Raw genomic sequence first — 72,089 nt, forward strand, 5'->3', positions numbered from 1 at the left:
AATTTGCATAGACTTGCATATGCTATACATCAGAAAAGCATACGCTGCTTAGATTTAATGAAATAATTTTCCCTCTCTAAAGACTGTTACAGTTTCTGTCCTTCCCTATCTGTCTTTTTCTTTTCCCATCTGTCTCTTTTTTAATGTTAAAATTATTTCATGGGGAGGGTACAGAGCTATGCACAAATCACATGAAATATGCTAATAATCTTCCTGCTGGCAGGGCTGGGAGGTCTTGAAACTGCATGGCCAAACTTCCCACGTGCCCTCCCCCATGTCTCCCTCACATAATTAAAGGCTCCCTTTACAGCCCTTAAAAGGTCCAACTTGATTCATTTTGGGGCTCCCCATTGATGGGGGGGTTGGTTAAAACCAATCTTTTGGCCCTACTTTCCCAGTGATGTTTTCCTAACCCTAAGGAACAGCATCTAAATCAAAATGAAAATGAAAGGAAAAATCCCCATCAAGATCATGTCATCCATATCTGTTGAGTCTATGATGCTGCCATTGTGGTTGCACGTGTACAATAATCATCCTTGAAAGATTTTTGTGCCTGCTCTGCTTCTCAGGGTTCAAAACCCTTGACAAATGTTGGCTGCTGTTAAAGCGTCACCCCTATTTTTATCAATGGAGACAAGGAAGCCCAGATAGATGAACGTGATGCAGGGGGGTGCGATGGGGGATGAAATCTATCTATTCTTGTATTCTCTATGGATATTCACTAGTTTTTGGTAATATTTTAGCAGATCTCATGTTCAGTTGTAACGTAGCCAACAGAGGAATTCTAGTGAATTCCCCAACAAAATTACATTAGGATCAAATGTGATCGTTATAAACACTATCCAGATGTTGGGGATGGACTGGATATAACTCTTTAAGCCCCAAATTACAGTATAATAAATGCAAGCATGGGGATCTGCCAATACATCTGAACTTCGTGTCGGAAACCAGGTCTGACCTTAATTTAACTCTATAAGGAACTAAGAGTTTCCCCACTTGTATAGTTAGGATGCATCCAAAGATCTCCAAGTGCTATATTGTCACGAGTTTTACCACTTACTTGAAGAATGACCATATCAAATTCTGGAGTCAAGCCAATCTTAATGCAAGCATTTTATTAGCACATTTAGAAAGGAAACAGAATTGCAAATAGAAATAACTACTGAGGTTATGAAACAAACCTGTGAAATGAAATACAATATAATACTAAGATCACATTTGTCCTTGGTAAATCTCAGGGAGTTAAGATACTATAATAAGCACTAAAATATTTTACTACATAAACCAGGGATGCTAACTAACACAGGCCCACAGAGAAAGATAAAATTTAGCAAGGAAAAACTTCATCCTTTGCCCCTAAAAATTTTTTTTTCTATTGGTAGGGCTGATATAAACCGATAACTTTGTATTACAGCTCAAGATCAGTACGGAATGTATCCTAATAAGAATGTCAGTGCTTATAAGGGAAAATGGATATTTCAAATATTCTAGTGTCAAATTAAAAAAAACAAAAAACAAAAAACAGGTACTCTGAAAAGCTGGAAACAATAGACTAACCAATTTGCTAAATAGTATACCATAGCATGCCTACTAAATGCATACTATTGTTTTGGATGTTTCTGGAAGAAACAGAAAGTAAAAGGAAACGTTTTAAGGAGAGCCAAATATGCATCAAGTCGTTTAAGAGATGTATGTTCTTTATCTGGATATACCAAATTACAGAATGGTCTCCTCCCTGGAGAAACTTGAAACATAGTGCCAAAGACATGAGGTATCCAACCTCCCAAATTCAGAAGTTAAATCACCAAACAAAATAATAAATGTCACAAGTTAGCGTAAGTATAACATTGAGAGGTTCTGTGTATCTCCCACCACCGACTTTCCCAACAAGAAAAAAAAAGCTATTCATAGCAGTCAAAAAGTATTGGGGAAAAAAACACATCAAATCATCTACCAAAAATATGAAACCTACAACATGATTGTGAGTGTTAACCTCAGTAGTTTTTAAAATTACACCCTTTTTGAAAAAATAAAAATCTATCACTATCACATTGATATAGTGTGGGGCACCTGCGTGGTTCAGTCAGTTAAGTGTCCGACTCTTGATTTCGGCTCAGGGCATGATTTCACGGTTGGGCTCCACACTGACAGCTCAGAACCTGCCTGGGATTCTTTCTCTACCTGTGACCCTCCCCTGCTCAGCTCACTCGCTCACTCTCTCTCTCTCTCTCTCTCTCAAAATAAATAAATAAACATTAAAAAAATACATTTAGATAGTCTTTGAACTCTCCCTCTGTTCCCTCCTGATCTCCTTCCCCAATATTTTCATCATTCAGTATATGACTATGAGGCATACAAAGGGTTCAGACAAAGGAGTGTCAAGGAGGGGAGGTTGTTTGAGAATGGAGAACTTGGATGAGCTGGCACCATATTAAGCCTCGAGATACTCTCAGTAGAATAACTCAAGTGTCCACTGACGTTTTAATGGAAAAACAACATGTGGTATATCCATACAAGAGAATATTATTCAGCCATTAAAATGGATGCAATTCTGACACACGTCACAATACGTATGAACCTTGAAAACATTACGCTAAGTGAAAGAATCCAGACACAGAAAGGGAAATATGGTATAATTCCACTTGTATGAGGTATACTTAGAATAGGCAAATTCATGGAGCCAAAATAGAACAATGGTTACCAGACACTAAAGGAAGGATGGAATGGGAAGTTATAGTTATAGGGACAAAATTTCTGTTTGAGATGGTGAAAAAGTTCTGGAAACCGACAGTGGTGATGGTTGCACATTATTGTGAATGTACTTAATGCCTCTGAATTCTATACTTAACACTGGTTAAAATGGTAAATTTTATATTATGTATATTTCCCATAATGAAAAATATTTTTTAAATACATAGTCATGAGAGAAGACAGTGGAAACCAACGTGCCCTGGCAGTGATAGGCCTGGAATATGCGAAGATGAGTGAGTGTTGGCAAAGCAGGTTTGCTGAAGGCAAATTTCCTCCCAGGGTCAGTCAATTAACTGTGTATAAAACAGTATGGAGTAAGGATTACTATAAGAACCTAGAAGTGCCCGACCCGCCTAAAGGCAATAATTCAACTAAAAAACAAAGCAAACGCAATGCAAATATCTTTAGGGGAAGGGTACCAATTTTTCACTCTGGATATTGGACATTAATGTGATATTGGACCTACAACAAATACTTGCTATAGGGTTTATACTTCTAAGCACGTCTTACCAGAAACTGGAGGCAGAACTTGAGGAGTGGAGGGAGGTAAGATCTATAACAACAAAACAACCACCAGCATGTATAAAAAGCTTCCTGTGTACTAGGTAAGCACTGGAAGTGTTTTATATGTATTTTATTTAATCCACAAAATTACCTATGAGGTAGGAACTACAATTATTCCCATGTGATAGATGCAGAAACAGAGGCACAGAGGGATTAAGTCTTTCACAGGTAGATAAGTAGAAGAGCCAGCTGGCCATCTGGTTCCAGTCTAGGATCCCAGCCCTCAAGGCATAAACAAACAAACCAAAAAAAGAGTAGAGCCAGTGATTCTCAAACTGGAAAACTTTTTCAAGCATACAGGGTTAAAAGACACATATACTGAAACTGTAAGCAAAACAAAGTTGGCAGGGGAAGCAGGTACCGAAAGGAGATGATGAGGTCGGAAGTTCATTTAACATCCATATTTAAGTGGAAAATGAAGAAACAGAACACATTGGAGACTGAGGATAATGTTAGAGATGGGGGAAAACACCAGGAGTGTTAATGGCACCAAGGTAAAACAAAAGAGGGCTTCAAGAACTTCAACAATAGCAAATGCTACAGCGGAAGAAGGAACAAGAGTGGGCTCATACTAGTAGATCAGAGCGCAATAGCAAACAACCCCCAATGCCAGGCTTTAGATAAAGCCAAGTCTAACTCTTGCTCAAGATACAGGTCCATCACTGGTTGGCCGGGGATTCCTCTCCACGCTGACGTTCTCTGTCGAGGACCCAGGCTCATGGAGCAACCACCTCCAGAATTGCCCTTTGTCATGGGAGAGAGAACAGGAGAGTGACTGGCTAAGGGCCACTAAGATTTTGAGTGTAAGTGCATATATCACTTCCACTCATATTGCATTGGCAAAAGTCAGTCATGTGGCCACATCCAAATTAAGGAGGGCAGGGAAGTGAAATTCTACCATAAGCCTACATGAAATCAGAAATATTTGGTGAACGGCACTAATAACTACCACATTATCCCCAAGAGTAGTTTCAATAACAATATACCCCCTAACATTTACAGATTAAAAACATTTCTTGCCTATATTATCTCACAGGAGCCCCACAAATCAAGGTCTGTTTTATTATTTCCATTTTAAAGCCGAGGACGTGGGCTCAAAGAAATTAAGTTACTTGCCCAAGGTCACATCCTACGAAGTGGCAGCACTGGGATTTGAACCCTAATTTCCTGACGCTTTGTCCAGTCCAGGGCTGTTTCTTTGATGTCTCCAGGCAGACAGCGGGGGGCAGATGCCAGATTGCAGTGGTTGAAATCAGTTGCAAGTGAAGAAATGGAAGAGTGTTCACCAAGAAGTTTAGATCTGATCTTGTAGCCATGGGAAGTTTCCTAACTGGGGAGTGACATATTTAAAGGAATGTTTTAAAAGGCTTAATTAGAGCTCGTCAAGTGTGCCTCAGACAGGCAGCCAGACGCACTACTTCTGGAAAAATTTTTAATTGTTTCAGCCTTTTGGGAAAGCGGTTTGGTGATATGGATTGGGAGCCTTATTAAGAAAAATTCATCCTCAAAAAAAAAAAAAAAGGAAAGAAAAAGTTTCATTCTCTTCTAGAACTCTTCTACAAGAATATAATCAGCTAAGGATTAGTGAGACCATTAATATTACTGGGAGATATTTTGGGTGCAAAAGAAATTTTCTGAAAAAATGTAAGTGTCTAAACATAGGCAAACAAGAAAACGTACAGTTTACCCACAAGATAGAATATGAGGGAACTTTTCAAACAACACTTCAAGAATTTTTGCTGGCATGGGAAAAATCCTCATGATATGAAGTTAAGAAAGTAGAATATAAAGTTATGTAGGGTTAAGACAATTATGAAAATATACACACCGACATATTCTCTGTGTGCTTGGACTGTGAATGATTGTATTTCACTGAGCCTTTCCTGGGTTTTCTAATTTTCTACAACATATACATGTTACTTTCAGGTAGATGAAAAAACAATAAAAATTGTAATAGACAATAGAAGTTATGAAAATAATAAAAGTTACAAAAAGAAAATAAAATTGAGAGCCACACAAGTTGAATTACAAGAGTAGAGACAAAAAAAAAAAAAAAAAAATACAGGCTTTCAGGGGAGGCACAGGGGAAGAGGATGGTTTATTATTTTGTTCTGTTTCATCTAAAAGATGTTGCACCAACTGTGAGGCAAAGAGGCCCAGCCACCAATGGAAAAGGTTTGATTACCAACCATTGCAGAAGTGGACCTGCAGAAAAGACTGCCAGTCACACACCATAGCTTCATGTAGCGGCCCCCCTCTCTTTAGAGAAAGAAAAGGAATAGAATGAATCTTGACATTAGTCAGGTTACACTTGAGCAGCTAGTTGTCACTGTGTTATGGTTTAGAAAAAGCCTGGTCTGAGAATAAAGACACTTAGACTCTGTCATGAACTCCTACTATCTTGGGAAAATCAGGAGCTCAGTTTCCTCATCTGTTGAAAAGCACAGGGCGGAAAACAGGTGATCTCTAAAATGTTTTCCAACCTTAAACCTTATGGCTATTTTATTCCATATTAATTGCATGTTAATGAAATCAACCTGTAAGTGTATTTGTGTTAAAAATGCTCAACTAGGGGCGCCTGGGTGGCGCAGTCGGTTAAGCGTCCGACTTCAGCCAGGTCACGATCTCGCGGTCCGTGAGTTCGAGCCCCGCGTCGGGCTCTGGGCTGATGGCTCAGAGCCTGGAGCCTGTTTCCGATTCTGTGTCTCCCTCTCTCTCTGCCCCTCCCCCGTTCATGCTCTGTCTCTCTCTGTCCCAAAAATAAATAAATGTTGAAAAAAAAAATTAAAAAAAAAAAAATGCTCAACTAGACCACCTACCACAGCAAACTAAATTGGAGTGCTTTTCTTTGTGTCAGTATTCGAGGTGTTTTGTTAAATTAAAAGTCTTTTCGCTAGCATCTAACATTTCCAAAAACGGTTCATAGAGTTAAAAGAAAACTTAGCTATTTGAGGAGCCTGAGAGGCTCAGTAGGTTAAGGCTCCAACTTCGGTCAGGTCATAATCTCGCGGTTCGTGGGTTTGAGCCCCATGTCCGGCTCTGTGCTGACAGCTCGGAGCCTGGAGCCTGCTTCAGATTCTGTGTCTCCCTCTCTCTCTGCTCCTCCCCTGCTTATGCTCTCTCTCTCAAAAATGAATAAACATTTTTTAAAATTTTTTACTTAAAAAAATAAAAGAAAACTTTGTTGTCAAATTTCTCAAATATTTTCAATGGAATCTTTATTTATTTATTTTTTGGTCCAATCAGAGGTGGAAGGCGGGAAACACATCTCAACACAAACACACTACAAACAACAACCCTTTGGTGTGACCCACCTTGCTTCATAGTCAGGATGAGCTTCTCCTTTTTCTTTTGGATACAGTTGCCTTCAAGTAAGAAATTTACAGGAACATGTAAATATAAAAGGTGACTTAAATTCATTAAGTAGAGATGGGAGACCTAAAACTGATCCAAATCACCTGAATTTCTAAATAAAGAATAAATTAAGCCTTCACTTAATACAGAAATATTTTAAAGCAAAATTCAGCAAACTTCTTGAAAGGCCAGATAGTATTTTAGGCTTTGCAGGCCAGAAGATTGGGTCTCATTCATAACTCTTAAACTCTGCCTTCGTAGTACAACACAATCCCAGGCAATCATGAAGGTGTGTGTGTAGTTATGTTCCAATAAAACTTTATTTATAAAAAATGGCCAGCCTGTTTGTCCCCGTTGTAGAGCCTATTTTCTATTCATGCATCCAGTTAAGGTTAAGAGATGTGGGTGAAAAGGAAGGGGAGGAAAAACATAACGGGCAGGAAGATTGAGATAAAGGGGAAGAATCAAGTGTGGAGGGAGAAAGAGGATGCAAGAAGGGGGTGATTTAATGAACAAATCAGGAGACTATAGATGCTGGAGAGGATGTGGAGAAATGGGAACCCTCTTGCACTGTTGGTGGGAATGCAAATTGGTGCAGCCGCTCTGGAAAGCAGTGTGGAGGTTCCTCAGAAAATTAAAAATAGACCTACCCTATGACCCAGCAATAGCACTGCTAGGAATTTATCCAAGGGATACAGGAGTACTGATGCATAGGGCCACTTGTACCCCAATGTTCATAGCAGCACTCTCAACAATAGCCAAATTATGGAAAGAGCCTAAATGTCCATCAACTGATGAATGGATAAAGAAATTGTGGTTTATATACACAATGGAATATTACGTGGCAATGAGAAAAAATGAAATATGGCCTTTTGTAGCAACGTGGATGGAACTGGAGAGTGTGATGCTAAGTGAAATAAGCCATACAGAGAAAGACAGATACCATATGGTTTCACTCTTGTGTGGATCCTGAGAAACTTAACAGGAACCCATGGGGGAGGGGAAGGAAAAAAAAAAAAAAAAACAGGTTAGAGTGGGAGAGAGCCAAAACATAAGAGACTGTTAAAAACTGAGAACAAACTGAGGGTTGATGGGGGGTGGGAGGGAGGAGAGGGTGGGTGATGGGTATTGAGGAGGGCACCTTTTGGGATGAGCACTGGGTGTTGTATGGAAACCAATTTGTCAATAAATTTCATATAAAAAAAAAAGAAAACAAAAACAAAAAAAAAAAAAAAAAAAGAAGGGGGTGATTTGAGCCTGAAGAGGAAATTAAAATAATATCCACACAGAAGAAGAGGGCAGAATAGAAATAGGGAAAAAAATGTGGGGGGGGGGGGGGCATACAGAGGGAGAGAGAAAGACAAAGCGATGGAAAGAAACAGCACAGAAATAGGAAAATTTCTACTATCGTTACAGGGCCACAGAGAAAAACACCAGGGGTCATTTATAAACAAAGAGCACTTATAACTAAGCTTAGTAGCATTTTTTCCCCTAAAAGTTAAATAAAAACTGTTTGACTCACAGCTTTAAGCTTTTATTTAATAAAACAATTAAAGAAAAAAAAGTAACACGCAAGAAAAACAGACTGAAGGAGAAAGACTAAAAGCAAAGGTATGTAAAGAAAAGGGAGGTGCAAAAGGGAACACCAAGTGGGGACACGGGTAGGGTGGTGACAGCCAGCAGGTAAGAAAAAAAAGGTCCATTTTCCCTGACCTTCATCTCTTCTCTCTGGAATTCTAAGTGCCAAGTTAGATCTGAAACCCTCTGGTCTTGCTGGAGCCTTCCCGGTAAAAGCATCCACCTGGCATATGCCCTGCCGTGACGTGGTAGCCGTACCCACTCCCCAGCCCTCCAACCCATCCCAAGGCCAGTGGTCTCAGCCTATCATGCACTTGTCTTTCCGGAAATCGCTCAGTGTCAAATTCCTCCCCGGCACACCGTGAACTCAGTGTGTACACCAGTCTTTAATGACAAGGGTGGAAAATCAGCCATGGGTCACCTTCCTCATCCACTGGCCACACCTTAGCGTTTCTTTCCAATCAAGAATTGTACCAAAAGGACCTCCAGACCTAGGAATCCTCTGGCATTTTAGTTCTAATGACTAACGTCTACCTTTCAGGTCTAACTTCAAACCTCATAACCTGAGATGTGAGTGTGAGAAGAGAATAAAGCCTTCGTACCTACTGGGCAGAATTACATTTAAACCATCTCGATTAAGTGGGGATCTCCCACTCTCGGCCCCCTTCCATTTCTTTCTCTAGCATGCTCTCTCCTCCAGAGACAATTCAACAGCCTGTTTTCAAGCCATACTTGGCTTTAAATAACACTCACATTCAGGAAGTTCTTCTTTACATTTAACCCAAATCCCTTCTGCTACAGTTAAAACCCGTTTCGTCAGTGGAGATTTGGAACAGCTGGTTCCCATTCTCTTTATGGCAACTCTTCTTAAAGATTCATAGGCTTACACAGGACGTCCCTACCAACTTCACCTACGGCATACAGCTTCCTTTTCTCTAGCATTTTCCTAGAATATTTTCCTAAGCAGTTACTAATAATCGCCTAGTCTGTGGAGAGCTGACTCATTGAGCAAATTTCTACAAAGAAAGACAATAGCGCCTATCTGATTACTCAAGGGATTACCTGAATTATTAAATACCTCTGCTTTTGTGAAGACACTGTTAGGTTGAAGTTTGGGACAGAACAAAGACTAAAAAGTAGGGCAGAATGCTTACGTCTGAGTAGGGAAGCATGTGGAACGACCAATCTTTGGCCAACTGCCTACCGCTCTGCTCAAGAGTATCACTGCTTCAAGGCACTTCAGAATTTTGACAAATAGCACCCAACGTTGGTCTCTCACTTAAATTTGTAACTCTGCCCCCACCCCTGCCATCACATATCTCAAACTGTTTCTTCTCTAAAGCATTAAAAAAAAAAAAAAGAAAAAAGAAAAAAGAAAAGAAAACCTGGAGCAATACAAAAGATCTTCAGCTGACTCTTAGGAGCAAACAACATATGTTCTTGAACATCTGTGCTTTTCCCAAGCTATTTTTTTCCATTATTGTCAAGAGAAAATAAGTTTAGTGGAATGTTTCTCCACAGAGGCACAAGTCTATAATACTCCCTGTTGATTACATATAAAAGACACAAAATATTAGTTTATTAAAAGCAGCTTCGACCATTGCTGTACAAAGCAGTTCTCCGATGGAACAGATTTATGAAGTAACAGCTGAAAGGTATGCAGATCACAGATACATGACAAATGTACTTTATTACACGGATCAGAAATACCATATGTACTAGCAGTTACTGTACAATGATACACAACACCCAAGTTAGACTATGTAAAGGTTTTGCTGATATTGAAAACTATAAAGACACAATGTGAGAGTGAGAGAGTGTTTCATAAGATAGCATAATGCCAAGACAAGTCATTGCTTTAGGAAATTAAATCCACTCTGCATATTATAAACTTAATGTATTAGAAAACTGTGCCATTCTTTAAATTAAAATGCGAAGAACTGTACCCCATTCATTGTTTAAAGCAGATGTTTGTAACCTTCTTCCATACTTTAAAGTGGAACTTACTGGAATAAATACCAGACTTAACGTACATTAACAAATTTAAGATTTTGGATTTTGTTAGTTCCACCAAAAAGGATACTTAAGTCTGTAATTGTGCAGCACCAAAAGACTATCGAGGGTGAGATAAGCAGACCACATTTCAGACGGGGCAACTTCCCACAAGGCATTTCTTAGCTAAAATGATGATAGCAGCTTTCAACCCAATTTCTAAGTACAGTGTTTGAATCCATTCTGCTGTGTTCCAACCAAGTGCCTGTCTACCCCTAGCGTGTCAGAATAGTACTCCCAAGGCTGCCTGTTCCAACTTCCAACACTTTGGTCAGAAGGTTCTTCCTTGGATTGACTCAAAGTCCGTCTCTCTGAAGCGTCCCATCAGAGGCATTCATTCTACAGCCTGGGGCAGCCTTGCTCGCAACTGATCAGGTGCCTAACTGTGAGCAAATACACTGGCCTCTTCCAAGCTGTTCCCTCATCTGAAAACTGGGGTAAGAGTAGTGATCCCACAGCATCGTTTTAAGGATTAAATAATATAGGTAAAGCACTTAACTCGGCATTCCCTAAACGTGGGTTGTTATCATGACTATTATTCTGCCAAAAGAGTCGTATGTGGTATCACATTTTTCTCCTGCTCTAAAAATAGGTGAAGACCTCTGGCATTCAACGCTATCAAATTTAAGGTTTTGGGTAGGTAGGCACAAATCTCGCCCTGGCTCCCCTACTGCCTGAGGGCCCTGGGAGCAGCAGAGGGGCCTTTGACCTGGCATGAGTGCTTAACAGGTCTCCATCCACCTCCCTCCACACCCAACATTTCCTTGTAATATTCGTACATGTCTGCTACCATGGCATTTGCGGGGAAAAGAATTCCATCTTGTGGCTAGCATGAATTTCAACTGCTCTGCCAGGTGGCATCAGAAGTTAGTCACTTAGCTAGTAAGCTTAGTCAACAGCCCAACATCTGCTTCTCAATTGCAGTATTTATAAATTTGGGAATTCCTTAATGTCTTTGGATTCCTCCCATTTACTTTGTGGCTAGCGTTCACTGATCTAAACTACACACCCCTAACCCTCAAGGTCACAAATAATCCACTTCAGATATTTAAACCAAGGCACTTATAGCCAGTTATTTTTCATTCTCCACCTCTCAAAACTCATACCCCAGATACGTAAATCTAAATTTTGAAAACACCCAAATTTCCTCATAAGCAAATATATTCTGCTGCGTATTTAGTAGTACGCAGCAGCATGTGGACTAGTGGAGGAAAAAACTGTACCTACAATGAATGTGACACTAGAAAAAACAAAAACAAAAAAAAAGATGTGCTGAAAACCACTACTTGAGCCTGCCTTTGAGCTTCAGCTACAGTTCACTTGACTGCCCTGAGAGCCTTGGTGCCACAGACTGTGGGCCACACCTTTAGAACTGGGTCAGCCCATTCCACAGAAGCACTACCTAGAGAATTCCAGTCTGGGTTAGGCTGAAATTTGAGAAGGGGTCTATAAACCCTGAGCCTGCAAAATGGACTGAACCCAACATAGCTATTGCTAGGAGGATTAACTGAGTTAATACTTTGACTGGAGAGTTTAGGATTAAATCATTTCGCCCAAGGTCTATTTGACAAATAACAAATAGATGAAAACAACTTTGATTCTCCTTATTTTAATTTCTTAGAAAACAAAAATAAAAGAGGCACCTGGGTGGCTCAGTTGGTTGGGCGTCTGACTTCAGCTCAGGTCATGATCTCATGGTTCGTGAGTTCGAGCCCCACGTCGGGCTGTGCCGACAGCTCGGAGCCAGGAGCCTGCTTCGGATTCTGTGCCTCCCTCTTGCTCTGCCTCTTCGCTGCTTGCACTCTGTCTCTCTGTCTTTCTGTCTCTGTCTCTCTCAAAAATAATTAAAACATTTTTAAACATTTAAAAAAACCAACAAAAATAAAATGTTACATTCAGTTCCTACTGTGACTTAGCCCACGCTAATTCCAAAACTGACTTGATGTTTACCTTGAGCTCCATCTGGTGGTTTTACAGCAATTCTCTGGAAAACACGAGTTAAATAAATGACAGATTCTAAAAAAGATTAGCTAATCATCTAAAAGATTAAGGGACTGTGCTATACTTAGTTGATGCCCTTTATGAATAAAACAAGAAGTGACTGTACTCCTGAACTCTTTTTGGAACCTCGGTCTAAATTTCCCGCCACACTTTAGAGGTGGGAACAATCTTGCTGGAGGTGCACCTCAGGATGCCTTAGAAGCCCCAGTCACACCTGCGTGCCAAACCCTTTCTAACAGCCACCTTTCACCGGTGGTGTTTTGGTTTCTTATCGTTAACTTTTAAGCTAAATTCTGAAGAGACAAATTTCATTGACCGGACAAACAAGTGAACATCCTGACATCGAGAGGCCCTGGATGAGAGCTCTAAGCTCCTACCACTGGAGTCAAATTAGAAGTCATCAGCCGCAGAAAACATGAACATATCCCTGACATTGGCCTCTGACCTCAACTTAAAGAAAATCCAGCTCTAAAATACTTGACCATGGTGTTAAATTTTATATAAGCACTAAGTGTGCAACACCAGTGATGCAGTCAATTGCTATGATGGAATGAAAGGTAAACAACTTGGGGCACCTGGCTGGCTCAGTCGCTGGAGTACACGACTCTTGATCTTGGTGCTGTAAACTCAAGCCCCAAGTTGGGGGTAGAGATTACTTACAAAAAAAAAAAAAAAAAAAAAGGTAAATAGCTAGAGTATCTAGGCTGATATTGTCAGCGGCTTAATTGGAAGACATTAGTAACTTTTTATTTCAAGGATAAACATTTACGTATTTACTTTTTCCTCGTAAACTATTTGCTGTTCCTAACTATACCAAAAGGCAAAGAGGAGGAGGAGATTTGAATCTTTAAAATTTAATGACAGGAAAATCTTAAGGTGGTTTTATATACTAGACTTTTCTCAATTTACTCAGTGATTAGTTAATGGATAATTAACTGAAAGGTTAATGGATAATATTTAAATACGTAAAATACATTTTCTCAAAAGAAGCTAATAGAAAATAGTTGGAAAATAGAGTGTGCTCTTGGTTTTGGGGGTAGATTCCCACAGTTCATTGCTTACTTGCAACACCCAATGCTCATCCCAACATAATAGATTTCACTTTTAACTTGGTGTTCCTCGGAAGCTAACAGCCTCTTTGGAGTAGAGGCTCATAAGGTCAAAACTTCCTAAGTCTCCCTCCCCGTGTCTCCAGCACCTGGAAAAGTTCCCAGCACATAGCAGGCACTCAATAAATATTTGTTGTTCCAGTGAACATGTAAGGATGGTCAAGAGGACTACTGTTAAATTCCAGAGGGAATACAAAGTTTAAATTGCTTAACTAGGGGCACCTGGGTGGCTCAGTCAGTTAAGCATCTGACTTCGGCTCAGGTCGTATCTCACGGTTCATGGGTTTGAGCCCCGCATTGAGCTCTGTGGTGACAGCTCAGAGCCTACAGCCTGCTTTGGATTCTGTTGTCTCCCTCTCCCTCTGCCCCTCCCCTGCTTGCACTCTGTCTCTCTCTCAAAAAATATATATAAACATTAAAAACAGTAAACAATATATATAAACATTAAAAACAGTAATTAAAAAATGGCATCAATTGTCAGAGCAACCATCAATATAATGCAGTTTTTTTTTTTTAACTCAATATAGGGGCACCTGGGTGGCTCAGCCGCTGAGTGTCCAACTTCGGCTCAAGTCACGATCTCACAGTTCCGTGGGTTCAAGCCTTCCATTGGGCTCTGTGCTGACAGCTCGGAGCCTGGAGCCTGCTTCGGATTCTGTCTTCCTCTCCCTCTGCCCCTCCCCTGCTTGTATTCGGTCTCTCTCAAAAATAAACATTAAAAAAAAAAAACTCCTTAACTAAAAGTAAACTTAAAAGAAGAGTGAAATTAGTAAACTGTAGCAAAACAGACTTCACAAAAATGATTTCATTTACCAGGATTTCCAACAGTAGAGCCTTCAGAACAATAGTTTGAAAGAGTCAAAGTTAAATAGGTTTCTTTGTTAGATCTCTGCAAGACCATACTAAGCTAAACACTGTTTGTGAATGTCCAGGTATGTGGTAGTTCCCAAACTGATGTGACTATGAAATATATTTTTCACCACGCATGTAGAAACACTGATTTTTAAAAAAAAATTTTTTAATGTTTATTTATTTTTGAGAGGGAGAAATGGAGTATGAGTGGGGGAGGGGCAGAGAGAGAGGGAGACACAGCCTCTGAAACAGGCTCCAGGCTCTGAGCTGTCAGCACAGAGTCCAACGCGGGCCTCGAACTCACAAACCGTGAGATCATGATCTGAGCCGAAGTCAGACACTTAACCGGCTGAGCCACCCAGGCACCCCCAGAAAAACTGATTCTAAGAAACATAGTGTGAGGAATGTTGTGTTATATTAGGCTAAATAATACAAAAACTGACATTAACTAGTTCCCAGGTTGTTCTATCTCCTAAAAAGATGGAGGCTATTAATTTGTAGATATTAATATTCTACCTACAAACTTAAGATTTTTTAACAATTTAATTGCAGATGGTCTTCTCTCCTACTAGAAAACCTTAAGGACACATGAAAGAAAAGCACTTCAAGATCTAGACAAAATATCTTTTATTCTGAATTAAACAAAATCAAAACTCTAAACAAGTAGTGCTTATAAGATCCACTGACATATTTTGAGTTGTGTAAGTTTTCTTTAAACCTGAATTAGCTGAAATGTGTCAGTATAATATCTTCTTTTATCTTTATGGAGACCAAACAATTACAACCACAGTAACACTTAATAGAATTTTGAAGTCTGAGAACCCCTGCACATTGGACAGCATCCAATTAAAATACCAGTGTCGCTTTCATTTATCAAAGAAAATATTTTATCAAGCTCCCAAAACAAATTTGAGGAGTTAAGTTCGGTTTGAAGAGAAAGGCCAAGTTAAATCTGGAAACACAGTTTTCATTTGGTGAAAGCTGAAATCCACGTATACATTCTAATCGAAGACCTGTCCCATGCAGGATTTTTCAAATTTTTAAAGAGTCTACCAGGCCAAACCCTTTGCTGCCTTTACTGCTTTTGCTTTGCTTTTCCCCTTCCCTTTTTCTCGCTTTGCCTTCAGCCTTTTCCTTTGTCTCTGGTTCATCCATATGGGGTATTGTCCATGCTGGTCTAGAAGACTCTTTTTGTTTCTCTTAATATCAGTCTCCATCTTCATGTCATCTGAATAAAAAACGAAATTAACGCTCATGAATAAAGAAACAATCTTGTGAAAAAGCATGTTAATGCAATGAGAACATCAGAACTGAAAGTGGTCTGAGACTACAAAAGAAAAAAAAAAATCCCTTTTTCTATGGAATGCTCTTTGACTAACACTGAAAACTCCACAAAGTGCATTCAATGGACTCAGACATGCTCTCATGGGTTCCTACAACCCATGAGACATAAAAAGTATTTGTGAGGAACTAGACAGGTCTTCTATTTAGTCACTAAGAGACTTTCTGAAGAATGTTGTCATGACTGTCCTTTGCATTAATAAAAGTTAAACAGCAGTCATTTAGGATGTATGGGTTTGAGTTACTGCAGGAAGGGTTAGTATATGGCTGGGAGAAGTGGGTTACAAGAACATTTCTCAGATTAAGTGCTTTCTTGAGCTAACTAGGACAGTTGAGCCTATTAAGTGTACCCACACTTTTAATGGACAGGCCTTAGAATTAGAAGTAAATGAACTATGAAGAATGGCTGGCCATTTCTAATGAAGTGTACTCAGAAGAGTCGGAGTAGTAAGCAACAAGCTTGTGACGGGCAGATGACAAAGGAAAATCAGGATGGGGGCACCTGCCTGGCTCAGTCAGTAGAGCATGCAACTCTCAATCTCAGGCTCGTGTGAGTTCAAGCCCCACGTTGGGTGTAGAGGTTACTTAAAGAAAGAAAGGAAAAAAAAAGAAAAAAAGAAAAGAAAAACTTGGATATAAGGTTGCCTGGCTGGCTCAGTTGGTAATGCACACAATTCTTGACCTTGGGGTCCTGAGTTTGAGCCCCATGTTGGGGGTAGAGTTAACTTAAGAAAAAAAAAAGTGTATTAAAAGAAAAAAAAAAAAGAAAAATGAAAGAAAGAAAAGCCTGGATGTACACTGGGGCTAACACTCTTATCCAGATAACACCCAGAGACCAGCAATCTCCCTGACACGAAGCTCAGTGCAACCATGGTATGGTACATCTATCACCAACCTTATCTATTGTGAAGGACAGGCCTAGAATGTCCTCCCATGGGAACTTACCAGGGTATACAAGGTCTTGCATGATCACCACCACCTGACACTGTATTAATTCATTTATCTGGTTTACTTTCAGTCTCCTCCAATACAATGTAAATCCCATCCAGATGGAAGCAATTTCTGATATTCATCATTATTTCCTCAGTACCTAGAATAGTGCCTTCTGTATACTAGCCATTCAATAACTAGTTTTTGAATGATTGTTTTAGGTGCCCTTCTAGGTTCTGGGGATATGGTGGTCCAAATACACTCCTTGCTGTCATGGAGTTTACAATATTCTGTTGAAGGGAGAATAACAAAGCAAACCGCAGCCTGTGTTAAGTGGCTTTTTTAAGAGAAGCACCAGAACCGCACTAAGTAAGACCCAGTAGGCTCTGATGAGCACACGGAAAGACAATGAGATGTTTTAACGATGTGAATGACAATAATTTGCCTTATTTATTCTAAAAAGATCATACTGGGGTGCCTGAGTGGCTCAGTCAGTTGAGCATCTGACTTTGGCTCAGGTCATGATCTCGCGGTTTGTGAGTTCAAGCCCCATGTCGGGCTCCGTGCTGACGGCTCAGAGCCTGGAGCCTGCTTCAGATTCTGTGTCTCCCTCTCTCTCCGGCCTTCCCCCACTTGCACTCTGTGTGTGTGTCTCTCTCTCCATCTCAAAAAAAATAAACATTTAATAAATCAATCAATCATACTGTTTGATATGTCAAAAATGAATCAAAAGGGAGTGTCTGGGTGGCTCAGTCAGTTGAGCATCTGGCTCTTGATTTTGGCTCAGATCCTGATCCCAGGGTCCTGGGATCCAGTGCCACATCGGTATCCACAATGAACGTGGATCCTCCTTAAGATTCTCTCTCTCCCTCTGCCTGTCCTCCCTTGCATGTGCTCTCCTCTCTCAAATTGGAAAGAAAAAAAAAAAATCAAAAGGGAGCAAATGCTGAAGAGAGAAGTAAAACAGGCTACCATCTTGGTTCAGGCAAGAAACAATAGTCATTTTAAAGTGATAACATGAAAGGAGGAGGAAAATGGATAGATTCCTGCTGTATTTTGGAGATATTCAAGATGCGCTAATGTTTTAGAGGTGAGAAATAAAGGAAAAAGGGATCAAGGTGATTCCTAGGTTTGTGGCTTAAGTTGAAGGAAACAAAGTAAGGGGAAACACAAACCTGAGGGCAGAGATGAGCAACCACACTGAAACCAGGCAGATTACTAAATGGAAAGACTCCCCCACTCTCAGTTCTATCCCCATTTAGTTCCTGAAGTATTCCAAGGAGGGTAGCTGGACACTGCTGCAGGCAGATGAGAGGATCCCTCTCTAAGAATGATGCGAGAAAAGACCTAGGTTCTGACATACATCCTCCACGACAGAACCTTCTAGGTTCAACCCAATCATACTCCAAGTCTAACAGTTGATAAGTCCTCCCCCACACTTTGTCCCCACCTCCCCTGCCAGCGTCCATTCATCATTTTAGTGCTTTACTTTTAAATATAAACAACCATTCATTACTAGGCTTTGGAGAAAGCCTTCATTGTGAAAGAGAAAGACGAAAAATAAAGGAATGCAGGGGGTGGAGGGAAAAAAGAATTCAAGAAAATAGACAATGCAGAGTAGATCAAAAATTTTCAAACTATAATGAAAATCCTCAATGAGATTAGAGAATATATATCCATTAAGAACCTCAGGCTGTAACAAAGAGTAAAAGAGAAAAAAGAACTCAGAAATTAAAAATATAATAGCAAAACTAAACAACTCAAATAAGAAATAAACAATAAAGTTATGAAAGTATAAGAGAAAAATAGAAAACAGGAGAGAAAACTACAGAATACATTAAACAGACTCAAAAGCAAACACTCAAAAGCAAATAGGCATCTACCATCCAAAACATATAAGGAACACTTACAATTCAACAAAAGGACAATCCAATTTGAAAGCGTTCTGACTCTTGATTTCAGCTCAGGTCATGATCTCAGGGTCATGAGACATCAGCCCCAGCATGAAGCCTGCTTAAGATTCTCCTCCCTCTCCCTCTGTCCCTTACCGGCTTGCCGGTGTGAACATAAAAATGAGCAAAGGACTTGAAAAGACCCTTCTGCAAAGATGATATGCAAATGGCCAACAAGCATATGAAAACATGTTCAACAGCGTTAAATGACTGAAAAAATGCAAATCGAAACCACAATGCGACACCACTTCACACCCAGTAGGATGAGGCAATTCTAAAAAGAGAAGGAAAAAGGGGAAAATGGCTGCCTGATACAGAAAACAGTAAACAGAATTATCAACCGACCCAGCCAATTCCATCCATAAGTACAAATCCAAAAGAAATGAAAACATGTAGGGGCACCTGGGTGGCGCAGTCGGTTAAGCGTCCGACTTCAGCCAGGTCACGATCTCGCGGTCCGTGAGTTCGAGCCCCGCGTCAGGCTCTGGGCTGATGGCTCGGAGCCTGGAGCCTGTTTCTGATTCTGTGTCTCCCTCTCTCTCTGCCCCTCCCCCGTTCATGCTCTGTCTCTCTCTGTCTCAAAAATAAATAAACATTAAAAAAAATTAAAAAAAAAAAAAAAAGAAAGAAATGAAAACGTATTCAAACAAAAATGTGTACACGAACGTTCACAGCAGCACTATTCACAACGACCAGAAGGTGAAAGAAAGCAACCCAAAATGCCCACCAACCAACGAATGGATAAACAATGTGTGGTATGTACATAAAACGGTGTATTCTTCAGCCTTGAAAAGGAAGTCCTGATACATGCTACAACATGGATGGACCTCAAAAACATTAAGCTCAGTGAAAGAAGTCAGACACAAAAGGTCATACGTTACAGGATTTCAATTATATGAAATATCCAGAAGAGGTAATCCATAGATACAGAAAACACATCAGTGGTTGCCAGAGACTCAGTGAAGGAAGAGGGAGACTGTTTTATGCGTATAAAGTTTCCTTTTACGGTGATGAAAATGTTTTGGAAAAAGAGGTGATGTTGGACAACATCACCAACGTACTAAATGATACTAAATTCCATACTTTAAGGTAGTTAATTTTATGTTATGTGAATTGTACCTTAAAGACAAAAAAAGAGCAAATGGGCAGAGGCAGTACATACGAGGAAAAAGAGACAGCAAGTGTTAAGAAGTTTCAAGGAGAGCTGAAGTAAAACAGCAGATTGAGAGAAACGGGACATCGAGGGAAGGATTTTTCTTTGTTTCCTAGAACATATTTATGCTGTTGGAATGACCCGGTGAAGAAGACAGACTGATAAGCAGGATGCAGGTGTACAGCCCTTGAGAATGCAGAGGATTCAGAACACAAGCGGAGATACGGGCCTTTGAGAGAGTAATATTAGCAAGAGGGAAAACTTCTAGGACTGGAAGGCTGAGGATCACTGCTCTCTTCCTTGACCACTGGACACCACATAAATACACTTCTATTTTAAGAGCCTGAGTATTATGAGTGCTTATTTCAGTTTGCTGCCAAACTGTTATATGAGGATGTGAAAACCAAGGAGTCCTTTCTTGTGCTGAAGCTGGTAATATACACAGCCTCTAACTTTAGACTGTGATTAAGACAGGTACCTAGAATCTGTCAAAATCAAATACAGGAAACTTTGATTTGTTTTAGGAAAATAATAAAACGGCATATAACGATTCTTTGAATGGGAACTAGATCTTACAAAGGATTAAATGGAAAACGATCTGCTATCTTGCCTAGTCTCTGACTGAATGATACACTCTTCCAACAAGGATGGGTCTACGTTGTTCGTCAACTCCTGTTACGCTGTATTTCTGACACACTTAGGCTATTGTATAAGCCTAAATACCCTGAATAATCCAAAACATGCCTATTCACATGAAGTGCCTTTAAAATAGTTTAGCATAGAATCTCTAGCAGCACTATAAGCCTTCAAAGAATCAAATGGGCATGGCAGGAGGTTTGTAGGGAAGCATGTGCAGGAAAGAGTGGAGGACAGTCAAAAAGGGAAAAAGAGTCACAAGAGGAAACTGATAGAATTATTATTAATTTTTTTGTTTATTTATTTTGAGAGAGAGAGAGAGAGTGGAGGAGGGGCAGAGAGAGAGAAACAGAGAGACACAGAGAGACAGAGAGAGAGACAATCCCAAGCAGGCTCTGCCATGTCAGTGCACAGCCCGATGCAGGGCTCGAACTCACAAACCGTAAGATCATGACCTGAGCCGAAGTCAGACGCTTAACCTAGTGAGCCACCCATGCGTCCCTATTATTATTTTTTAAACAAAGCACTTAAACTCACCTTTTTCATCTTGTACCACACATTCAGTTTTCTCTGGACAATGTTTAGGTACCACCACAGTTGCTATCTCTTGAACATCTTTCATTAAAACATCACTATCTATTTTAAGAATACTTTTAAGTCTGCTGAGTTCCTTTGGGGCATTCTTTTTTCTCTTTTCGGCACGCATCTTCCTTTTCCACTTACTCCGTAAGCTTTTAGCCATATTTTACCTGGAAAGCTGACAGAAATACATACACAAAAGCAAAAATTTATACTTTTAAAAAAAGAAGGGCAAATCCTTGGAAAACCAGGTCAAAAGGTATCTCTACAAAACATGAACAAGCGAAAGGTAACACACTTCACTCTGTCCATGATTTATGATGGCATAATGCACAAATTATGGGAGGATCAACATTGCATATACAGCCATTAAATAACAAGAGCACCAAATCAAACTCCCTGTGGTCACTGGCAAACTGTAAGTCAAGCCAATTCTGAAAGCTCCTGGAGTTTCCATACAAGATGCAGAAACTGAATTTCCCCCAAAATGCAAAGAGCATCATCACCTTATATTTATGCAACAACTTACAAATTACAAAATGTTTTTATAGGTAGCTTTTAACTTGACTGCCTCTGAGCTTATAGGACACCTTACCCCAGTCTTCCTCATTATGCTCCCCTCAATTCAATCTACCTAATTTTTTTTTTAACTGTTTATTTATTTTTGAGAGAGAGTAAGCATGTGCATGGGAGGGGCAGAGAGAGGGAGACAGAGGATCCCTAATAGGCTCTGTGCTGACAGCAGAGAGCCTGATGCGGGGCTCAAACCCACAAACCGTGACATCGTGACAGGAGCCAAAGGTGGATGCTTAACCAACCGACTGAGCCACCCAAGTGCCCTTCAATTTAGCTATTTTAAACTTGTCCGTATCCACTCTTGCTGTTCATCTGTTAGCCCCAGACCTAAATCCTCCAAAAGGCAGTTAGTGTGAGCTTTTAAAAACTTAGAGCTTTCCATAGTCTTTCATGGAATTCTTTAATGATATCCCACCTCATATTCAAGATCTACAAGACTATTTGTGACCTTCAAATCTATTTCATCTCAGGCTCCAAGCTCCACCCCATCCCCAAGTACCAATTACATCGGAGAAAAAGCTCAATCAGTGACAACCCAGGCACAGTATGGGGAGGTGAGAGGGAATGGGAAGGAAGGAATTCTAGGTATTATAAAGGGTTTGGAGGAAGGCTTTTGAGAGTGATTTATAACACAATCTTGATTGCACTGATGGATGTTTGTATACATATATCAAAACTTACACTGGGATGCCTGGGTGGCTCAGTCAGTTGAGCACTGACTCTTGATTTTGGCTCAGGTAATGACCTCATGGTTGGTGAGTTCCAGTCCCCCTCAACCTCCATGGGCTCTGGGCTAACAGCGACATCTTGCTTGGGATTCTGTCTCCCTCTCTCTCTGTCTTCCCCCTGCTCTCTCTTTCCCTCTCTCAAATAAACAGCCATTAAAAAAAAAAAAAAACTTATATTACACACTATAAACATGTGCAATTTAACAGATTATACATCAATCAAGCAGTTAAATAAAACGTTAAGACATGATTTTGAAAAAAAAAGAAAGAAAAAAAAATTTCAAAGTCCAAACTATCTCCACTTTAGCACCTTTACAATTTGCTGCTTCCATGCCTGGGAATGACCTTCCCAAAGCTTGCTCCTTCACTTAAGTACCACAGAAAGGGTTTCTCTGACGACCTCCCCCCCCCCCTCCCCGCCTCGTAAGCTTCCCTTCTACTCTCCACCGCACCATCCTTTTGTTTCCTTTTAAATACGTATTACATTCTGAAATTTAGTTTATTTTCTGTCATCCCGGGGGACTTCGGGGACCCCGAAGGCAGGCGCTAACTAAATGGGTCTCGTTCACCGGTGGATCCCCCAACGCACGGCGCATTTGTTGAATGGATAACTAACAGTTAACAGTTTGGGGACCACAACCAGCAACCACAAACTCACGGTCCCCCTACCTACAACAATCCAAGCCTGCGAGGGGCAAGAACAGAGGAGTTGCGGTAAACAACTTTGAGGGCCCAGGTTAACCCGAGCGAGACTACCGACAAAGGAGGGCTCCACCTCGCACAGAGCACGGGGAAGCCCGAGGGCCACCACCAACGTCACAGGAGACTCTCGTTCCTGACGGAGGCTGCGTCTCGGGCCGGGCTCAACCTTGCCCAGAGAGGGACCGGGCTTGAGATGAGATTCTCTACGGGCGGCAGGTTAGATTCCCAAGTCCCAGGCCCCACTGGACCCGGAAAGCAGAGAACTCACCAGCAAAGTCAGAAACTCGCAGATGGCACGCAGACCACGCTGACCGGAAGCCTCCACACTTCCGCCTTCCTGCCGGTGCCCTCCACGCACTCCCAGGAGCCCCGGACGGGCGCGCTGCATGCCGGGAGCCAAGATGCCCCGGAAGGCCTCGAGGGGCGGGGCCTTCTGGAGTCTGGCGCTGACGTACTTCCTCCCTCTGATGGGAGTGCGGTTTTAGGAGCTTGGCTCCTCCCCTGTGGGTTCCCAAGAGGGATTTGGACATTGCGGAAAATCCGGACGGCTGTTGGGGCGCCAGCTAGACCAGTTTCCCGATCGTGACCGGGGTATCTCCGACACGCTGACACAAACAGTGATCCTGGCCAGGTGACCCTGCCTGCGCAGTAGTGAGCCCAGAGTCTCCCTTTACATCTCAGGTCCCACATCACCATTCACACGATACTCTTGGATTTCCTTAGACTGAATCGTTCCAGACACGTGTTCTTCTAGAAGGGAAACTGAAATCTTTATTTGCAGCCCTTACGTTTTCCCATCACGGGTGATGATCTCACGTATGTACACATTTGTCAAAACTTACCTATTGTACACGTTAAATGCGCGATTTATTGTATGTCCATTATACCTCAATTTTTTTTAACCAAAAACCCTCTCCCATCCCAAAGACAAATTCAAAAGGTAAAATGATCATACTGATTCAGTTCAACCAATTTTTACCTGGCTAACAATAATTTAATGTAAACCAGCCATAAGTCTTAGGTGATGGTCACAAACACCAGTTTATTATTATTATTATTATTATCATTATTATTTTACATATGCTACTAATAGCATAGGCTTTGGAACCAGACATGTCTTGTGTTGCATTTTTGATTCCAACACTTCCTTGTGAGTAATAAAAGTAAGTATCTCAGAGCCTGGAATGCCTTATCCATAGACTCCAGCTAATACATACAACCCAGTTGATCCTAGGTAGGTGATACAGAGCTCAACAAATGGTAGCTTTTATAATTTTTTTACATAATCTCAAACATGCACAGTACCGTTTCTTTTTTCTTTATTTATTCTGAGAGCGAGTGAGTGAGAGGGGCAGAGAGGGAGGAGAATCCCAAGCAGGGTCCGGGCTTTCAGCACAGAGCCAAAAGCAGGGCTCAATCTCACAAACTGAAATCATGACCTGAGCCGAAATCAAGAATTGGTTGCTCAACCAACCGAGCCACCCAGGGGTCCCACAGTACTGTTTCTAAACTGTTATTTCCCAGAGATTTATAACATATGCTAAAAAAAAAAAAAAAAACAAAAAACCAGGAAATTGTCTTTAATGATGTCTAGTAAATTCATATCTGGTTGCTAGAAAAGGAAAGTTCTAAGAAAATTTGTGTGTACCTTCTTTCTTTAAATTTGTGTCCCCGAAGAAACCCTGCAACATATGGAAAGTAGTACACTCAGAATACAGCAGGCTTTTTTAAGTGGCTGACAAACTCTTAACATGTGATATATAAAAAAGCAGCACACATTAGAAACCTGCTTTCTGGGGCGCCTGGGTGACTCAGTCGCTTCTGATTCTGTGTCTCCCTCTCTCTTTCTGCCGTTCCCCCACTCACACTCTGTCTCTCTCTCTCATTTAAACATTTAAAAAGTTAAAAAAAAAAAAAAACCAACCTGCTTTCTTTAAATAAGAGTAAGCCTTTACAAAGCAAGTGAATTTCTATCTTACAAGTTAACCATAGATCTTAGCTGCCTCTCCCAAAAATACACGTTCACATTGCATTTTAGAGAAAGCTCATGGGCAGTCCTAATTAACTGCATCTCTCTTAATAAACCAGGCCAAGGAGTGCCTGTGTGGCTCAGTAGGTTAAGCGTCTCCAACTTCAGCTCAGGTCATGATCTCGCAGTTTGTGAGTTTGAGCCCCTGGAGCCTGCATCAGATTCAGTGTCCCCCTCGCTCTGCGCCCCTCCCCCACTCATGCTGTGTCTCTTTAAAAAATGTGTAAATATACCAAAAAAAAAAGTTTTTAAATAACAAACCAGGCCAAGACTTGAAGACGCCTGGCACCAGAAGAGAGAAAAATTTACCTATTGTGAAAATGTCATGGTGTTAAGTATATTCTGTAGTACTAATACTTTAAAAAGCTGAATGGTGAGCTGTGTTACTGGAAAAAAAAAAAAAAACAAAACAATTTGTAAATTTATGTTCCTCACCGGTTTGTATAAAAGCAGTTCTAACAATAAATAAGTGGCCTTAGTATATTTAAAAATCTATAATTAATTCCCTCATTCATACATTTGAGTATGCACTCTGTGACAGGCTCTATGTTGGGTATATGAAGATGACTGAAACTAAACTACCAGCTTCAGGAAACTTTAGGCCCCTGATGGAGGGACAAGGCTTACAGGTCGAACTGAACATTGCTTCAGCTCCCCCCCCCCCCCCCCCCCCAGAGCCGGAAGGAGCCCCCTGGAATGGAGGTACGTGTGTAGCACTGAATACAGGCTAGGAAGTGGATCAGTTCTCCTTCTTAAAGGCATGCCAAACAAGCACCAGCCAGTAGGCCCTCTGCAGCCAGGCCTCTCCCATGGAACTCCCAGTCTGACCAATCACTCGGTGAGGACTGCAAAGCCTTCTGGGATTCAGACAGTGACGCCATGTTGCCCAGACCCCAGGTGATAGGGACTTCAAGGCAAAGCTCGACAAAGATGAACAGGCAAAAAGAGCCCGAGTTCCCAGCTGTTCCAAAAAGGCTCACAGCTGGCTGCTGATACCACTAGTCCCCAGAAGTGCATCAAGTGGATCAAAGCCTGGGGTGAGACCTGCAGAAAAAAAAAAAAACGTACGCAGGCAGACAGGGCCCACCGCACCTTTCCCAAGAATACATTCAATAGAAACAGCTCTCAGATACTGCTCTCTCCCCATTTTCCTCCTGCCTCTGGCTGTACTTTGTACCTTGCGTGTGGAGTTGCTGGTCACTCTGTCCAAGTCCTGCTAATTCCATTTTTTAAAGTATTTCTGGAGTCTGCATATTTTCACCTTTGTTATGAAAAATTAGAAGTTGCATGCACCCTTTTATCCAGCAATTCCGCTTCTAAGTATATTTCCCTATCTTGGCAAACTCCTATCTATGCACCCTGGGAGATATACAGGGACACATGTAGCAGCACTGATTGTGCCAGTAAAAAAGAAGGAACCATATAAAAATGTTTGACAGAAGAATGTATGAATAACTATAGTTCATTTATGAAATATAGCCTACATCAGTGTTTTTCAAACTTCTTGGTCTTGTGATCTCTTCACACTCTTAGAAATCCAACATTTGTCGTATCAGAAATTAAAACAATTTCTTACACTTATTTGTCATTTAAAAAAGATGTATGAATTACATGTCTACATTATGTTTATTTAAAATAAACTACTGAAAAGAACAGCATTGTTTTCCATTTTTTTAAATGTCAAATCTGTTTTTGCTTATTTAGTATCTTTAGTTACAATTCAGTACATTCTGCCTTTGGATGGCCAATAATAATTAACAATAGTAGCTGACATTAACTAACACTTATATGATATATCCATCTCATTTAAACCTTGTAACAGCCCAGTAAGGTAGATATTATTACTCCCATTAGAAAGATGAGACAAAGACCTAGATAAGAAAGGATAACTAACTTGTCAAAAATCACATAATCAGTTGGTTGCATAGCAAGGATTCCAATTTCAGTGCTCTTACCCCCTATACTATGTTAAACTTGAGCAGAGCACCAGACAATTGGGTATTCAACAACTAACTGATAATGATGGGAGTCAAATTTACACCGAAAACTCACCAGAAGCTAAATCTATATTACTAATTTATTTCAACTTAATAGCTGGGAAATGATGCTTCGTGGAGGTCATGGGCCAAGTTGTGTCCCCCAAAATTCGTATCTCCCTTAGTCTACCTGAGCTGCCATAACAAAATACTAGAGACTGGGTAGTTATAAACAACAGAAATTTATTTTTCACAGTCTGGAGGCTGGGAAGTCCCAGATCAAGGTGCTGGCAGATTCAGTATCTAGTTAAAGGCCCTCTCCCTGGTTCACTGATTGTGTCTTTTCACTGCTACCTCATGTGACAGAAAGGGTGAGGAATCTCTGTGGGATCACTTTTGTAAGAGTACTAATCCCCTTCATGAAAGCACCATTCTCATGACCTAAGCGTGTCCCAGAAGCCCTACCTCCTCATATCATCACACTGGGCCTTAAGTTTCAAACTGTGAATGGAGGGTGGGGAGGGCACAAACATTCTATTTTACTACAAGGTACTCACCCCTAGTACCTCAGAATGGGACCACATTTGGAGACAGGGTCTTTAAAGAGGTATTAAGGTAAAATGAGGTCAGTAGGGTGGGCCCTAATCCAATATTAACTGTGTCCTTGTAAGAAGAAGAAATTTGGACACAGACAACTACAGAGAGAGAAAACCATGTAAAGACACAAGGAGACGATGACCATCTACCAGCCAAGAGAGAGACCCCAGAAGAAACCAATCCATGATCTCAGACTTCTAGCTTCCAGAACTGGGAGAAAATTATTTTCTTTTTAAGCCACCCAGTCTGCGGTACTTTGTTACGGCACCCTAGCAAACTAGTACAGTGAAGGAATCTGCCAGAGTTTGCTTGGCCACTGGTACACTGCTGTAATTTTTAAATGAAACCTGTACTTGGGGCGCCTGGGTGGCGCAGTCGGTTAAGCGTCCGACTTCAGCCAGGTCACGATCTCGCGGTCCGGGAGTTCGAGCCCCGCGTCGGGCTCTGGGCTGATGATGGCTCAGAGCCTGGAGCCTGTTTCCGATTCTGTGTCTCCCTCTCTCTCTGCCCCTCCCCCGTTCATGCTCTGTCTCTCTCTGTCCCAAAAATAAATAAACGTTGAAAAAAAAAAAAATTAAATGAAACCTGTACTTAATGTCAAATTTTATGTCAAAAATCTGACTTTCAAGAAGACATCTAACTTTTGGTATACTTTATAAATGAAATGTCATTAACACTTTAATTTTAATATAATGGGGAATAATTCTGCAGAATTTATCTTTTTTGCTTTTTCCTTTCTAAGTAAGATTAAAATTTCCTAGTAAAAGGAAACTTATACTTTAAAATGGTGAGGACACAAGTACTTTAAAATCAAAATCAATTCTAATGTTAATTCAGGAAAAATTTACATAAAGTCACTAGAAGATCAATTGATAGTCTTATCTACTCAAGAAATTATTTTTGAATTGCAGATAAACAATCTCTATATGGCAAATTTAGGATTGAAAAAACTGAAAAAGAGAATTTTGGTATCTCTTTCCTGAGATTCTAAATCAAGAATTTAGAAATGAGATATCACAAAGAATAGTTAAGATTTATATTACTAGAATATAATCTAGTAATTATATATTTATCATATATATGCATATAATTATAATTACTATTATAATTACTACTATATAACAGTAATACAGAGATTGCTATTATACTATAGTATAATACTGTACTATAATATTCTATATATATTATACTATACTATAGTATAATATTATACTCTATTATAGCAATGGCTCAGAAGTACATAGCATATACATAAAGTCACAAAAGTATTTGCTAGTTAATTATATCCCAAACTTTATTACTTAATGAATCAGTTTCCAAACACTGCTCTCAATCACTTTTTATTAACTGCTTCCAAAAACCGCAACAGATGCAGGAATAGATTGATGACATCCAAGTAGAGGCTGATGGCAGCTAATACATACTCTTCAGGTGACAGCCTATGCATCAGGGAGTGTGTGTCATAGATGATGAATCCGCAGAAAAGAAGGGCTCCCACAGCAGCCAAGACCAACTCCACTGTTTCGTTATAGAAAAATAACTACAGGCAAGATATTAATAAGTTTTATTTAAGAACGATATTAAGAATACTTGAGTTACTTGCTCTGAAGTTACACATGGTATGTACATATTTAATAATGCTTTACAACTTTAAATACAAATGTTAAACATAGAAAAAGGCCAGGCAAGTCCATCATCATCTCTGTTGGATGAAAGGATGAATGGATGAATCGATGGATATCCTCCCTTCTATTAAATTACCCACCTGACTTTGAACAGTAGCATTCCAAATATAAATCATTTAAAAGTAGATTTCTTTTTCAGAATTATGCGTGTCACTTGGAGGTGAGCAATTACAAGTGAGGGCCTCTTCCTATGTAATTTAACTGATATGTTCATCTTTCTTTCAATCCATAATACTGATTAACATAAGACCCTAGTTTTTTAAAAGGTGATTTTTAAGTCATTCTACATACAAGTGTTCCAAAAAATTATAACCAAGTATCCTATCACAAGAGTACCTCTTATAGCTTTTCAAGATTATTTATATTGACATGCCCAGAAGTAAATTTCAAGTTAGCATTTTAAAACAACTTACCTTCAAGATTCCAGACAAGCACAAAATCCACAAAACAGCAAACAGTCTATAAAAACAAAATATTAGTGATTTAGAATATTGTTCCCTACCAAAAAACTATGTAAATTGATGCAACATTTTCTGGAAAAAAAAAAAAATACATCCATCCTGACATTTGCCAAAGAATAAGTGAATTGTAAGAGTTCATAAACAGGGGCACCTGAGTGGCTCAGTTGGTTAAGCATCCAACTCTTGATTTCAGCTCAGATCACGATCTCACGGTTTGTGCGATCCAGCCCCTCATCGGGTTCTGCACTAACAGCACAGATTCTGCTTGGGATTCTGTCTCTCTCTCCCCGCTAACTTGTGCCCTCGTGCACTCTCTCTCTCCCAAAATAAATAAACTTAAAAAAGAGTTCATAAACATACAATGAATACTGTAGAATACTCAGAAATTGAAAAACCAGCTATCGACTCAACATTTGTTTTTATGGTGAACAAAACTAGATTAAAGTACCATTTTTAAGGTTTTCAATTGGAACACCAAAAAAACACTGATATAAGCAGAAATATCATTAGAAGCATTTTAAGCCAGAAATCAATAAAACTTTTAGAACAATGAACAAATGAAACATAACTATTTTTAAACCAAATAACAGTGTCAAATTAGTCTGTGAATATGCATATCTATCAAAGTTCCCAATGTACTATTTTATTCTAATGTATTATAGAACTTACTTTATGCACATAAATTTACCACTGCTATAATTTCATGAGTCACCATTCATACATATTATATATGATGTATAATGAGGTATTATAAAGTATAAACATACGACACAGGATATCTAAGCAGTCAGTCCTTTGTTATCAAATATGCGATGTGAATACACATCTGCTGCTTTAGGTCACAAGGAAGTACTGGGGTCAAATGTACCCTTCTTCCTTAAGTAAAAAACACACAAAACATGAAATAACCGTTTTCAGTCCCTGAACAGCAAACAGCATGGCACAGTAGTTCCTGAGATAAGGGAAACAGAAGAGGTAAGCTCTATAAGTGACCCAGCTGGAAAAGAGTTTCCGGACCACAGTGTAGGGACAAGAACCCATATGAAGCCCTCTGGTCTCCCTGAATTGAGGAGGTGAGAATTCAGAAGTCAGAGAGGCCCACATGGCTAGAATTCGCAGAGCAAAGTTCCAGAAAGGAGAGAGCTGTAAGCTAGTTGGCTCTGGTGATATGCAGAGTCCCCTTTAAGTCTTTAGCTGAGCACAGATCAATGCATACTCCTGAGGAAGTGACAAAGGCTGGGGAAAGAGAAGCAGGCAGAACAATCCTCAGAGCCCAAACGGGAACAGGAATAAGTTCGCCCTAACCAAAGTGGAAAGACCTCCTAAGACGTGGGGTCTGAATAATTCTTAGAAAGATACTGTCTCAACAGTGGGACCAAATTAGCCCTAACCTAAACACTGTTTTGGACCCACCTAACAGTGTTTAAAAACAAGCATCAAAAGGTTCAGGCAGTTTCCAAGGAACTTAACAGCTTAAGAGAAGAATAAAACCAAAGATATTTAAAGGAAAGAAAAAAATCAACACCCAACAATATAAAATTTACAATGACAAGCATCTAATAAAAAACTAAAAGGCATGCAAAAGAACCAGGAAATATGACCTATAACAATGAGAAAAATCAATCAATATAAATAAATTCAGAAATGACACAATGATAGAATTAGTAAATGACATTAAAAAATATATTCCATATGTTCAAGGAGTTAGAGGAAAGCGTCACCATGAGAAGACAAGGGGAAGATATATATTTTTAAGACACAAACTAAACTGAATTTCCATAAATGAAAAATATGTCAAAAGAAAAATATTCTGGTTGGAATTAACAGCAGATTAGACACTAAAGAAGAACACATTACCAAATTAAAAGTAGCAACAGAAATGAACCAAAACGAATCACAGAGAGAAAACCGAGGAGAAAAAATAAATAAATAAACCAAGTATCCATGAACTGTGGGACAACATCAAGAAGCCTAACGTATATGCTGATCTCAACAGAGAAGGCAAAACCTAAAAATGTTTCAAGTAACAGTTCCTGAAAATGTTCCAAACATGATGGAAATTTTAAACTGACAATGCAAGCAGAAGAAACATCAGAAAACTACACCAAGGAGTATCATAATCAAATTACTAAAAATGTTAATCAAATTACTGAAAATTACTGAGAAAATATTAAAGGTAGATGGAGGATAAAAGACATTATGTACAGAGGAACAAAGATAAGAAAGACAGAAGACTTCTTGTCAAGAACTACCTGAACCAGAATACTATGGAATGATATCTTATAAAATATGGAAAACAGGAAAAAAAAAAAAATCACCCAAACCTAGAATCCTACACTCCATAAAAATAACATTTAAAACCAAAGGCGAAAAAATATTTTTTCAGACATGCAAAAGTTGAGATCAAGAGACCAGCACAGTAAGAAATATTAAAAAGAAAGCCTGCAGGCAGAAGGAAAATATAAGATGGAAATTTGGATCCACACAAAGAAATGAAGAACAGAAATGACAAATATGTGGGTGAACATAAAAGATTTCATGTATTTTTAAGTCTCCTTAAAGGATAATTTAATGTTTTGAACAAAGATAATAATATTTTACGAGGTGTGTAACATATGTGGAATTAAAAGTTACAGTAACAATAGCACAAAGGCAGGGGAGAGGACATGGAAGTTTGCTATACAGGAAATGGTATATGACTTAGAGGTAGATGAGGATGATTTAAAGATGTGTACTGTAGGGGGCTCTGACTGGCTCAGGTGGTAAAGCATGAGACTCTTGATCTCGGGGTTGTGAGTTCAAACCCCACGTTGGGTGTAGAGATTACTTAAATAAATTTTAAAAATGTGGAGTAAGAAGAAAACAAACAAATAAATAAACAGTAAAACCTAGAGCAACCCCTACTTAAAAGAGCTATAACTAATAACTAATAAAGGAGATAAACAATCCGAAGGAAGGAAAAGAGGGAAAAAGGTACAAAGAACAGACAGGACAAACAGCAAGAAAACAAATGCTGAGATAGTAGGCTTAAATTCAATCAGATCAATAATCACATTAAATGTTAGTAGTCTACTCCAATTAATAGCAGAGATGGTCATACTGAATTTAGGAAAAAAAAAAAGCAAGAGCCAACCATATACTGCCTGTAAGAAAACTATTTTAACTATAAAGCCACAAATCAGCTAACAATTAAAGGATGGAAAATGGTTTATCATGCTAACATAATTAAAAGAAAGCTAAGGTATGGGGCGCCTGGGTGGTTCAGTCGGTTAAGCGTCCGACTTCGGCTCAGGTCATGATCTTGCGTTTCATGAGTTCAAGCCCCGCATTGGGCTCTGTGCTGACAGCTCAGTTTCAGATTTTGTGTCTCCCCCTCTCTCTGCCCCTCCCCTGCTTGTGCTCTCTCTCTGTCTCTCAAAAAATGAATAAATGTTAAAAAAAAAAAAAAAAAAGCAAGCAAGCAAGCAAGCAAGCTGAGGTAAGTGTATTAATGAAGTACTTTAGGGCACAAATATTACCAGAGATAACTACTACAGAGTAATAAAAGGATCATCAAGAGGACATAACAATCCTAAATGTTTATGCAAGTAAAAACAGAACTTCAAAGTAACATGCAGCAAAACTTGCAGATATGATGAGAGAATCATACACTAATCCGTACTTGTAGTTGGAGATTTCACTACTACTTTGACATTAATTGATAGAATGAGCACACAGAAAAGATTGGTTAAGCACACAGAACACTTAAACAACACTATATCGATGAACCTGACTTAACTGACATTCATCAAACACTGATCCAACAGCAACAAAACATACATTCTCTTTTAATGCACAAAGAACATTTACTAAGTATTGTAAGATGACTCTCAATAAATACCTAAGGACTGAAATCATGCAGAATATGTTATTTAACAACAAAATAAAATCAGAAATTAAGTATATCATAGTATCATAACCCAGTGTGGTGAATTGAGGGCATGGTGAGATTCCAGCTCTCAATTCCCTTGCTGGAATAGCCACAAAATTTCTACTGAGACATCTGGAAGACCGAAGTTAGAATGACGTATCATAACAACACATAGTATAGATCCTTCAGGACTGAAATGGACTCAGAACTTGCTTTTCCACACTTAAACCTTAGGAAAACTCCAAAGCTTCTGCACCAAGGAGTATGGGGAAGGTGGCATTAAGAAAGCATCTGAGGTTTTACTCTACTCACAAGCTAATAATGAGGTGGTCTGGCACAGTTTCACGGATGCCCGTAGAAAACATGAGGCCCCTAGGTCTGATACAAAGGAGTTTATTACAGCAATAGCAGTTGTTAAAGAACAAGCACAGTAGATTGGTGTTGTCAGAGCAGAGAAATAAGAGAGCTAGTAGAAGGCCGAAGAAAGAAAGTGCGACACTGGCATTTAAGATTTCTTCAGTGGAACAATCCCTAGTGACCACAAAGTCTGCGGTGTAGCCATGGCAGGGAGATGAAAAGTTGCTGAAGAAGAGGGCCAGACACACTGAGCAGCTAAGGTGATAGATGGGCCTAACATGTGGTTCGATGCTAGAGTCTTCAAACAATGAGGAAAGCTTGGGGTGCCTGGCTGGCTCATGGGACAGCATGCGACTCTTGATCTCAGGGTTGTGAGTCCGAGCCCAACGCTGGGTGTGGCGGTAACTTAAAATAACAAAAAATAAAAAGAACGAGGAAGGCCTGAACAAAGGGAATCAGTGGCAATAATGAGGATGATTAGGAAGTATGGAGCCAGACAACATGCACCTCAGAGCAATGGATTTCTAGCACGCTAAAGAAATAACGAAAGTGGCACTAGGGGACTGAAGCAGTTGGCAATACTAACCCCCTACCCAAACTACATAGGGTGTGTGCGAATGAGCAGCTAGAGAACAATGTTCTCAAGGAGGAATCAAGTTTCAACTGAAATAAGAATAATATATTATGAAGAGGCTGAAACATAAAGTAAGATTATTTACCAGAACTGGATTTCTAGAGACTATACTAGAACGGATGGGAGACAGGGAGCACATGGAGACCGGCATGAGAAGAAGCAGAGAGCAAATCTTTCACCGGATGTACCACACGAGTATGTATCCACACCACAGCACTAAAAGCAGGAAATGGAAAAAATATTGCCTGTAAATCAAACTCCGTTCTAATACAATGGTTTAAGCATCTTGCACAATTGTCAGTGTTGGATGACTAGTTGTATCTTATCCCAACAGAGATTTCTGGTAACCTGGATTTCCAGGGGGAAAGAAGGGGATGAAAGAATGTTTACCACAGTAGACTTTTGTAAATTTTTAATGTTGTAACAGGAAAAAGGACAGACGATGCTCGGGTGATGATATGCCAACAGGAAGCCATTATGAGCTTAGAAAAGAATAGATGCATTCTTACCAGGTGAGGGCAACACTGTACCATTATCCTATATAAAAAGTATCATTCCATATATTAGTTTGAAGATACAGGTTAATCTAGATAGGTCAAAAAGGCTTTAAAGTTCATGCAGGTATCACCAACACCTGGGTTTCTCCCACATAGAAGAGAGTGGATGGTCTTGGTAACAATGATGTTAAGACAAAGGCCTGGGGGCACCTGGGTGGGTGGCGCAGTCGGTTAAGCGTCCGACTTCAGCCAGGTCACGATCTCGCGGTCCGTGAGTTCGAGCCCCGCGTCGGGCTCTGGGCTGATGGCTCAGAGCCTGGAGCCTGTTTCCGATTCTGTGTCTCCCTCTCTCTCTGCCCCTCCCCCGTTCATGCTCTGTCTCTCTCTGTCCCAAAAATAAATAAACGTTGAAAAAAAAAATTAAAAAAAAAAAAAAAAAGACAAAGGCCTGAATAATTTAGTAAGTTCCATAGCATTCATAGAGCATACAAGCCTAGCCTCTCTAGAAAACTGGGTTTGTTTGTTTTTTGACATTCCCGTTCCTTTCAATATAGAGCGGAAGCAAATGACTCAAAGCCACTTTCCGTCTCCCTGTATGTTCTGGGAGTAGAGCCCGGCCTTAATACTCAGAGAGATGACCTCTCATCACCCTCCATTTTAGAAGGCAGTATCCAAAGCTAACAATATAGCACTTATCTTAGGACAACCTATAATGTTAAGGATATTTATCTATCACAGTCATGAACATATAACTTACCCTGCTCCAAATTTGCTGAAATCTCTCTTAGATTGCAGAGTATATGCAGTCAAACCAAGAAATACGGCAGTAGTCAGTATAAATGCTTGCAGAATAATATATATATCATAGAAAGAAACTGTAAAATTAAAAAACACTGATTAAAAATGCACTTAAACATACTCAACTTTAAACAGCATTTTCCCCTGGCATTTAGCAGAAATGCTGTATTTTCTTCGGTACTACTTGCCAATAAAAATAGAAGACTCTTTATCCAGCCTTGGAAGGTAAAACCACACCCACACTGCAATAAACAGGCTCCAAAATATTCATTCATACAAAATAAAGGGGTCACATCATTATGAAGTTAAAGAGACAACTGGAGAGATATGACACAGCCAGGTGGTTTAGGATTTGGGGGATACGGTGGGATGACTCCCACCATCTCTGTCCCAGCTGAGTTTTATGACGATCTGTGGTGACTGTCCTTTATTGACTTAAGTATCAGTAGGGATGAATGGGGTCCTGTGGCTGACTGGGAATCACCGGGCAGTAGCAGCAATTCTAGCAATCAGCTGCTTCATTGCATAATCCAGTCCATCAGCCCAAATCAAAGAAACTAGGCAAGAAAAAACACTGGCACTGTCTGGGATTGTCTGCCATTCATCAACCCTGTAGACAACAGGAACCAGCCACTAACTGCATTATATCCATACTGCATCATCTTGGAATACAGAAATGGGGGTTTCCTGAATATATACCAAATTCCCTTCTGAAATTTTAGAATGAACATCTGAATTGACCATGGCTATTGTAATTATAACACAACTGCTTAACATTTTAACAAAATGCTAAATTGTAACCTCTTTAAAGGAGGTTAAGTACTTTCAACCAAACCATTTAAGTAATTTTTAATTTTTCAGGGATTAATTTCTATTCTTAAATACTACATATAGAATTTCTCTATTTCTGGGGCGCCTGGGTGGCTCAGTTGGTTAAGCATCCAACTTTGGCTCAGGTCATGATCTCACGGTCTGTGAGTTCGAGCCCCGCGTCGGGCTCTGTGCTGACAGCTCAGGGCCTGGAGCCTGCTTCAGATTCTGTGTCTCCCTCTCTATGCCCCTCCCCTGCTCATGCTGTCTCTGTCTCTCAAATATAAAATAAAACATTTTGGGGCGCCTGGGTGGCTCAGTCGGTTAAGTGGCCGACTTTGGCTCAGGTCATGATCTCGTGGTTTGTGAGTTCGAGCCCCACGTCGGGCTCTGTGCTGACAGCTCAGCGCCTGGAGCCTGTTTCAGATTCTGTGTCTCCCTCTCTCTGACCCTCCCCCGTTCATGCTCTGTCTCTCTCTGTCTCAAAAATAAATAAACGTTAAAAATAAATTAAAAAAAAAAAAAGAATTTCTCTATTTCTATCGTTATAGGATCAGGAAGGTAAATGCAGAGAAGGAAAAACATGAAGTTATCTTGTCAACAATTTTAGAATGAGATTAGGTGGAAAGGATATTATAATTAAGGAGGAAAATAGAGTTCTCAGATTATCCCATCTGTGTATGTCCACCCCTATTCCAATAACCCTGAACTAGGAAATCTTTCTCCTCCTATATCCATTACACATGGTGGGAGCCAGGGAAGACAGAGATGGACTTGATAATAACATGGATAGTAACATTAATAATAATGTTAATAATAATAAATAATTGGGGCGCCTAGGTGGCTCAGTTAACTGTCCAAGTCTTGATTTCGGCTCAGGTCATATCTCACAGTCAGGAGACTCAGCCCCACCTCGGGCTCTGCGCTAAATAGGGAGCCTGCTTAAGGTCCTGTCTCCTCTCCCTCCACCCCACCCCTGCTCACTCATGTGTATGTGTATGCATGCTCTCTCTCTCTCAAAATATAAAAACTTTAAAAATAATTTAGAAAAAGGAAAGGTTCTACCAAAAATAAATATTAAGTAAATGTTAATAATACTTCCTTTCTATGTTGAGAAATTTCAATCCTATTTATTTTAGTAGTTATTATTATTGACTTATATTGATTCCTTTATAAAAGAAAGAAGTGAATTACCAAACAATATGTAGATTCAATAAGACTGGCTTAGGTTAAAAGCAACAATGACAAAATAGGAAAAGACAAATATGTTACACATAATGATTAACAATTAACTATTATTGTAATAGTTAATTCTAACTTTTTTGGTACCCTAGGTTAATCATTTTGAGACTATCTGAATTTTTATTAATATTAAGTCATGGGGACGCCTGGGTGCGTTTGGGTGTCCCGACTTCAGCTTGGGTCATGATGTCACAGTTCATGGGTTCAAGCCCCACATTGGGCTCTGTGCTGACAGCTCAGAGCCTGGAGCCTGCTTCGGATTCTGTCTCCCTCTCTCTGCCCCTCCCCTGCTTGTGCTCTGTCTCTCTCAAAAATAAATATCCATTAAAAAAAAATTAAAAAAAAAAACAGTGAGTCATGAAAATTTTTACTTGAGGCATTACATATGATACATCAAATAATTACGACAATTCATTTCTTTTCTTTTTTTTTTAAACAGACACTTCTTTCAAATACATATTTAACACCAAATATAAAACAGAATTACCAAGTTTCTTATAGTGCCATTCAATAAAATATGATGTAATAATGAAGCACAGTTCAGTGTAGCAATTTGAGAGGCTCAGCTCATGTGATGAAAATGTATGGCTCAAAATATATTTTATCAGTTCCTCCAAGGCCCCTTTAAATCGGGAAAACATTAGCTGTCTTGTTTTTTATAAACGGATAAACACACATGAATACTGTTCTCCATTCTGCTGTTTTCTTAACTCTTTTCCACTTCCTCTAAGCTTAGCTGAACTACATAAACATTTAATTTTGCTTATATTTTAGGAATTCTTCATCCTATGCTATATATTTGAAATATGACATTTCATGAAGTTAAGCTTTAGTCCCAAACACCTTTTCACACAAAAGATTCATCCACATTAAAAAGTTAACGTAACATAAGAGAAGCAGAATTACGGCTTACCAACAAAGGCCACAGTCAGAGCTTCGAATAGTGTCTAAAAAAAGAAACTAAAATTACACAGATGCACATAAAATTTACACTAAATCATGTACATATTCCAATTACTAAGAGTTCAATGTGATTCCATGTTTATGATCTCATTTTAGCTTCAGAGCAGCCTTTGAATTACACGGGACATTTGGTAGGCCCACCATAATGAAAATGAGACCTCAAGGGCACCTGGCTGGCTCAGCTGGAAGAACACATGACTCGTGACGTTGGGGTCGTGAATTCGAGCCCCACACTGGGGAGATTACTTAAATAAATAAAGCTTTACAAAAAAGTAAAAAGAAAATGAGACCTCAAAGTATTGAGTAGGAGTATTTAGATTCTAATCGTGATCCTTAAACCCTAACTAGAGTTTTCGTATCTGTAACAGGAACAGAATAGTATAGGAAATTCCATTTTTCATACTCTCTGTAAGTAAAAAGAAATTACAAATGATATGCCCATCCGTAAAAACTTCTAGTGGCACACACACCTAGGAAGAATAAAATATTTAGGTAGCACTTTGGTGTGGCAGTCCTGAAACCGTCCCCCAGTATTCTCTCCTTCTTCCCTAGTAACAGAATTTTTACCTGGACGCATAGCTGTTCAGGTTAAACATTACATTTCTCAGCTTCCCCTGCAGCTAGATCTGGTCATAGGACTTTATTGTAGCTAATAGAATGTGGGTGGAAAGGTGTACAACTACTAAAAACAAAGGGGCTTGCTCTTCCCTTTATCTTCTCATTTAAAGAAAAAACTTTTTTAACGTTTATTCACTTTTGAGAGAGACAGAGCATGAGCGGGGAAGGGGCAGAGAGAGAGGGAGACACAGAATCTGAAGCGGGTTCCAGGCTAGGAGCTGTCAGCACAGAGCCCGACGCGGGGCTCGAACTCACAAACTGTGAGAACTGAGCCACCCAGGCGCCCCTCTCATTTTTTTTTTTTTTTTAAATAACTGGATAGAATGTGGATATTAGCGGTGAGCTAACTTATGCCACACAATGCTTAAGGAGTACTTGAACTTCAGCAAGTGTCTGCGCCCCTGACAACTTCACTAAACAGTCATGCAGATTTTTACATGAAAGAGAGGTAAGCCATCTTGCTTCCCCCATGTCACATGCAGCTGAACTCATATCCTAATACAAGATTTAGGGACATTGAGTCTTAATCCTCCAGCTTCTCTTTCTCCTTATCTACATGCCTTTGTTTCGTCTGACATGCTTACTCTAGTTAGATTTTACCAACTATCTGATTAGACCATATCACAAAGCCAAGCCAAAAGTAACAAGCAGTGGCTGTATACTCATAGTCCTGGGAGAAGCCCTCCCGGTAACTCTCCCCACCTGAAATCAAGACATCTAACAGAACTAGAGCAAAAATGGCATTAGAAATGGGCACACACGTGGAGGCAATGAAGCCACCACCCCATTTTGTCATAATGCTGTTGGCAGCGTCAGGGAAGTGGTAGCAAAAGATGATAGAAAGATTTTTTTTTTTTTCTGGGCAAATACGATCGTACCACTTTCCTGATACTTGTGACATGACTTGAGGTAAGAAATCCTACCCCCTACTCAAGTATCCAAAGGAAACGGGACAGGATGAACAGGAGAAAAGATAAGACTAGGAAAACATACCACCACCCCAAAATAATGCCCTCTTTTAAGTATGTGAACACACACACACACACACACACACACACACACACACACACACACACACCTTCTAAAACAAGATAAGATCCACCTCCTTGCTTACTTTGGTAGAGCAGGACAAAGTAACCTCGTATCAGAGGTCTCTGAATAATCTGAAATGTATTTTACATGCTTCCTTAGTTGTTCACCCATTTTTAGCTATGGGTATAGGAATAAGTGATCACCTTGCCCACAAGCATTTGGCTAATGCTTTTCTAGTAGGTTCTCTCTCTGCTGGACAAAAGTCAGTCCATACCAGAGAGAAATCAACCAGTCTTTTTGAAAGGAGGCTGGCTTTATATAGAGTTGAAGAGGAACTCCATATGACAGTTTCTTTTTATGACCCTCTCTCTCTCCTACGACAAAGATGAGTGGGGCAGGAGTTGGTATCTAACCTTAGGATTACCAACCCGTGTATTGGTTAACAACCTACAATGTGACCTGTGCCAATAATAAGCAGTGCCAATCAGATTCTTTCTCACCTGGGAATCTAAACTTAGAGAAAGAAGTTATGGCAGCAGGAGCTAAAGCTAAAGGTTAACGAACCATATGAGGGCCCACAATGCACCATATAAAAACTAAAGATAGCAGGGGCGCCTGGGTGGCTCAGTTGGTTAAGCGTCTGACTCTTGATCTCAGCTCAGGTCATGATCTCAGTGTGTGAGTTAGAGCCCCTCATCAGGCTCCGTGCTTACGGTGCAGCTGACAGTGCAGAGCCTGCTTGAGATGCTCTCTTTCTTCTCTCTCTCTCTGCCCTTACCCCACTTGCTCTCTCTCTTAACAATAAATAAATAAACTTAAAAAAAAATAACTAAAGACAGCAAAGAGGAAAACTATGTGTAAGGACAACTGTAAGGTAGAAAAGAGATGTTACAGAAGGGGGGAGAGACTCCCAGTTCTTGCTTCGAATTCCCTACAATAGCATCATTCCTGGAAGCTTCCTCTAGTGTTCCTTGTCTAATTCTTAAGGCCCCTTCTTGGGGGGGTTCCCAAGCTCTTATAAACTTCACATTACTTGAGATAACTTGGGTTAGGGTTCTGATACCTGGCAAACAAAAGAACCTAAGATTTAAATGAATAACCTGTCCTATAATTGAAATTTCTGAAGTCATGAGCTTTTGTTTCATCATATTAACATAAACTTGTTACCAGAATTCACAAACTTTCTTTAGTTTAAAGCATTTTAATCTGGTAAATAGCATTTTCACTCTTATTTGACGATAAAATTAGCATTAGTTTGAAATGTTTTGAAGTAAATTTTTAGGTTAGAACCCAAAGTCATATTGGATATGAGAACAAGAAAAATAATTTAAAAGATATATAACTTGAGCCTTACAACTCATTCTGGTCATATTATAGGATTGGGTTTTAATAGGTAGTAGTTTGGGTTTTAATTTTCACAAACATCTAAACAAACATGACCTAAAGTTAAGTTCCCCAATTATGATTTTATTTATTTATTTATTTATTTATTTATTTATTTATTTATTTATTTAGCAAGAGAGAGCACAAGTAGGGGAGGGGCAAAGAGAATGTGAGAGAAAGAGAATCCCAAGCGAGCTCCATGAGCCCAATGCTGGGCTTCAACTCATGAATCCATGAGATCATGACCTGAGCTGAAATCTAGTCAGACACTTAACTGACTAAGCCACCCAGGCTCCCCTCCCCAATGATGATTTTAAAACAAATTAGTAGAGCACATCAACTGAGCAAAATGGTCCTTTAAAAGAACAGAGTAGTAAGATAAAAATAACACTGAGGGGGTGTCTGAGTGGCTCAGTCGGTTGAGTGTCTGATTTTGGCTCAGGTCATGATCTTACAATTCATGCGTTTGAGCCCCATGTGTGGGGCTCTGTGCTGACAGCTTGGAGCCTGGAGCCTGCTTTGGATTCTGTGTCTCCTCCTCTGCCCTTCCCCAACTCATGCTTGCTCTTTTTCCTTCTCTCTCTCTCAAAAATAAACATTGGAAAGAAATTAAAAAATAAGTAACACTGAGGAGTTAATCATAAAGATTTGAATTTAAGGTCTATGAAATTAAGGCTATAATTTTTTTCTCAAGGAAATCACAGAATATTAGGGATACAAAGCATCACAGGGATAATCTACTCTAACATTTTCATTTTACATATGAGCTAACTAGGTACAGAAAGGCTAAACACCCTGCCAAATGTCACATAACCAGATGGTGGCAAAGCCAAGTCATGAGAGTCCAATTCATTACTCTTTTCCACTATGTCATAATATCGATAGGAAAAAAAAAACCAAAAAACTTTGAAACTGACAAAGGTTAATTTTAAAAGACTAGAAAGTTACAAGTAATTTCCTAAGATATTTGAATTTATTAAAAACTCATTACTTTTGTTTTGCTACTATTCATTACATATGTACTTGCACTCAATGAAATAAAGAAAGTTAAAACACAAGAATAAAACGTTAAAGTAACAGATACTGCCAAAATACTCACAAATCCAAAAAGCAGGTACAGGTTAAGGGGATGCTTATGTCTGTTTACAGTCAATGCTAAAATCAAACCCAAAGATCCGAGGGCAAACACCAAAATTAAGGCAGGACTAAAAGACATAAAATTAAAAGCATTTTTAAGCTTAAGAACAGTATAAATAGTATTAACCAATAGAATAAAATCTGTCTGTTGTATTTGTGTGTATTTGTGGTGTGGAAGGAACCACACCAAACTGTCAAAAGAAACTATTTTCCCATTCAGGGAATTTGAGGAGTGTGAGCTGGGGAAGAACAGCAGGACAAAGAAAAGAGCCCATAATAAATGGGGAGTACTTTTCCTTTTTACTTCAGGAAATTTCAGCATATTTGAATATTTTTGCAATTAGCATACTGCTTTTTAAAACTGACATAAAGAATAGCTATTAAATAATAAACAAATTTTATATATATCTACTATGTAGCTATCATTTAAATTAAAGGACTTTACCTCAAATAGCAAACTAATTTTTTGGTAGGGGAAGTGATGATAGAAATTGTCTACTTCCAAGAAAATATTCATTCTTTCTTTTTCCTTTCTTAACGTTTGATTTATTTTAGAGAGAGACACAGTGTATGAGCAGGGGAGGGGCAAAGAGAGAGACACAGAATCCGAAGCAGGATGCGAGCTATCAGCGCAGAGTTTGGTGCGGGGCTCGAACTCATGAATGGTGAGATCGTGACCTGAGCTGAAGTTGGACGCTTAACCAACTGAGCCACCCAGGTGCCCATATTTTTCCTCTAATACAAAAAAATCTACATAACTTTTAGCTATGGAAATAATTATTTTGGAGGTCAAATCTTAAATTAGGGATGAACCACATGAAGCTCCTTTGGAAATTTCTCAGTGAAATTATCCTAGTCATGAGCCAACACCAAGATAAGTTAAACACACGGTTATTAGTGTTATTCAAGCACTGTCTTAGGCTTTGAGGACTGGGCATAAGTACAATAAAAGCAAAAACATTAAAATTCAAAACTGCATACAGTAGGGATGCCTGGGTAGCTGGGTCGGTTAAGCGACCAACTCTTGATTTTGGTTTAGGTCAAGATCTCATGGTTCATTGGTTCGAGCCCCGCATCAGGCTGTGCTGATGATAGTGTGGAGCCTACTTGGGATTCTCTCTCCCTCTCTCTTGCTGACCCTCCCCTGCTCATGCTCTCTCTCTTTCTCTCAAAATAAATGAATAAACTTAAAAAAACCTGCATATAGTAAAAATTCTTAATTTCATCAGAAGATGAAAATTTAACCCTACAAAACTGTCAGCTAAAAAGGTCAGAGGTAAGTACCATGTTGCAGAACCTTTTCTTTATCAGAACTAGTCTTACTCGTAAGAGTTAATAATGAACCTTTTTTACATTCTAACCTCAGAATAGAGGAAAAAGCGAACTTTGCTTCTAATATGCACTTTTGATCATAAGCAGCAGCAGAAAATGACTCAAAATCATCTTATCACCTTACCTCTCATGTACAAATGTCCGTATAGACTCAAAGTATAAAAAAAGAGAAGATGTCACTGTAGTTACGAGCACTTGCAGAGAAAGGATGCTGTAGACTTTTCTTAGAAAGCCTGAAAAAGAAAATAATTACACATGACAGTATTCTTAAGCATTTATCACAGAACAGCAGGAACAAATATGTTCTTAGAAACATTAAATTTTTATATATAATCTGTAAATCTTAATGCAAATAATGTAGTCTGGAACTTAAACTAAAAACAAAAATACTTCCAAAGAAATCACAAACTGTAAATGATAACTATCCCTCAAGAAGCATGAGTCTAGGGGGGCCTGGGTGGCGCAGTCGGTTAAGCGTCCGACTTCAGCCAGGTCACGATCTCGCGGTCCGTGAGTTCGAGCCCCACGTCAGGCTCTGGGCTGATGGCTCAGAGCCTGGAGCCTGTTTCGGATTCTGTGTCTCCCTCTCTCTCTGCCCCTCCCCCGTTCATGCTCGGTCTCTCTCTGTCCCAAAAAATAAATAAACGTCGAAAAAAAAAAAAAAAAAGCATGAGTCTAAAAAAAAATTAATAGGCCAGAATAAAAATGTTTTCAACCATGGGTGGCCTGGCTGGTTCAGTAGGTAGAGTATGTGACTCTTGATCTCAGAGTTTTTTTTTTAAGTTCGATCCCCATGTTGGGCATAGAGCTTACGAAAGAAAGAAAGAAAGAAAGAAAGAAAGAAAGAAAGAAAGAAAGAAAGAAAGAAAGAAAGAGACAAAGAAAGGAAGAAAGAAAAGAAAAAAGAAAAGAAAAGAAAAGAAAAGAAAAGAAAAGAAAAGAAAAGAAAAGAAAAGAAAAGAAAAGAAAAGAAAATGTTTTCATCAAAAGGAAAAGAAAGTATAAAACACTGTTTGTACACAGCAGCATAAACAAAGCAAAAGATTACAAACAGAACATTTCCAAACAACAAGTCTATCTTGAAACTGAAAAGCTAGAATAGAAAGCATATGGTTAGATACAAATTTTAAAAAGACATCTTAATTTCCAAGCCATGCACCACTCTTCCCTTCCTCACTATGCTTTACCCACGCTAGCCACCTTTCTGTTCCCCAAGCATGCCAACTCCTTCCTATGTCTGGGCCTTTGCCCTTGTTATTTCCCCTGCCTAGAATGCCTTTATCCTTCTTTAGATGGCATGGTGGTTTAAAACAGCCACCATTTTTTGACACTCCGTTCAAGAGATTCACTTCTAACAACAAAAATAAGGCAGAAGTGACAATGTATGGTATGCCTAATGCTAAGTCATAAAAGGTAATTTTTTACATCTTAGTTAAAAAAAAAAAATAATACAGCCATCCACTTGCTCTTTCTTAGAGGACTCACTCTAGGGCACTGTTGCTCAAACTTCCTTTTTTCATTATTGTGAACCTAAGGAGCCTTCTGGACATTACTTTCCTAATAGTCTGCTGATAAAATTTTAATGCTGCATACATCTGTTTATGTACCACGGGTCTTCGGAAGGCTAAAATTATCGTAAAATTTGAGATTTTTTTGCCCTCCACCTCAAGAACAAATTTCCGCCCCCTTGGAGGCAATATTGTCCCACTGAGAGTGAATGCTACAGGAGCCAGACCTTCCAATATATCTCTTCATCTGGCTGTTCACCTATATCTTTTGGTAAACTGGTAGAAGTGTCTCCTTGAGTTCTGTGAGCTGCTCTGGCAAATTAATCAAACCCAAGGAGGGAGTCATGGGAACCTTCAACTTACAGCCAAGTCTAACAAGTTAAGGGTAACCCGGGGACCTATTAGTTACAATTGGCATCTGAAGTGGGGTGGGAGTATTCTTATGGGACTGAGCCCTTAACCTGGGGGATCTGTTACTATCTACAAGGAGACGGTGTCAGAATTGAGTTCAATTGTAGGACCCACAGTTGGCGTCATGGAGAATTGCTTAGTGTAGAAAAAAAAATTTTAAAAACCACACTTTGGTGACCAGAAGTGTCAGAACTGAAGAGTTCTGTGCGAGCAGTGAAGAGAAACACAGGAGGACGAACTGGGTTTTTTCCCTACTCAAGGGGGAAAAGCAAGTTTGTCACTAAAACACGTATGATCCAGCGATTCCACTTTGGGGTATGTACATAAAAGAACTCAAAGCAGGATCTCAAGGGGGTACTGTGCCACATGTTTATAACAGCATCATTCATAGCAGGTGGAAGCTACCCAAGCGTCTACCAACAGATAAAGGGATTAACAAAATGTAGTTTATTTGCACAATGGAAAATTATTCATCCTAAAAAAGTGCCGTCTGACACACGCTACAAAATGGATACACCGTGAACACTTGCTAACTGAAATAAGCCAGTCGCAAAAAGACACATACTTCATGATCCACTTATATGAGGTATCTAGAGTAGCCAAATTCATAAAACAGAAAGTAGAATGGTAGCTGCCAGGCTCTGGAGGAGGGGAAGATAGGGAGTTGCTTGATGGTATAGTTTCGGTGTTGCAAGATTAAAAGGTCATGGAGATTGGTTGCACAACAAGGTGAATATACTTCACACTACTGAACTGAAAAATGGTGGAGATGGTACATTTTTAATGGGCTGTGTTTCACCACCATTAAAATCTTAATTTAAAAAAACTACGCTCATTGGCCAAAACCATTCCAAAATTCCATTCCAAGAATAAAGATGTTAGGGATCGAGATTCTTAATGCATCAGATCTTCATAATTCCTTTTGCGGAACAAATTCCAGCCACAGGGATAGCCTGAAAATGTGGGGCAACTTCTGTAATCAATTGGCTGAACTAGAGCGGGCAATGAATTCCACTTACATGAAGGTAAGCATTTTATTTTTTTTAAGCATTTTAAATTCAACATAATTTCTGCCCATTAAATACTGTATAATTCCTTAAAACGAAGATTGCATTTTGATTGACCTCTAAAGCTTCCATTTCCAGCAACTGCGTCAGCGAATCCTCAAACTTAGGTGGCGTTCCAGGTGTTGCAGAGACTAGTGAACAAGAGATATGGTCCCTGCCCTCACAGATCCTACCATCCAGTAAAGGAGGCAGACAAGTAAATAGAAACCTGAAACGCGATCACATCCCCTACACCAAAGACGTGCCGGCAAGTAACTGCATTCAGGCGGACGTCACCATGATCGCATAATAAACTTATTTTCACCTTAAAAAGTAACCTTTAGTTTCTTTTAATATAAAGACGCCAAATTAAGGCTGCTGAGGTTTTCATCTACCCTTTCTACGCGGAGGAGGGAAAGGATTAAAGTGGGACGGGCTGCTGCTCCGGTTCTCGGTCGCACAGCCAGGGGACCACCACACCTCCCTAGAGCCGTGCTCTCCCCGGGCGCCCTGGCGGAGCGGAAGCGACACATCCTCCCAACTCCCGGGGGAGGGCGCTCTTCCCAGGAGCCCGGGGCCTGGGGGAGGCGAGCTGGAAGCAGGGCTTCCGCTCTGAGCTCCTGGAGACCCGTGCTGGCCTGCCAGCCCTGCCCGGGAGGCGTTGTCCCCGGAGGCCGAAAGCCGCCCCCAGAGGCCGACGACAGCGCAGCAGCCCCACGCAGGGCGGCCCGAAGGGGCGGGGGGAGACGTACCCATTCGGATGTGCACACTGGCAGAGGCCACGCAGCTGCCATAGTTGAAGTCATCCTCGATCGAGGAGCAGGGGTACCGGGGGTCGGGGTCGGCCATGTCGGTAGCAGAACCCCAGCCACCCCGCCCAGCGAGGCCCAGTACTCGGGCTCAACGGCCTTCGACCCACTTCCGGGATGAAGCAATCCAGCCCCAACTAGCCGAGTCGCCGCGCCCATCGATGCGCAGCACACGCTCATCGATGCGCTCACCTCAGCGCTTCAGTTCGGCTGGGGGCAAAGGAGATTGCTTCAAGTTGGGGAGGGAGAGAAAACGAATGACGTTGTTCGCATCATCCGAAGTGAAACTTTTCTCAGAGTTTTCTCAACAAGGTGTTTCAGATCCTCTCGCCAGGAGAGTTGCTGAAAGCTATAGAACCGAGGCCCCATCCATCCATCCTTTCAACAAATCTCATTCACATATTCCGTCCATAGTCCACACGGGAGACACACTTTTAATTATATATTTTTTAATGTTAATAATAATCCCTAAGTTTCTTGAGCACTTTCTCTAAAGGCTTTCTGAATGAGATGATGCTTAATCCTGGAAGACAAGAGCCAACCAGAGAAGAGTGGGCTGATGCAGGTAGGTAGGTTCTCAAGAGACCAGCATCTGCAAGGGGTGGGGAGATGGGGAACAAAGCTCAGTTAAGGTTAGATACAAATGACAAAGAATGAGACTAGATAGGGGCACCTGGGTGGCTCAGTTGGTTAAGCGTCCTACTTCGGTTCAGGTCATGATCCCAGGGTTCACCAACTTCAGCTCAGGTCATGATCTCAGGGTTCACCAACTTCGGCTCAGGTCATGATCTCAGGGTTCGTGAGTTCAAGCCCGATGTCCATTCAGTGCTGACAGCTCAGAGCCTGGAGCCTCCTTCGGATTCTGTGTCTCCTTGTCTCTGCTGCTGCTGCTCCTCCTCCTCCTCCTCCTCCTCCTCCTCCTCCTCCTCCTTCTCTCTCTCTCTGCCCCCTTTCAAAAATAAGCATTTAAAAATTAAAAAAAAAAATGAGACTAGATAGATAAATAAAGGCCAGATCACTGTGTGCCAGATGCAGAATACATTGGAGAGAGCCATGACCAAAGGCAGGAAAAAGGGAATATTGGTTTAATCTAAAACAAATGATGAGGCAAATTCGATGGATCAGAGTGAATACTCATGGTATTGCTGTCATTCAAATACAAATATGAGATGTAGGTATTCCCAGAGTAATACCATCCCAGGGTTCCTTGGAGTTTTTTGATGAGTTTGCTTTGATCCACTCACATTCACCTAGTCTCCACTTTAACCGTAAACACTCAAAAGACTTAGTAAGTGGAGCTCAGAATAGCTGTGGAACTGTCTATTCTGAAACAAAATCCTTCAACTTGATGTTATTGGAAGCTTTTGTCAAAAGAACTAAACTCACTTCCAAAAAGATGAGCCAACAAAACAAAACAAAACCTTACCTTTTATGATTTTCATTTTAGAAGCATATTACTAATTTTTTTAAGTTTATTTTGAGAGAGAGTGTGCATGCATGTGCAAATGGGGAAGGACAGAGAAAGAGAGGGAGAAAGAGAATCCCAAGCACACTCCACACTCTTAGCGCAGTGCCCCACACGGGGCTCAATTCCACTACTCATTACATCATGGCCTGAGGCAAGATCAAGAGTGGGACGCTTAACCGGCTGAGCCACCCAGGCACCCCCATATTACCCATTTTAATATAAAATCATAAAAGGAGTTGCTAAATGGGACAAACTGGAGTTGTGCTGCCAATCCATCTTTTTATTAACTAAAAGCAGCATTTGTAGAATTTAATCCCCTACCTCTTTCCAGTTGCAAAAAAAATAAATTCCAGATGGATTATGGATCTAAATGTGCAAGACAAAACAATAAAATTTTAAGAAGATAATATAGGAGAATATCTTTATGATTTGGAGAAAAGCAAAGATTTCTGAAACCAGATACAAACTAGCAGTTAACTTTGAAGGAAAATGTTGACAAACTATATTAAAATTTTAAGGGGTGCCTCCCTGGCTCAGTCAGTGGAGTGTGCAACTCTTGGTCTTGGTTTTGGGTTGGAGCCCCACATTGGGTGTAAAGATTATTTAAAAATAAAATCTTACACAAAACAGATGAGCATAAGGGAAGGGAAGCAAAAATAATATAAAAACAGGGAGGGGGACAAAACAGAAGAGACTCATAAATATGGAGACCAAACTGAGGGTTACCGGAGGGGTTGTGGGAGGGGGGGATGGGCTAAATGGGTAAGGGGCACTAAGGAATCTACTCCTGAAATCGTTGTTGCACTATATGCTAACTAACTTGGATGTAAATTTAAAAAATAAATTAAAACAATTTAAAAAATTTTGAACTTCTAGTAATCAAAATATAAGAGAATGAAAACCAAGTCACAAAATGGGTGAAGATATTTGCTACACATGAAATCTACATAATGCTCCTTTCCAGAATATAAAAACAACTGTTACAAATCAAGAAGAAAAAAAGAGACAGGCAGCCAACAGAAAAATAGGCAAAAGGCTCAAATAAGCACACCACACTCTCTCTCTACCTCTCTCTCTCTCTCTCTCACACACACATATGCCAAATGGCTAATAAAAAGATGCTTGCCGTCATTAATGATCAGAAATGCAAATAAATGTCACAATATCTCCACACAGATGGCTAAAATTAAGAGGTGGACAATACCAAGTATTAAAAAGGTTGTGGATTAACTGGGACTCTTAAACTAGAGCTGGCTTCCTTGACATGCAACCTGTGCAACTGCACAGAGCCCCGCTCTCAGAAGGACCTTGCATTTGGCTTCATGCTCAGTTGTCACCATTTTGAAATACTTAATAATTTTGCCTTTGAACTTTTGTTGTATGAGTGGAAGCACAATGCAGCATGAGCATGAGCAGAAGAGGTACACACAATATATGAGTGTCCATTCTTTGCCAACCATTTGCATTTAGCATTCAAGATGCCCCATGAGCACAGAATTCTATTGAAACTACAAAGAATGGAAGTTAGAGTAGATACAAAATCAGTACAAGGTAAGTGTATTATACATACAATTTAGTAAAGGGAAGGAAAAGGAGGGCACAGACTGTGCCAAGGGCTGTGAACTTACTGTGAATGTAGAAAGAAGGTAGTGGTATTCTAAGAAGCATAAATGACCAAGGAATCCTATCACATCCTTTTTCACTTGTGTCAGTTCCCAGTATTAGCCAGCCACTAACACTAAAAACGAAGATGTTGTAGGAAAGGGTAAGAGGGACAACTATAGTTTCTTTTCCTTACATGTAAGCTGAAGGTAGAGAGAAGTGAAATAAAAATATATGAGTGGGGGTCCTGGGTGACTCAGTCGGTTAAGTGTCCAACTCTTGATTTTGGTTCAGGTCATGATCTCATAGTTTGTGGGTTCGAGTCTTGCATCGACGGTGCAGAGCCTGCTTGGGATTCTCTGTCTCCCTGTCTCCCTGCCTCTCTCTCTCTCTCTCTCTCTCTTGCTCTCCCCAAAATAAATAAGCTTAAAAAAATATATATGAATTAGTTTTATGCAGTTTTTTCACAGTTCTAGTAAGAATGAAATACGTATGCATGTATAGGCCATGAAATGCAAACTGTAATTTGGATGATCCACATAGGAGTTTGCATTTTAAATCAGTTAGTGCACAAGGGCACCTAGATGGCTCAGTCGGTCGGGCGTCAACTTCAGCTCAGGTCATGATCTGAAGGTTTGTGAGTTCCAGCCCCCCCTTGGGCTCTGTGCTGACAGCTCAGAGCCTGGAGCCTGCTTCGGATTCTGTGTCTCCCTATGTCTTCTCCTCCCCCATTTGGCTCTGTCTCTGTCTCTCAAAAACAAACAATAAACATTTAAAAAGTTTAAAAATAAATAAACATTACAAATATATATATTAAAAAATAAACTGCTATTGCACAATATAAAGATCAATTATAAAGCTCGTGCTAATAGTTTTAAGTGATATTTTTCCCTTTACTTAAAGGACATTAAATAGAAAGTTAAAAAAAAAAATCACGGCAAGTAAAGAAACTGCGAAAGAAATGAGAGCTCTGGGGGAGATTATAAGCGGTTTCACAGAGTGTTTTAGTTTACTAGGGCTGCTGTAAAACATTACCACAAACTAGTAGCTTAAAACAACAGACATTTCTTCATTCACGGTTCTGGAGGCCACCAGCCTGAAATTAGGTTGTCAGCAGGGTTAGTTTCTTACAGAGGCTCTCAGGGATAATCTGTTCCATGCTCTAGTGGCTTCTGGTGTTGGCAATCCTTGGATTTCCTCGGCTTGTGGCTGCATCACTCCAATCTCTGCCATCATCAGCACCAGGCCTTCTTCCCTGTGTTTCCATGTCCAAATTTCCCCCTTTTTATGGACACCAGTCCTAATCCACTATGGCCTCATCTTAACTTGATTACATCTGCGGTGACTTTCCAGGCATACCTTGTATTATTGTGCTTCACTTTACTGTGCTTTGAAGATACTGTGTTTTTTTTACAAGTTGAAGGTTTATAGGGGGCACTTTGGTGGCTCAGTCAGTTAAGCGTCCAACTCTTGATTTCGGCTCAGGTCATGATCTAACAGGTAGTGGGATCCAGCCCTGTGCTGGGCTCTGTGCTGACAGGGTGGATCCTGCTTGGGATTCTCTCTCTCTCTCTCTCTCTCTCTCTCTCTCTCTCTCTCTCTTTCTCCCCCTCCCCTGCTTGCACGCGCTCTCTCTCTCAACATAAATAAATAAACATTAAAAAAAACCAAGATTTATGGCATTGAGCCACTTGCTGCATTGAGCAAGTCTATTGGTATCATTTTTCCAACAGCATTTTCTCACTTCATGTCTCTGTCACATTTTAGTAATTTCCACAATATTTCAAACTTTTTTATTATTATAATGTTTTTATGGTGATCTGATTAGTGATTATGACCCTCTGAAAGCTCAGATGATAGTTAGCATTTTTAGCAATATTTTAAAATTAAGGTGTATGCTTTTTTCCTAGACATAATGCTATTACACACTTAATACACTACAGTTTAGTGTAATACAGTGTAGTGTAAACTTTTATATGAAAACCAAAAATTAGTTCGACTCGCTTTATTGCGATATTTGCCTTATTGCAGCAGTCTAGAACCAAATCTGCAATATGTTCCATGTATGCCTACATTTCCAGTTGATGTCGCATTCAAAGATATCAGTGGTTAAGACTTACATGTATTTTATGGGAGCCCACAAGTCAAACTACATCACAGAGGTGGTGACTTTTCAATAGCATCTTAAAAAATAATTAGGGGTTCATCAGGTAGGAGATACTTAAAAAAATCCAAATATGAAATAACTAGTACAAATTGGAAAAGACCCAGACACTTGTGAGAGACATTACAGAAGAATAACATTTGGTGATTTATTGGATATACGCACCACCAAGTGTAATGTCTGGCATAGCAGGTGCTCAGTAAGTTCTTCTGACTATATCAGTTGATCAGTCAGTCAATCAAAATTACTAAGAGTTCTTTTGGCCCATGTGACCAGACACAAGAAAGCTGATTTTCTAGGAAATGATCAGTTTGGAGCATGCTGAATTGAGATGAAAGAAAGAAATCAAAATGAAATTGTTCAGTAAACACTGGAGGTGGGGAGTGAGAAGGGAATCTATAGGACAGCTTAGGACTAAAGGCACAAATATGAGCACAGTCCACATAGAGGCAACAGATGAACAATGAGATTATATGAAATCTTCAAGACCTGGAATAAAATGATCACTAGAATTCCACCTGTGAGTGCATGGTATAAGCCAAAGGAAGAGTCAGTTTAGAAAACAGAAGAAACCATCAAGAGTGTAGGAAAACACTGAGTATCGTCATAAAAGACAAAAAAAGGCAAAAATTCACAAAAGGTGGTGTGATGAGGGACCAATGCTATGGAACTGTCAGAGTAAGCCCTGAGGAAAGGCCATTTGATCTGAAGTTAATAGTATTTTTAAATCCAAATATGCTGGATATTTTCATATACAGACTTGGTATTGCCTTCATTATCAACAGTGCCGGATTCAAAATCCAAGCCTTTATTTTTGTTTCAAAGGTTCAGAACAATGGAACAAAATCAGTAGGAACAAGAAGAACTATGATGGCCATGACAGGCCAGATGTGGATAACTAAATTACCAAGTGTTTTTAGAATGCGTCCTCTGAAACCCAATGATGTGACATCATTTCTTGATGTGCAAAGGGCTTGTTATGGACTGAATGTTTGTGTGCCCCCCATTTGTATGTTGAAGCTCTAACTCCCATTGTTGCTGGATTTGCAGAAAGGGCTTGAAAGGAATTCATTAAGATTAAATGAGGTCATAAGAGTAGGGTCAGATCAGATAGGATCAGATCAGATGAGATGAGACACTAGATAGGATCAGATTAGGTAAGTGGAAACACACCAGAATGCTGGCCTGCGTGCTCCTGTGTTCTCTCTCTCTCTCTCTCTCTCTCTCTCTCTCTCTGAATGTATGTGTGCGTGTGCCTGTGTCTGTGTGCGTGTGCCCACATCCAGGAAAGGCCATCTACAAGCCAGGAGAGATTTTACCAGAAATTGAACCCTGTGGACACCTTGATCTTGGGATTTGTAGTCTCCAGAGCTGTGAAAAAAAAAAATAAATTTCTCTTATTTAAACCACGCAGTCTGTGACATTTTCAATGCCAGCCTGAACAGACAGGATTTATTTTGGGGATTTACTAAATAACAAGGAAAGGAGGGCCAAATCCTTGAGATGGAAAATGCACAAGATTTGTGCTTATAACTTGACAAGGAAACTTTGGAAATCCTCAATGAGATTTTTTTTCATCTATTTTTCCAACAAACGTTGCCTCCAGAGTTCTTCTAGCCAGCAGCAGTTTAGCCATCTGTGAAGTGCAGAAGTTGGATTAGGATGTCTAAGCCATTTTCCATTATCAAATTGCAAACAGTCTGAGTAGATACTTGACGGCAAAAGAAAACATTCCGCCATAATCTCAGATTTATTTCACATGTTTGGGGTTCTTCTAGAAGTAAATAAATGTTTGCTTCAAAAATAGAGCTTTAGCTAATATTGAAAGCCCTTGACGGAAAACTATTCAATTATAAAAATCAGATTTTAGAAGGCAGTGCTGACTAGGCAAAAGTTATTATAGCCACACACTTCGAGGTGAGAAATACTAGGAAAATGATTTAAGAAGAAAATAGTGAAATGAGATGAAGCATGAAAATGTTGGAAGAAATTATTTTCTATAGTTGAGGGTTTTCTAATAGACAATAGCTGTTGACTTTAGAAAGTTTGGAAGACACAGAGTAAGAAAATAAAATCACCAGTTATCCTTCCTTCAACCCTAAAAGGATAATTGCTAAAATTTTAATATAGATCATGTTGCAAAGTAATAGATTTTTAGAACACTGGTTTTGGTATCTTAAATGGGGAAGGGTTGAGTTATAAGACAATGCAAACCTAATCTTTAAAAATCCACACTGAACTGGAGGAATAATTATTGCATGTTATTACTATTAGGTCATTTTGATGAAGGCCTAAAACCACCCAACTTTTCCTTCATAGAATTACCAAGTAATACGCACCACAAATGTTCTCGCCCCATTACCGATCTTTACCTCACCCCTGAACTCCAATGTACCTAGGACCCTCTATGGCCTGGGGACGGGATAAGGCTCAAAGAGGGAATACGCTAGTGATCTTTGTTTTGAAAATTATTTCCCAAACCAGAAAATCTATGTTCCACAAGCTGGGTGTCCTTTGCACATTCATCCTTAGGGATGCTGGGTAAGTAACTGCCAGCAAGAAAAGTTTTCCATGTATACAAAGAGCTGTTATCTGACTCTAGTTTCCTTCTCACCTATTTTTTATCTTAGGCTTTGATGCCTATGCTTAGCTGGGACTTTGCCACTGATAATACTGTGTATCTGTGTTATTGTGCCATCTGGGTCATAGCCTTTAGGGTTTCTTCGGCATCTCCATTTGGTAATCCGTGTAGTTCATTACTCTCTTACCTCCAGCTAGGAAGGAAGCTCTTCTTCTAGTATACGAAATATGGGGGCAGGGTGGTGGGGGGCAGAGTTGGGGAGGCAAAAGTTCCCGTGGCAAAAGATGAAGTCACACAGTGAGACAGTTTTAGGTTTAACCGCAGCCCTCTCTTTGCCAGAAGCACGTATGCTGGGAGTGGGTGGGCAGGGTGCAGTTCAGGGTCTGGGTTTGTGTGGATTTCAGTGTAGTGTCATGTGCGTCTGGAACTTCATACTGCTTCTGTCTGTGCTGTCAGAACTGTTCTCTACCAACACTTACTTTCTCTCAGGGGCCCGGCTGTCTCCCTCTACCATCCAGTTTCCATGCCCATCTGACATTTCACAGATACAGCTGTATACATTTGAACTCCAGTTTTGGACAGAGGTTCGTTTTCTTCCCACAGTTTTACAGGCCATCAACAAAATAGGAAGTATCACCGAATGTCTGTTCAGTGTATCAGGATGCATTTGGCTGCAAACACAAGATTCCTAGTTTATAAACCTACTTAGTAAGGAATTTATGTGATAGAATTTATAAGCCCATAAGCAGGACATTCTCCATGGAGAGAACAAAAGAGCTGCTTAATGACATTATGAAGGATCTGTTTTTTTCTCTCCCGAGGCCATCCCCAAGGCTCACTTCATTCTAATATTTATCTCCATGTGGTTGCAAAATGGTTCCAGAAATGGCCAGAGCTGCCACATGTTCCTGTTCAGATCCAGAAGGCGACATTTGAATGAGATCTGGTACCCCGAGCCATATATTATTGGCTGTTGTAGTCACACGCCAGCCTGAGTCTGAGTGCAATTTCAAATACGGAGGGCAGGGTAGACTGCAGCAAGATGGGAAGAGCATAGTAGGCAAGGGGATAGCAAGTGCAAAGGTTCCGATGTGGGACTCTGCCTAGTGTGTTCAAGGACCGACAAGAAGGCCGTGTGGTAGTGCAGAATGAACAAGGGAAGAAGACCAGAGGTGACAGCAGAGTGGGAGGAGAGAGAGTGCAGATCATACAGAGAGTCTGACTTTTATTCTGACCCAAATTAGATGCCATTGTTTGCTTCTAAATAGATTTAGTTTACACAGTCAAATAATCCGATAGTCAGATTTGATTTAAAAGGATGAATCTGGCTGCAGTGTTGAGGACAGTCTATAGATTGTAACAGCGGAAGCTACTTTAGTTAGAAGACAACTGCAGTAAACCAAACAGGATATGATGATGGCTCAAACCAGGCTGGCAGTTGTGGAGGTGGAGAAAAGTGTGATTCTAAATATATTTTGAATCGAGTCAACAGGGTTTGCTAGTGGGTTGAGCATGGGCTGTGAAGAAACAGGGGAGTCAAGGATGACTCTCTAGCTTTTGGTTCAAGCAGCTGGAAGGATAGAGTGACCTGGATGGGGAAGAATGTTGAAGAACAGGTTCAGGAGACAGGATCAAGCGTTCAATTTTGGACATGAGTCTTAGGTTTAAGGGAGAGGTCTGGGCTAACCATATACATCTGGCAGTCCTTGGTAGATAGATAGTATTTAAAGCCTCGAAACTGGTTGAGATCATCAAGGGAGTAGGTGTACATAGAGAGAACTATGAACTGAACCCTGGGGCACTCCAACATGAAGAGTTAAGGAAGAAGAGAAGGGACAGCACAGGAAGCTGAAGAGTGACCAGTGAAGTAGGCTAACAAGAGAATTTGGAAAACAAAGAAAGTGTCCAAGAAGGAGGGGAGGGATCACCTATGTCAAAAACTACTGATAGGTTGGGGCACCTGGGTGGCTTAGTTGGTTAATCTGACTCTTGATTTTGGCTCAGGTTGTGATCTCACGGTTTGGTGAGATTGAACCCCACATGTGGGGCTGCTTAGGATTCTCTCCCTCCCTCTTCCTCTGCCCCTCCCCTGCTTATGTGTGCACTCTTTCTCTCAAAATAAATGTAAAAAAAAAACAAAAACAGAAAAGCTACTGATAGGTTGAGTAAGACGAGGCCTGAAAATTGACTGTTATATTTAGCAATGATGTGGACATAGATGACCCTGAGAGCCATTTCAGTGGAGTAAGGTAGGAGGAGTGGCTTAGGAGTTGGTTTAAGAGAAGGTTAGAGGAGAAAAGTTGTGGAGATAGAAGATTCAACTCTTTACTACAAAAAGGAGTAAAGAAATGGGGGTAATTATGGCATCAAAGGGGGGAAATCATATCAAATTTTTTTGGTTTATTTTAAGATGGAAAAATAACATCATATTTGTATGCCGATGGAATTAATGCAGCAAAGAGTGAGAAATTGATGGTGTAGCTGAGAGTGAGAACGGCTGCCCTGATATCTTTGAATAGGAGACAGGAGATCAGATCGGATGCACTAGTGAAGGGATTAGACTTAGATAGGAGCCTACTAATTGACTAATGGAAAAGCAGGGAGGGCATGTATGTCCCTGCAGATGCTGGTGGGCAGATAAATGTGGTGCTGATGGTGCTGAGAGTCTGTGGATGTTTTTTTCTGATACTTCGGTACTTTCACTAAATACTCTCAAGATCATTGGCTGCCCAGAAGGGTGGAGGAGAAGGTAAACGGAGTTGGGAAAAGAGAAGGCATAGAATAGTTGTCAAGGGGACCCGAAGAGTAAGTGAACAAAGGGCACTTAGTGTGACAACCTGGAAGCATAAAGGACCCATTTGAAAGTCATGGCTTTGATTTAAAAAAAATTTTTTTAACGTTTATTTATTTTTGAGACAGAGAGAGACAGAGCATGAACGGGGGAGGGTCAGAGAGAGGGAGACACAATCTGAAACAGGCTCCAGGCTCTGAGCCATCAGCACAGAGCCCGACGCGGGGCTCGAACTCACGGACCGCGAGATCATGACCTGAGCCAAAGTCGGCCGCTTAACCGACTGAGCCACCCAGGCGCCCCATGGCTTTGATTTTAAATTGGGTCCAGTTAACAGGGTTTTTATTCCCCACTCCACCTCCAGCTACATTCTGGTGCACGGGAGGCAGAGCCAAAAATTAGAAAATTGTATCTGATCAGAATGGTAGATTTGCCAAGGCAGCTCAACAAAGCCAAAGAGGAGCAAGAGAATGGAGGGCATATGTGAGAGGGATTAGAAACATGGAGTGTGGATTTTATGGATAAAGAGAGAAGTAAGGGCATTAAGAGGGTGGGGCCAGAGAATAGGTGGCAAGATTTTGGATTTGGTAACCTACAGGGGTGGGAAGGTGGGGCGGGGGAAGAATTGTTGGGGTCAGAGCACTAGAGGGAATGCACTGGAAGGACAGGAGATGTGGTCTGAGAGTGGATTCATGAAGTAGAAATTACAGAAGGGGCACCGTCAATAATGACAAGTTCAAGGGAATGATCATGGGAGTGAGTGGCTGAAATAGGGTGGAGAATAAGATTACTGGAGGAGGATCGGTCAAAGAACTCACAGGACAGGGTATTGGAAAGATCATCATCTACTCTACATAGATTTCAAATCATCAAATAAGATAGGGCTAGTATTGGAGAGAATTGCAGTGAGCAGGAGCTATATCGTCTAAAAATGAGAGGGAAGAATTAAGGTGGGGGAGAGCAGTGGATGACAGCAATGGTGAAGAACAGTGAGCGATATAACCTGATGATATAAAATTCAGAAGTCAAAGGCAGTTTTAAGGAATACAGAGAGAGCATGGGCTGATACTAACTGCCAACATTAAAAATACAAGAAATTTCACATAATCCATATACATTTCAAATACTATGGTGTTCACATAAAATTCTTGCTTCCCTGTAAATCATAAGATCTGGAAAAGCAGGCCTTGTTGACTGCTTCACTCAGCAACCGTGATTCCTGGATCCTCTGCGTAGTTGAGTTTGGATCTCTCATCGTACTAATTCACCAATCCAATAGCTACCAAATACTTGTATCCTGCCTGTTGCTGTTTTTTCAGGTAGTACCTTTGAAAGGTATAGAGTTTCTTAAGCGTGTACAGATAGACAACATTTCAGCTATTTGAACAAAGGCATATAGAAACCTTTGCCCAACCGGTATTGGTTTCACCAATTTTCAAGTATATTTTGTGGTATACTTCAGCTGAGAACGACTTGGGATTCAGGTAGCGTCAGGGGTAATAAACGATGGTGTATCATCAACTGTTGGTCTCTAGGGGGCGCCATTGCCAAAGAGTACAAATCTGAAAGGTTTCAACAGGGTTGCTATTGTTCGGTTGATGGCCATTGTCCACTCCACTCATTAAGGCTGGGATTTTTCTCAGCACTTTCAAAGCATCTCCTCTTTTTTGTCAGTAGCCTTCGTATCATGCTTGCGGTGGGTACAGCGTACCGTGACAGAATATTTCAAAACAACAGCCAAGTTTACTTAAACTCCACGTTGAAAGCAAAACAGTCTGTGACACACTTTGAAGTAGGAACAATGTTTTATCAAGAAAGCCCAGAGAGAAAAGAACGTAGAAAAACCAAGTAGCAACGTGGAGAATGGGCAGCGTCTGGAAGAAAACGAGCACAATTTTCTTCTGCTTTGTTCTCTCTTTTGCGTTCCTGTTGTTGGCATCTTCTTTGGTCTCTTCCAGCAATCACTTCGTATGTGCACCTTTACCTGTTCGACTTCAGTAAAAGTTGGGAGGGAAATGCGCCAAACGTTTCGGATGGTTGTCTTCAGCTGAGTGACGATCTTCTCCTGTCAGTCTTTCCGGATTTCCCAAGAGTTCCTCGGGACACATGTATCGCTTTCTGGCAGGGTAAAACAAAACGCGTTTTTAAAAGAACAGTTGACCGGTCTTCTGTCCATCCACGCCAGGAGACAGCCCATGCCAGGGCAGGCAGAGTGGGGTGTAGACTCTCCTCCATTAGCCCTGCCCTCCTGGTCTTCCCCTGGCTCTCGCTCTTTGCCTCTCCGGTCACGTCCCAAACCCGGAGGGACGAAAGCCCTGCTCAGAACGTAAAAGCCAGTGAGGAGGGCCACGCAGACGCAGGGGAGACCCCGCCGCCAGGCCGGGCGTCCCCAGGGGCATCTCTGCCGGGCAGCGCCTTGCGTCATCCGTGGGGCCCGCCCCCTGGTCGGGCTCGGCAAGTTCTGCAGCCTTGGCCGTCGTGGAAGCAGGATTTCCGCGGTTGTGTAATAGCACCTCGCGGGCGCGGAGAGGCCTGGGCTCCGCATCCCTCCTCGGACTGGCCCCTGGTCTCCGGCGGCCGAGCCATGGCCTGGACGGCGGCGGCGGCGAGCGGCGGGGCCCGCGGTACGCTCTCGGCGCACACGCTCCTGTTCGACCTCCCGCCGGCGCTGCTGGGCGAGCTGTGCGCGGTCCTGGACAGCTGCGACGGCGCGCTGGGCTGGCGCGGCCTCGGTGAGCGCGGCCCGCCGCTGCGGCGGGGCGGGCGGGGCGGGCGGGGCGGGCGGGGACGCGGCGCGCATGCTCAGCCGGGCCCGCCGCCTTCGCGGCCGGGCTGCCCGCGGTCTGGCCCGCGTGGGGCCGCGCGGCCTCCGGGGTCTTCCGACGGGGAGGCTGCCCTTTCCTCGCCCCGGGAAGGAGGCAAACACGCCCCGAGGCCCGAAGGAGAGCTCCCCCCTCTCTTTCAAAGACACTTGGGGTGTCTGTGCAAGATTAAGTGAGCGGAGGCTTGGGAAAAGCGGCAACCCGCGTGAAACCATCTAATATTTATCAACTGTGCCTCCTTTGCTTGGTTCAGAGTATTTTCAATCAGAACGCCTATGTGATGTCCTCTTACTGCAAAATTACCCCAGAATATAATCTTCATATCAAAACATTTTTGTGCCTTTCAGTGTACCCTTTGGTGTTTTCAGCCCACTTCCAAGTACACCCACCTTCCTTAAATTTCAGGTGAAATGCTAAAGTAGAATACGATTTGTAATTAATGTGGCTCCCAGTTTTCCTCATTAAGTATTTCTGGCTTATTTACCCAATTTGTGGCATGAAAGTTTATGCTAGATGCTGGCTTTTTATTTTAATCTAGAAAATTGGCTTTTAAGACTCCCATTTTATGCAGCCATTGGGAAGTTGGGCAACCGACTGAGTGTCTTCACCAGAATTCGGACAAAAATCCTTTGTTTTGATAAGTACAGGGGTTTTTGTTAGATTTGATCTTCCATGAGGCCACATTTAATATGATTGAAAATAAACACAGTCATGTCAAAATAACTTAGCCTTGATTCTCTGAAATTGTCTTATTCATTTATTTTAAACAATAGCACAAGACCTATGAGAAAAAAGTTTTGTGTTGACGAGCAATATGGTCACACATTCTGGAATATGGCATCGGGCTTTGAGTTAGTGTAAATTATATTATAAGCTCTGTCACTTTCAAAGTATGACCCTGATGTAAACATCTCAGAAAAGGGTGCTTGACTCTTTGGCTTCTGGAAAGCATAGAGAGTTCCAGTATGCGTTTGAGGGGTAAGATCCTTTCCACACCAGATCTTTTTGAAATGGGTAAGGACATGGGCAGTTTTAGCACCCATTGGTTTCCTGGAATTACTACGTTTGTGAGAGAAACTTTTTTAGTCCAACCCACAGGTAATGAATAGGGCCAGGCAGCTATCATAAATGAGTAAGGCAGGTTGAAGACTGGAAATGAAGAACATATGTCCCATCTGAAAGGGGCAGTTAGTCCTCAGTCCCAGGTCACTGCCACTTTTCAGGAAGTCCAGCCCAGAATTGCTGGACTCTCTCTCTCTCTCAGCACTGAAATACAGATATCCGTGCTTTACCTGGGCTGTCTCATATAACACTTCCAATTGCCCTTGGGAGGTAGGTGCGATTATCATCACACTGTTTCAATAGGGGAAGAAATCATGGTACATATACATTAAGTTACTTGCCCAAATTGACACTGCTAAGGAGCGGCAGAGCCAGGATTCGAACCATGGCAGTTGGGATCCACTGCCTGTGCCCTTAACCTACAGCCACTCTACACTTCCCGACCCCGACTTCCTCAGGGTCGCGAGTCCTGACTTCTGTGCTCTTTTCCGCTGTATCTCAGCCTCTCCAAAGTGTAGTCATTTCAGCCATGAGAGAACAATTCAGTGAGCCATTTCACACATGCAGCCCCATTTTTCTAGTTGTGGAAATCAGACCACCCAAATGAGAACAAGCTCGGGCTGTTTATTCAAAGCAAGGGAGTCAGCCACCATCACTCGAATCTGACAGAGACCCAAAGGCAAGCTGAGGAGTGGAAAAGCTTTATGTTGGAAAAAAGGGGAAGGCTTCAGGTCTGCCCTTATTGGAGGCAGTTGACATGGAGAAGCTATGGACAAGCTAACTAGCAGGAGACCATTCTATGTGATTGTTCAGGGAGCATATTTGACTTTTTCCAGATGGCCGTAAACTGGAAGCAGGGGCAAAAATTAGGAAAGCTGTCCCTTGTTGATCAAGTCCTGACTATTTGGGGCTGATTGCTATAGCGATTATTGTTTGGCTTCCTGGACTAGTTGCTACAGATGCTAATATAACTTCCCAGACTAGTCACCCTAGGTAGTAGATTGGCATTCTGGGCTGCTTGATGCATCTTGTGGGTCACAGTTCTATTTTTATATATAGTCTGGCCATTGTCCCTTTGTATATTCTTTCATAGGAGAAGAATCTAAAATGTCTAGCCCTTGATTCCCTAGCTATAATTTATTATGCACATAGCTGGACCACATAGCTCTGAAAGGAGATCTAGAACAGACCAGCTGCCTCATGAATTATTGGCTCAGCAAGAAAGGAAGCCTGGCTCAGTTCGGGGTGGTTGAGGGCAAGTGCCCATGTTTAAGTATGCCGTTTCCCTGTTGGTACTGTGAAAGGAGAAAGAGGGGAAGAGGTGCAGGGAGGGAAAACTTGACCTTAGAAGGTAGAGGGAGGAGAGTGTTAGGGGACTGAATCAAGGAGACAGCCCTATTTATGCTCAGGACAGTGGAGAGCCTAAAGATACAGAGTGTCTAGATTCCGTATAGAGAATAACTGTAATAGGTAAGACTGTCTCCAGCCGATTGTGTTTATTCTTGATGATGGTGAACATCAGACTATATTTGCAAAGGCAGCTCCACAGATAAATCATATGGCAGCCTAGTCGTTCGCAAGCCGGAATCATCTGTGCAACCTTTTTTTTTTAAATTTTTTTTTTCAACGTTTATTTATTTTTGGGACAGAGAGAGACAGAGCATGAACGGGGGAGGGGCAGAGAGAGAGGGAGACACAGAATCGGAAACAGGCTCCAGGCTCCGAGCCATCAGCCCAGAGCCCGACGCGGGGCTCGAACTCACGGACCGCGAGATCGTGACCTGGCTGAAGTCGGATGCTCAACCGACTGCGCCACCCAGGCGCCCCCATCTGTGCAACCTTTTAAAGACACAGATGGCTCAGAGCTGTCAATTCAGTAGGTCTGCTTTGAGGATCCTGCATCTTTCTGGTTTTTGCTGAGCCCTACAGGTGAGTCTAAAGCACAGCCTGGTTTGGGAGCCTTTGCTTAGGCCAAATTCTCTTCTTTGGTGGCATCTTAATAGATATTTTTGGGGCGCCTGGGTGGCTCTGTCAGTTGAGTGTCCATCCCTTGATTTCGGCTCAGGTCATGATCTCACGGTCATGAGCTTGATGCCTGCGTCCGGCTCTGTGCTGAGCACGGGGCCTGCTTGGGATTCACTCCCTCTCTCCCTCTCTCCCTCTCCCCCCCCCCCCCTCTCTCTCTCTCTCTCTTCCCCTCCTCTCCCTCCCCCTCCCTTGCTTATGTGGGCACATGCACTCTCTCAAAATGAATAAATAAACATTTAAAAAATATATACACATAACAGTTATTTTACCACACTCTTTCACTTCTCCACTTAATTTTCTTTTTTTTCTCTTTTTTTGTTTATTTACTTTTGAGAGAGAGACAGAGCACGAGCAGGGGAGGGGCAGAGAGAGAGGGAGACACAGAATCTGAAGCAGGCTGTCTGCTTCTCAGAATCTTTGAGCTGTCAGCACAGAGCCCGACACACGGCTTGAACTCACGAACGTGATATTATGACCCGAGCCGAAGTTGGAGGCTTAACCAACTGAGCCACCCAGGTGCTCCTCCACTTACTTTTCTTTATCTTTAAACGTATTCTACATATTATTCTTCAAGTCACTTTTATCATGTATTGTTATTAAGAATAGTGTAATCACTAGGTTAACATTCTCTGGTTGGTGATGATTTTATGGCTTCGCAATGAAAGTAGGAGCCCAAATCGAAAATGTTATTTATTTTATACTATCTTACAGACATGGGAACATGTATACTTGGTGGCAAGTCATTTCATTACTTTACGGTAGAGGGTTATTGAGTGTTATTCGAATTAAATTGAAACCTTTCAATGCTTATGATACATTGAGAAGGAGACCCTTTTACAGATAGTCTATAATGGTTGTATTTAGATTTCCTCTTCTTAAAAAAAGAAATTATCAGAGCAATTATTATTCATCATTTTAATTTAATTCATCATTAAATTTAAAATTACATTAAATATGTATTTGAATGTTAAAGACTTAAAGTAATAGGAATAATAACGATAGTAGCTGCAATCTACTGTTTACTCTTTGTCAGATACTCTGTGCTAAGCACTTTATGGAGTGTGTCCTTTATCACAAAAATCCTGTGAAGTAGTCACTTTTCCTATTCCCATTTATAGGTAGGGAAACGGACTCTAGGAGAATATAAGCAAATTACCTCAAGTCATGGTCTTGTAAAGTACAGACTAGGTTTCTAATTAGATGGTCAGACTCCAGAGCCTATGTTCTTTTTAAAAAAAATGTTTAGGGGTGCCTGGGGGGCTCAGTCGGTTAAGTGTCCGACTCTTGATTTTGGCTCACATTATGATCTCCCAGTTCATTCGTGGGATCGAGCCCTGCGACAGAATCTACACTGACAGCACAGAGCCTGCTTGGGATTCTCTCGCTTTCCCTCTGCCTCTCCCCTGCTTGTGCACACGCACACACACACACTCACCCTCTCTCTGTGTCTCAAAATAGATTTAAAAAATTTTACAAATGTTTAAGTAGACTTTATTGTTTAGAACAGTTTTAAATTTACAGACAAGAAGAATTCTTATATATTTAATGTCTTTCTCACATACTCTGCACTCAATTTCCCCGTTATTAACATCTTACACTAATCTGGTGTTGTAGACTCTAAGCCTAAAGTTCTCTTTTGTCTAGCAAAAGAGCAGACACAGGATTAAAACGAGAGATGGCTAATGTCGGGGGGGGGGGGGGGAGGGGATAAGAACCTCAAATAAGGGTCCTTGCCTCGTATTTATTCAGATCAGAAGGCTTGCAAACGTGATGGGTGTGTACAAAGAGACAAAGAAACTCGGCACATTAACTTGTGGATATGAGGGGGGAAAGGGAATTTTGAAGATATACAGTGTTTGGGGTTTGGGTCAATATAAAACAAAATCCAGGCACCGGGCAGATGGGTAGATGGTTGTTAACGGCAGACAGGAGGCACCGTGTCTGTTTATCTTTGCCAGCCTAGGGGATGAGACAGACAGGGGGAATAACCTCAGGGTTAACAAGACACCTTTTCTTTTGTTAACCATCTCCGCTCGGGCTGCTTTGCCTGCAGCGCAGAGGTCCAGAGTCCAATTCACCAATTTACCTAACCTGTCCCTATTCTCCTATGAAAGCAGCTTTCTGCTGTAGTACTAAACTTGGGGTGCTTTCACCCTGAATGCCTAATCTTGTTATTCCTATGTATTGGGCACCTTTGTGCCGATTCTATTTCAGGCCTTTGCCTCTCTGTGTGTATATCTAGGGGTTCAGCACCCCTTCCCTGTTTTGGGGTGCCTTTGCACCTCCCTATTCTTGGCACCTTTGTGCCTCCCTATTCTTGCCACCTTTGTGCCTCCCTATCCTTAAAGTGCCAATCTGTTTACCCAAACTCGGGTGTGAGCATTTTATGACTTTGTGTTTCTTTATGCCCTGTTAACCCATTGGTGTAGACCCTGGGGGATTCCTAAGCTTATCCCCCACAGTCTGGTACATTTGTTACAATATCGATATGTTATTGTTAAAGTCCATATCTTATTGGGATTTCTTTCGTTTTTACCTAACGCCCCTTCTCTCTTCCAGGATCCCATCCAGAGGTTAGTTAGCCATCATGTATCCTTAGGCTCCTCTTTGCCATGATCGTTTCTCTGACTTTTCTAGTGTTTGATGACCTTGACAGTTTTGAGGAGCACTGGTCTACAGTTTTGTAAAATGTCCCTTGACTAAGATTTGACTGATGTGTTACTCATGACTAGACTGAAGTTATGCATTTTTGAGAGGCAGAGGTAAAGTGCTATTTTCATTACATCATATCAAGGGTGCCCACTGTTTACATGACTTAGCGCTGTTGCTGTTAACCATAGCTGAGGTAGTGTCTGTCTGTTTTCTACACTGATACTTCTCCCTCTTGGCATACTCTTTGGAAGAAGGTCACCATGTGCAGCCCACACTTAAGGAAGAGAGAGTTATGCTTCCCCTCCCTGAAAGTGGAATAGAGCCTGTGTTCTCTTGACCACCATGTGATTTCTCTGATCTTGCAGTGTTCTCTCTAGATCTCACTTCTACTCTGAGTTACCACCCCATTTCTCTGTTCCCTTTAAGACAAAATTCTGTGTATTATATTCCAGGCCCTCCATTTTCCTTGAACCCGCTCCAATCAGGGTTTCATGCCCCACTGCTCCATTAAAATTCCTCTCATCCAAGGTCACAGCAGCTAAACTCAATGGTCAGTTCTCAGTCTCTTTCTATTTGACGTAGTTGATCACTCCTTCCTCCGTGAAGCACTTTCTTTACTTTAGAATTCACACTCTCTTCATTTTCTTGTCTTCTTACAGGTTCCTCTTTACCTCGCTGACCTCCTCGAATGCCCCTGGGATTAGTCCATGGCCCTCTTCTTTTCTGTTTATCTACTTTACCCACTATCTTGTCAATTGCATCTGTATGGTAATAATGCACATTTCTAGCCTAGGTCTCCCTCTTGACATCTGTACCATCTCTCTGTTTGCCTACGTGACAGATATTTCCAGCTTAACAGCCCAGAAATGCTTCCCTCCCCCAAAGTTTTCCCCCATCTTGGCTAGTGGCAACCCCATCCTTCATTTGTTCAAGCCGAAATTATTAGTCTTCTGTGACTTCTAGCTTTCTCTCACAAGCCACATCCTGTCTCTCAGTGTATACTGGTAACTCTGCCTTCAGGATCTATCTAATAATCTGATCACCTCTTACCACAGCCTCCACAGCCCTCCTGGTCCAAACCACCGTGAGATCCCACTGGCTAATTTCAGCGGCCTCCTAACTGGGCTCCCTGCTGCTACCACCCTGGCCCTCCTCGAGTCTCTTTTCAGCACAGCCACCGACCGGTGAACTAAAGTATATATGCAGGGGATATCATATCATTGCCCTGTTCAGAACCCTTCAGTAGCTTCCCACCTCACGGTAAACACCAAAGTCCTACATGCCTTTTCTCACTTCCTTCTTGTTTGCTCCACTCCAGCTCCATTGGCCTCCTCGGACAAGCAAGGAACATTTTCCTGCAGGTAGCCTTGAGGTTCATTTCCTTACCTCCTTTGTGTTTTTGATGAACCATTATCTCTCCTGATCACTCTTTTAAAATCAACACCCCCCCCCCCCACCCTGGCGCCTGGGTGGCCTAGTCAGTTGAGCTTCTGACTCTTGGTTTAGGCTCAGGTAGTGATCTCACAGTCTGTGAGTTGGAGCTCTTCAAGTTCAAGCCTCATGGTTGGGCTCTGCACTGCCCAACAGTGCTTGGGATTCTCTCTGCCTCTCTCTCTCTGCCCCTTTCCTGCTCACACTGTCTCTGTCTCTCAAACTAAACTAAACTAGACTAGACTAGACTAGACACTCCCCTCCTCCTTATGCCCCTTTCCTGCTTCCTTTTTCTCTCCATCACTTACCATCTTTCAAATATTTTGTAGATTTTTATTTGTTTTTTTTTGCCAATCTAGAAGTAAGCTTCAAGGGGACAGTGTGAGAAGTAAGCGGGAGGAGTCGTTTTTAGAAATACCAAATAAAAGCTGTGCTGCCTAACGATAGGTTTGCAACCTATTGGGAATATGTAGGAGCCCCCTCACCCCATAGTGGAGTCCCAAACCCTTAGACACTTCGCTTCCTGGTTCTTCCCCTCTCTCTTTCCTGTGCTTATTTTTGCGGGCTTTGCAATGAACATGCGCCAAAGAACAGAGGGAAAAGGGACTGAAGGTCTCTGTGTCACCTCAGGGAATGTACATGTGTGCCAATCAGACTACTTTTTGCCTTACGTGGGGACAGGCAACATCCAGGTAAGCTGTCACCGCTATAGTACTCAGCCAATGAGGAACCAGGGGAGGGGCTTACATACTAGGAGATAAGTTGTCTGCTGTGACTTCCCCCAGTTTGCCTGTCCATTAGACACCCCGCTCTTGCAAGAACGTTGATTAAAGCTTCGCTTCACTGTGCTGTGAGTCTCAACATCTCTCCTTTGGGTCAGTGGGCTTATTTCTCACAGGCAGGGAATTTTTTGTTTGCCTTATGTCCTGCTTACTCCTTTAGCATCTGAAAGTGTACGTGGTACAGTGTAGGCATTCAATAAATATCTGCAATTGAATGAATAGTGAACAGATGTCTGTTAAATATCCAAAACCTTCTTGGGCAAAATATCAAAGCGTTGTACCTGATACAAGTCATGGTCCCTGCTTTTAGGGATTTTCCAATTTAAGGTAGGCAACAGGCCTACGCACATTTTTTATTTTTACACATGTATTTATTTTTGAGAAACAGAAGCAGACTGCAAGTGGGGGAGGGGCAGAGAGAGAAGGAGACACACAATCCGAAGCAGGCTCCAGGCTCCGAGCTGTCAGCACAGAGCCCGACACGGGACTCGAACCCACAAACCATGAGATCATGACCTGAGCCAAAGTCAGACGCTTCACCGACTGAGCCACCCAGGTGCCCTGGCGTATACACATTTTATAAAGAAGTTTAACAAAGGAAGAAAACATGGGGAGATAGTACTGATCATAACCTGGGTGAGGAATTACACAGCTCTGCTTCAGACTGAAATGCTGGTGTTCAGGGTGAACTGTTGTAAAAATTTCTCCCAGAGGTAGTTAATGTTAGGTCCTTACCTGAGTCTGGGATTGAGGAGGGAGTAGGGCAGAAGGCTATGTGAATAATCATGCATAGCCCTTCCATGGAATATGAGTACTGCTCAGGTATGGGTAAAATGTAATCATAAGCTTAAGTATGGATAAGAATTACTTCTTGTAAAATTTATTACCTAGTGGGTTTTTTTTTTTAATTTTATTTAAATCAAGTTAGTTAGCATATAGTGTAATAATGATTTCAGGAGTAGAATTTAGTGATTCATCACTTATATATAACACCCAGTGCTCAACCCAACAAGTGTCCTCCTTAATGCCCATCCCCCATTTAGCCCATCCCCCCCCCACCACCACCACCTCCCCTGCAGCAATCCTTCGTTTGTTCTCTGTGTTTAAGAGTCTCTTATGGTTTTCCTCCCTCTCTCTTTTTATCTTATTTTTCCTTCCCTTCCCCTATGTTTAGCTAGTGGGTGTTAATGCTATAGTCTGGTAAGAGGAGTTGAGCTAACTGACACATTTGACTTGTGTTATTTCTTTTGGAATTAAAAATATCTTCAATCTTAAATGTTCTTTTAAAAGAATGCCTAATTGCGTTGTGTGCTTTGTAGGAAGAAAGAGAGACTTCTTTTCCTTTTCCCATTATATTGTCTCAAAACAAACTTTGCAAGAGTGCAGTCTTAAGTTACTAGGGGTTTTGACTTGTGGTTATATGCAAATACAAAGATTCCAAACAAGGGTGTGTTGCATTAGTCTAAAAAATCCCTTCAGAGACATATTTGCATGTGGAGAGTGCTTTCTGCAGTTGAATTCCCCAGTGGTTAGCATTACCTAGATAGTCTTGCTCTCTCAAACAGAGCCCAAAAGGACCTTTGAGCGTCAAATGAGTATTAAGCAATCAGTATCTTCAGATAAACTAATCTGAACTGTTCAGGTGGACTTTTTGGCTTCTATTATGCCAAGATGCCTTTCAAAGAAAAGATTTGCCTTCCAAAAAAAAATTTTTTTTAAACAATACTTAACTATAGCATATTTTTCTTAAAAAAAATTTTTTTTAATGTTTATTTATTTTTGAGAGAGAGAGAACAGGGGAGGGACAGAGAGAGAGAGGGAGACACAGAATCTGAAACAGATTCCAAGCTCTGAGCTGTCAGTACAGAGCCCGATGCAGGCCTGGAACTCGGGAACGAGGAGATCATGACTTGAGCCGGAGTTGGACGCTCAACAGACTGAGCCTCCCAGAAGCCCCAACAGCGTATTTTTCTTAATTTATCTTTTCATTTAGAATGCTCTTAAGTTTAACAACACAATTAGTCATTGAGAACTTTACTCTTTATTTGTTTAGTGCCATGAATAAACAAAGATCTATGTTCTGGAAGAAAACAGGAAAGGATTAGAGAAAACTATGAATATGGAAAGATCTGACTAATAAACATGTCAAGAGTTTGCCTTCCTGTATCATCACATTGAAGCTCTTGTCTAGAATTTGACCTAAATGAATTATACACTTTATGGGTGCTGATAATGCTCGTTAGTGGTGTTTCTATGCAGAATGCATCATCATTGAAGAAAAGCTATTAAGGTTTGTACTATGAATCACCAGTTAGAGAAAGAGAAAATGTATTTCGTTTCTTATCCTTGAAGCAACCCATGCATGCGGTATCCATTTCAACTGAGCCTGGGCCAGTTATACTCCATGAACTGTTGCTACTAGAAAAATGCCTTTGCTTTCCATAGACCTGGTGCAAACTCAGAACCCTTTGATCCTGGTCAGTGTTAGGGAAGTAAAACCTCAGCTCTTTTGGTATCTGTTGTGTCTCAAGTCACAAGGTGGGAGAGCACAGAATCATGGCCTGTTGCACTCTTAAAAGGGAAATTCAGAAACTGAACAAAGAAAAAGAAAAC

The 72,089-nt window shown here is 41.0% G+C and overlaps 3 protein-coding genes across 3 annotated transcripts in view; 1 reads left to right on the top strand and 2 right to left on the bottom strand.

Annotated features, from left to right (window-relative positions):
* Nucleotides 1-14,871: 14,871 nt before the first annotated feature.
* LLPH (LLP homolog, long-term synaptic facilitation factor) lies at nt 14,872-23,282 on the bottom strand. The gene is made up of 3 exons (XM_003989004.5): nt 23,127-23,282; nt 20,811-21,030; nt 14,872-15,489 (listed from the first exon to the last, which is right to left on the bottom strand). Exons 2-3 carry the CDS (start codon nt 21,013-21,015, stop codon nt 15,311-15,313), a joined length of 384 nt encoding a protein of 127 aa, XP_003989053.1. The 5' UTR covers nt 21,016-21,030; nt 23,127-23,282; the 3' UTR covers nt 14,872-15,310.
* Nucleotides 23,283-28,728: 5,446 nt separating this feature from the next.
* Nucleotides 28,729-48,214, bottom strand: TMBIM4 (transmembrane BAX inhibitor motif containing 4). Its single transcript, XM_003989005.6, has 7 exons — nt 48,037-48,214; nt 44,444-44,552; nt 42,950-43,055; nt 38,768-38,801; nt 35,762-35,879; nt 29,559-29,604; nt 28,729-29,000 (listed from the first exon to the last, which is right to left on the bottom strand). The coding sequence occupies exons 1-7, from the start codon at nt 48,131-48,133 to the stop codon at nt 28,794-28,796; spliced, it is 717 nt and encodes a 238-aa protein (XP_003989054.3). The 5' UTR covers nt 48,134-48,214; the 3' UTR covers nt 28,729-28,793.
* Nucleotides 48,215-61,283: 13,069 nt separating this feature from the next.
* IRAK3 (interleukin 1 receptor associated kinase 3) overlaps nt 61,284-72,089 on the top strand; it is a 53,604-nt gene continuing 42,798 nt past the window's right edge. The window contains exon 1 of the mRNA XM_023257204.2: nt 61,284-61,431. Coding sequence (XP_023112972.2) covers nt 61,284-61,431 — 148 coding nt within the window. The remainder of the gene's footprint in view (nt 61,432-72,089) is intronic.

The sequence above is a fragment of the Felis catus genome, chromosome B4 (genome assembly GCF_018350175.1).
Source record: "Felis catus isolate Fca126 chromosome B4, F.catus_Fca126_mat1.0, whole genome shotgun sequence".
NCBI classification, from domain to species: Eukaryota; Metazoa; Chordata; class Mammalia; order Carnivora; family Felidae; genus Felis; species Felis catus.

Excerpts from the sequence above, each read along its gene's own strand:
- LLPH (XM_003989004.5), bottom strand. The coding sequence starts at position 21,015 with ATGGCTAAAAGCTTACGGAGTAAGTGGAAAAGGAAGATGCGTGCCGAA. Across the intron at positions 15,490-20,810 it reads TGTGGTACAAGATGAAAAAG|ATGACATGAAGATGGAGACT; the intron begins GTGAGTTTAAGT and ends TTTTTTATTCAG.
- TMBIM4 (XM_003989005.6), bottom strand. The coding sequence starts at position 48,133 with ATGGCCGACCCCGACCCCCGGTACCCCTGCTCCTCGATCGAGGATGAC. Across the intron at positions 44,553-48,036 it reads CAGTGTGCACATCCGAATGG|GCTTTCTAAGAAAAGTCTAC; the intron begins GTACGTCTCCCC and ends TTTCTTTTTCAG. Across the intron at positions 35,880-38,767 it reads TCTGACTGTGGCCTTTGTTG|TTTCTTTCTATGATATATAT; the intron begins GTAAGCCGTAAT and ends TTAATTTTACAG.